This window comes from Cervus canadensis, chromosome 17 (assembly GCF_019320065.1).
Source record: "Cervus canadensis isolate Bull #8, Minnesota chromosome 17, ASM1932006v1, whole genome shotgun sequence".
NCBI classification, from domain to species: domain Eukaryota; kingdom Metazoa; phylum Chordata; class Mammalia; order Artiodactyla; family Cervidae; genus Cervus; species Cervus canadensis.
The window spans coordinates 10,586,704-10,657,761 of NC_057402.1; the positions used below are offsets into that span (position 1 = coordinate 10,586,704).

The following is a 71,058-nucleotide window of genomic DNA, read 5'->3' on the forward strand; positions in this document are numbered from 1 at the left end:
TGAGGTGAAAACTGTGATGAGGGTTTATAAGCACTTAATGCTTGAAGGCAGAGGGTCTGATTTCTTTGTCTCTCTCCCTGCATCCACAGAAGTTCTCAGGAAAAGTTGGCTGAACTGGATTGAATGGGCTCCTCCACATCTGAAGATGGGCTATAGCTATAGCTGCATTTTGACACTGCCTCCTGATCAGATACTATTGCTGCCCAGAGCACTGGGTTGAGAAGTGCCATACTCAGCAGATAAGAGTCCTGGAATCAACTAGTCATGTCTGCTATGAGTGCAAAACCAGATAATTAGAAATTCAGCCTTTCTGCTGATCCCAGGATAGATGATCAGAAGCCTGGGAGGAAAGATTCCCTTAGAGAAGACTTTTCTTATAAATCAAAAGCCCTCTGAATTGGTGTACTGTAAAACAGATAAATATCAAGATGCATTTAGGACATCCTAGAAAACATGGACAATGTGTCTGAAGTACAGCAGATGTAGACGAGTTTTGTGATTTCATCTTCCGCTTACAAGACGGAGAGCACTTTGCTGGCCTGGATTACTCTGCATCTCTTTGAGGAGATGCTGGGCAGCTGTCTGCCGACTTTTGCCCAGGTTGCTTTGTGCAGGTGCACTGTCTTCAGGGAGACTGCTTCCGTGCTCACCCTTCCTCTGTGGAGTGTGCGAAGCCGGACACTCCAACGTATCCTGACTTCCATCTTCGCCACGGCTCAGCCCGGCTGAGTCCATCTCTCACCCTAGCTGCAGGTTCTTTCATCTGTGAACAGGACTAACAATGCTCCCTTGCATCACCGGAGGATGTATTTCCCCAGGTTAAGGATGGGGGTTGTGTTTCCTAAACTTGGAAGAGCCGACACCTGCCATGACTCATTGAGGAACTGGGCAGCAAATTAGGTGATGTCATCATGTTCTCCCTATGAAAGGCATAATTGTGAGGGCTTTTTGTTTTTTTTTCTTAATTCCCTCATCCCTCAAGGTCCTGAGACTGATAAACCTTTGGAAATTTTAGCCTCAGCACCCCCTCATTTTATTGCCTCTGTTAAGTTTTTACCAGACAAAGATGGTCTTGGCTGGGCTAACTTTTCCAGGTAACAATATTGCTGCATCGATTTTCGGGGTTTCCTGTCTTGTACTCATTAGTCTGCCCTGAACCCATGCCTCCCCCCTCCCCTTGTATCTCAGAGCCTGATTCAGAGCCCAAAGAGGTTCTTGCATCACCTGGGGGTCCTTTAATTGTGTTTGGATCTTTGGAAAGGACCCTCAGTCCTCACCACGTTTTCCAAGGGGTCGCCACCAAGGCCAGCATGGAGATCAGCTGACCGATTCCAACTGTTTGGAGGAAACTGAGTCTTAATAAGGCCCATGAGGATCCAGGGGCAAGACAGGGTCAGAGCCTGGTTGGGTGGGTGGCAGTGTTCATTCTGTCTACCCTCTCTACCAGGGAGTCATGGGGCCACATCGTTGTCTTTTGCTTTGCCAAAAACATGGCAAATCAGGGGTAGGAGATGGAAGAGAGTGATGGAAGGTGATCAGTGGGTCAAAAAAAAAGAACAACTTCCTAGAGGGTGAGGCAGAGCTAAGGAAACCGTCAGAGAGAGAGAGGGTTTCCTCTTCCTCCCTCTAGGGAGGAGGCATCTGAACAGAGGCTTCTGAAGCCAGACAGTATCTCTGGATCCCAAGAGCCTTCTGGAAGCTCAGTGGTCCTCAGGGGCTGAAGCTCACCTCTGTTTCTAAATTGCTGGGCGCACTTCAAGTCCCTTGGCTCTCTGAGCCTCAGATGCCTAGCTTATTGGTGGCGACACCTACCCCATAGGGCTGTGGTTAGGCGTAAATTAAGTCAGGCACCTGACCTGCTCAGCATGTAATAGGTACTCAGTGTTACTCTGCTTGTGGCATATCTATAAGGTAGTTGCATTAAAACAGATTCATGTCAATGTATGGCAAAAACCACTACAATATTGTAAAGTAATTAGCCTCCAATTAAAACAGATAAATAAAAAAAATAAAAGTAGAATAGAATCTAGAATAAAAAAGATGAAAGTTGCCCAATTTCTGCCTGTTTCTAACAGGTCCCATCGAGGTGCGCCCCCTTTGGATACAGATAAAGGGAGCATGGCCAGAGAAGACAGGGATGATGAGAGCTTTGGAGATGAGGTCCTGAAATCTCGCTAGGGGAAGGAGGCACTTACCTCGGATGAGAGATGATACAGGCACAAGCTGGGTGCACGGGGAGGAGCCTGAAGGCCTGGCAGCCTGGCATTCCCCAGTCCTCACTAAGTCCCCTGCAATGCAAGGCCTTGGGACGCAATACCAGGCACATTCCTTGCTCCCAAGGAGCTTGCAGACTTCACTGCCCATGGATGCCTAGGGAAGAGGAGGTTCTAATGCTCCAAGGTCCACAGGCCTCATGTTTCATGCAAGATGGTACCCAGAGTCCTTCTGACAACCCAAGAGGCATCAAATAGCCCAGCCTCACTTCCTTTCCTGTCTCACCTCCAACCAGCCTCCCCTTCACTTATTCCAGTCCAGCCTCCCTGCCCTTCTTTCTGTTCCACCAGCACACTAAGCTCGGTCATACCCCAGGGCCTTTGAATGTCCTATTGCCCTGCTGGGGAACTCCTCCAAGGTGAGTTCCTTTTCTGTGCTGGTCTCTGCTCAAATCAGTCTCCTTAGGAGCCTTGCCCAGCCTTTCTCCAAAGTCACTCCAAATCCTATTGTCCTGCTGTCCCTTCAAAGCAATGATCTCTACCTGCAGCCACTGTGCCCATTTATCTGTGGTTTATCTGTTTGCCATTTCACCTCATTAGTTTTTTTTAGTACTTTTATTTTATTTTTAATTAAAATATTTTAATAAAAAATTTTTAATTGCACTCCATTTACAGTTATTATAAAATATTGGCTATATTCCTGTGTTATACTATATATATATATAAAGCATAATTAAGATTTGTTTGGGGCTTTTCAGGTGGCAATAGTGGCAAAGAACCCACCTACCAGTGCAGGAGACATAAAGAGACTTGCGTTCGATCCCTGGGTTGGGAAGATCCCCTGGAGGAGGGCATGGCAACCCACTCCAGTATTTTTGCCTAGAGAATCCCATAGACAGAGGAGCCTGGAGTCCATGGGGTCACAAAGAGTCGGACAAGACTGAAGTGACTTAGCACATGCATTCAGGATGTATACTATTTTCACATAACAGTAGGATACAAATTCTATTCAAGTTCCCTTAGACTATAAACTAAGAGACACTGGAACATATCCAGGGTCATAAAATAAGGTGCAAAAATTTCACAGTCTTAAGGGCATTAAAAGACACTTATTCCTTGAAAGAAAAGCCATGACAAACTTAGACAGCATATTAAAAAGCGGAGACCTTTGCCAACAAAGGTCTGTATAGTTGATGCTATGGTTTTTCCAGTAATCATGTACAGTTGTGAGAGTTGAACTATAAAGTAGGCTGAACACCGAAGAATTGATACTTCCAAATTGTGGTGCTGGAGAAGACTCTTGAGAGTCCCTTAGATTACAAGGAAATCAAGCCAGTCAATCCTAAAGGAAATCAGTTCTGAATAGTCATTGGAAGGACTGATGCTGAAGCTGAAGCTCCAATACTTGGGCCACCTGATGTGAAGAGTTGACTCACTGGAAAAGACCCTGATACTGGGAAAGGTTGAAGGCTGGATGAGAAGGGGACGACAGAGGACGAGATGGTTGGATGGCATCACCAATTCAATGGACATGAGTTTGAGCAAACTCCAGGAGATTGTGAGGGACAGGGGAGCCTGGTCTGCTGCAGTCCATGGGGTTGCAAAGAGTCGGACATGACTTAGTGACTGAACAACAACAACAAAGGATATTGAAATCATACAGAATCTGTTCTCTCATCACTGTGTTTCACCTCATTAGGTGAATGTAATGTAACCTTCATGAGAGCAGACACCTGGCTCTACAGGGATCTCAGGGTTTCCAAATTAAAGCATATGAGATGATCTATTGGGGCAGGAAGAAAATATCAGATTTTTTGGTTTACCTTTTCTTGTTTTAATTCAAAAGAAATGAAGCTCTACTCCTATATAATATATGGGTTAACACTGGCTCCCTCACTCAGTTACCTGTCACCCAGGCATACTCCACGTGCAGAATCCAAGTTATGTTGATGGGGGCCCCCCACAGTGCTGTCCTTGGTCCTTTCTTCCACTTCTGATGATTGGTTCACACTGGAGTTTCTGGGTGCCTGGCTCAGCGCGTTGACAGAATATGCAGAATATATTACCCAGGGGTTAATGAAAGTAACTCTCACAACATGAATAGCCCACTTAAAAGAGATTCCTACAAGGCAGCTGTGGATTATGGATAACAAAGCTTACTATGCACAGAGAACTCTTCACAAGGGAAATGGCAGGACAATATGTGTTGCACTGATGGCTGCTGAGCACAGTTGTGCAGGTTGTAAACTGCACAAGGGCACTTAGGAGGCAGGTGGTGGCTGAAATCAGTCTACACTCTAGTGGCCAGTCCTTCCTCCCGAGTGCAGGGCTGTGTCCTTCTAGACAGAATGCCTTTTCCCCATCTCCTTCTCCTGTTTCTCGTACTGGTCCCCCATCAGCGCCATCACAAGGGGGCTCTGATGCTCAAACCATGTCTCATAACGAATCGGCCAAAGTGCTCAAGAGGCCTCAAAGACCACTTGAAATAGATTTACATCCACAATCAGTAACCACTCCAGGCCTTGCCTTGTGACACTGCTCAGTGATTCTCCAACGGCCAACTCCTCCTCTCATGCTAGCAGAAACCGGATTTTATACGGAGTAGCCATGTGCACTACAAAAAAGCCCATTTTCCAGTTTCCCTTGCTACTATAGAGTCGCAAAGAGTTAGACATGACTGAAGCTACTTAGCACACACTTTCTACTAAAGATGGTAATCAAGCAGAAATTTGGCTAGAGAGAAATAAAAGGACATTTTCTAAGGATTTGGGGAGAATTTTCTTTTTTTAATGTAGATAATACCCTTCCTCCTTCCTCCTTTCTGGAATGCAGATGTGGTGATTAGAGGTGTGGCAGCTCTTTTGTGATCTTGAGAGAAAAGACAAGGCAGTGGTAAAGACCAGTCCTGACATCTCTGCTTGATGCCAAGCACTGTTACCTTTCTGCTGTATGGGAAAAAAAAATACCCTCATTTGTTTAAGCTGTTATTTGATCAAGTTTTGGGTTGCTTGCTACAGAACACAGTTCTAGACAGTTGACTCCTCAGCAGATGTTGTTCTTTGCAATATTAGCTCCGATTCTGTGGAATAATCACAATTAGCCAGCTATTTAAAAACTAAGACTAACCTTTAGATTTTTTTCAGCAGTGTCTAAACTCAAGTATATGTCAATCAGTTATGTTGTAAAATGCTATCTATTTCAATAACACATTTTAGGAATCTCTTTAAATATGCTTTATATAAGTATAATACACCTATAGAACCAATCACATATTGTTCAAGTGCGCAACTCATTAATTATTCACAAACTGAACTGATCCACATAGCCAGGACCCAGATCAGGAAAGATAATGTGACCAGTTTCCCAGAAGAAGCCTCTTTTTAGATATCTTTAATAATGAAAGCGAAAGATCACATACTGCTTGTTTTAGAACAATGACTAAACTAGTATATGGAAAAATTATATGACAATAAACTAAGATGGACCCATTTGTTAGCAGATACTGCTTAATGAACCAGAGAAAACATTGCTGAAGATTCAAAACAGGGATTTGAATCAGATAAATTCCTCATGTGGATGGTTTGCTCTATAGGTGGGTGACAGTATTGAGACTAATATGTCTCAAATTAGGATGTTTGCTAGATTTTCAGATGCTGTATCAGCAATGAAATACGCCTTTAAAAAAGTATTATTTTTGGTGAAACACTAAAGGAAAGGTGTACTGGAGAATATTTTTCAACACTGTTATTTCTTAAGTCAAAACAATATTTTTATGGGGAAAGAGTGTAGGCACAGATGCAGTATTTGTTTAGACTGGAAGATATGAAGCTTTCAGGGTATATTTATAGAAGTAACACCACATATAAAATTCTTTTCTTATATATGTGTAAGCAAACTATACTATCAATGTGTTAAATTATCAGAATACACTTTACAGTAAGATAGTCATTTTTAAAGTCTTGAGTTGAAAGATATTATCAATATACTGAGTTTTATAAAAAGACTTTCAGATTGAATCTTTAGAAAATAAGGAATTATGTTGAAAGCTTTGGTATTACAGAGAAATTTTCTGCTTATCTTGTGTAAAGTACTTGAAAGTACCATTCTTAAAGATGAGCTGCGTTTTTTGTTTTTTGTTTTTTTTAACACAGGATGCTGCTGCTGCTGCTGCTAAGTCGCTTCAGTCGTGTCCGACTCTGTGCAATCCCATAGACGGCAGCCCACCAGGCTCCGCCCTCCCTGGGATTCTCCAGGCAAGAACACTGGAATGGGTTGTCATTTCCTTCTCCAATGCATGAAAATGAAAAGTGAAAGTGAAGTCTCTCAGTCATGTCCGACTCCTGGCGATCCCATGGACTGCAGCCTACCAGGCTCCTCCGTCCATGGGATTTTCCAGGCAAGAGTACTGGAGTGGGGTGCCATGCCTTCTCCTTACACAGGATAGGTATTTCAAATTTGTTGACTTTTTCCTTTGCAATAAAAGTCAGTCTCATTTCCAACTGGATTTGTTTCCAGAAAACAATCTATCTCTGATATAAAAGAGGTTTTATTTAGGAGTAAGAAAGCAACACTTTTCAAAAGACAAAAACCATCCTCATGTTTTGGAAATCTTTTGAAAAGAAACATTTCTATTGTTACCTGTTGTTGTTGATAGCCATGTAAATGTGCTACCTGTAAAAATCCTCTTATTTGTAAACTTGAAAACACTTGGCAACAACATTTTCCAACCTATTTAATTTTTTTTTTTCCAACAAAGGATTACAGGGATTTTGAACCTGGAGTATACTGCTGTCCCTTCCCTGGGAAAAGGTGACATGTTGACTCTGGACATTCAAATAAGCGCAGAAGTGATGGCATATCCCTTCTGGGAACAAGCTTTACGAGCATGCGTGGCTCACCCTGCTCGCATTTCCCATTTCCAGCGTGACAATGTTTGGGAAGGAGTTTGGGTTCCAGAGTGAAGATGCTTTGGAGCAGACCAGCAGCTAACCTGTGACTGGCATGGAGCATGCGGCCTCGCAAACTTGGCAGAGGATGGGTAGTGATCCTGCTTGATTGAACCACAGGGTAGAAAGGGCAGAAAAAGAAGAGATGAGGCAAAAAGAGCAAGCTGGGACCATACTGAAAAGGCCCATGAACCGAACTGGAGCGCAGTCTGTGGTTGGAGGCCCTGAGCAATCTGGGAAGGACTGTGAGTCCGGGGAGACCAGGCCGGAGCTCTCACTCCTAGATAGGATTGGAGAGAGCATCACTTTCACCGACGCTGAGGAGCAATGAGGTACATCTGAAGTGGGTTCATAACAGGAGTGGGAGGGGCAGGCTCGGAACCTAAGACTGTGAAATTCCGTGAGTTCCTGCAGGTTTATCAGTAGCAGTGAAAATAATCGTTTTGACTCTCTTTGCGAGGTACTGGGATCTGTACTTCACGGGCACGATGAGGATCATAACGCCAGCTAACATTGACTGAGCACTCTCACCGAGAATAGGGACCATTAAAGTCTTCATTTTTACACGTGGTCCTGATCCCAGTCAAGCATCCGTGGTATAGATTACAAACACCACTCCGACTCCGCCCCCCTCACCCACGCATGCGCTTTGCACATCAACGTGTAGCGCGGTCCATTCAGATCCACTGGACAACAAGACTTAACTTTGATCTACAGATTAAGGTGGCTAGTTCTCAGCCCTGGCCTTGCATGTTGCCACTTGAGTTCTTTTGTCTCTGCCATCACCAGGAGAAGATAGGCAGGCCGGTCTAGGGGAGAGTGAGAGATAAGTGGAACACAGCTGAGTCACTCAGGCATACTGGGGGACGCCAGCCTAGATGAGGTGGCAGTCAGCCAACTTCCTGACATACCAGCAAGCCCAGAAAAAGTCAACAGCACCCAGTCTCCTGGCTGACTTTGTATGAACATGCCAGCAAGGCTGATCGTGTACTGCTGAAGTCCTGTGGTTGGTTGTTTTTATTGGGCAATGAATAACTGATCCCCTAAATACTGTTGAGAGCATCCTGGGTGCTTTTGAATTTTCTTCTTTCTTCCTCTTCCCCTTATCACTTTCTCCTCCTTGTCTCCATCTCCATTTCCTTCTTCTGTTGCTTTATTTTTCTCTCTTACTGTACACCAGTTTACCCCCTCTTAGCCGACATGGCAGAGCAAAATCGCCAAGGGCTCCACGTTCACATCTGTTTTATTCAGCAAGCAGTCAGATGAAGCATAACTTAGTTTGAAGTCCAGATTCTGAAGGGCCCAGCTCGCTTTTGGAGCTCTCTTGGGACTATTCAGCCGTGTACAGAGTTTGGGCACATGTTGGACCATTATGGCAACTGCCATGACAAGAACATCCAGAGAGAGGGAAAGGGAAGTTTCTGGGTAACAGGTTCTTAGCAAATAAAAATAAAAGACATCAGTTACAGCTCTTATAGGGTTTCCCTGGCGGTGCAGTGGTAAAGAACCTGCCTGCCAATGCAGGAGACACAAGAAACTCGGGTTCGATCCCTGGGTCTGAAAGATCCCCTAGAGGAGAAAATGGCAACCTACTCCAGTATTCTTGCTTGGAAAATTCCATGGACAGAGGAGCCTGGTGGACTACAGTCCTTGAGGTCACAAAGAGTTGAACACAACTGCATACACATAGCACAGCTGTTCAACTTTTTAAATTTAATGAATTTATGTTATTTTATTATACAACTTTTACATTGTATAATATGGAAGGCATCATTGACTCAATGGATTCAATGGACATGAATTTGAGCAAATTTCAGGACATAGTGAAGGACAGGGAGGCCTGGCATGCTGCAGTCTAGGGGCTGCAAAGAATAGGACATGACTTAGTGACTGAACAAAAACAACAATGTTATACAACTTTTAATAACTATTTCTAAGGTGTCAACTTATATACATTATTTGGTTTCTTAGTATAATATCTGTGTTTTCTCACAAGATAACAGAAAAACATTACCTACAAAAAATTCCATGTCAATGCTCATCTCATAGTCAGAACCCCTGATTTTCCCTTTTTCATGAACTAATATATGTAATAAACTGTTAAGCTGGTGGTGAGTACTTGCGTCTAGTGTCACTCAGAGAAGGAAATCTCATGATGATGGTCTATTGTGCTTCCCCCACTTCGAGGAGTACACTAAAATTCATTTGAATCGCACACTTTAAATGCCTGAGTAGTTTGGAACAGGACTTATTTCTCAACAAAGCTGTCAAAAGAAAAAGGCTATACACCCAACAAATATTTACTGAGCATCTACCAGTGACCAGAAGCTGTTCTAGCCACTGGAAGAACAGCAAGGAAGTGCCTGTCCTTACAAAAGTTACATTCTAGTGCCGGGGAAACAGCAAATAAGTAGGGTGGCACGCGCTAGGGAGGAAAGTAAAGCAGGACAGGGTTGGGGGAGAGAAAGCAGGGTATTTCTATCTGTCCCTAGGTCATCAGGGGAGATAATGCTGAAGCTGAAGTTTGGGCAGTGGCTTGAGGAAGTGAGGACACATGCTTGGGCTTCTGGGGTTCCTACTGGCCAAGGTCCAGGCTCACTACCAGGGGTCTGGCTCTCCAGCCGGCACATCTCCACTGTGGGTCATGGCACCCCAGACCTCAAAGGCCAGCTAGTGAAGGTACCATGGCCAGGGTGATTACCTTCAGTCCTTACCACCCTCCCTTTAATCAGAAAGCATCTCCCCTTTGTGTCTGTTATATCAGAGTGCGATAAAATTGTGCTTTAAAAAAAAAAAAAGAATTGTGCTGCAAAAAAACAAATTAATAATTTTGTTGCAAATCTAGATGTTGGAAAGGGGATGGAGGAGGGGAGTGGCCTCATTTGAAGAAGGTGATGATGAGATGTAAGACTAAGGTAGGAGCCTGGTGGGTGTCATGGTCTGAAAAGATGTGTTGAAGTCTTAAACCCTCATGTCTCAGGATGCAACTTATTTGAAACTAGGATCTTTACAATAGTCAGTTCAGTTCAGTCACTCACTCATGTCCCACTCTTTGCGACCCCATGAATCGCAGCACGCCAGGCCTCCCTGTCCATCACAAATTCCCGGAGTTCACTCAAAACTCATGCCCATCGAGTCAGTGATGCCACCCAGCCATCTCATCCTCTGTCATCCCCTTCTTCTCATGCCCCCAATCCCTCCCAGCATCAGGGTCTTTTCCAATGAGTCAACTCTTCACATGAGGTGGCCAAAGTACTGGAGTTTCAGGTTCAGCATCAGTCCTTCCAATGAACACCCAGGACCTATCTCCTTCAGGATGGACTGGTTGGATCTCCTTGCAGTCCAAGGGACTCTCAAGAGTCTTCTCCAACACCACAGTTCGAAAGCATCAATTTTTCGGCGCTCAGCTTTCTTCACAGTCCAACTCTCATATCCATACATGACCACTGGAAAAACCACAGCCTTGACTAGACGACCTTTGTTGGCAAAGTAATGTCTCTGCTTTTTAATATGCTATCCAGGTTGGTCATAACTTTCCTTCCAAGGAGTAAGCGTCTTTTAATTTCATGGCTGCAGTCACCATCTGCAGTGATTTTGGAGCCCCCCCAAAAAGTCAGACACTGTTTCCACTGTTTCCCCATCTGTTTCCCATGAGGTGATGGGACCAGAAGCCATGATCTTAGCTTTCTGAATGTTGAGCTTTAAACCAACTTTTTCACTCTCCTCTTTCACTTTCATCAAGAGGCTTTTTAGTTCCTCTTCACTTTCAGCCATAAGGGTGGTGTCATCTGCATATCTGAGGTTATTGATATTTCTCCCGGCAATGTTAATTCCAGCTTGTGATTCTTCCAGCCCAGCGTTTCTCATGATGTACTCTGCATATAAGTTAAATAAGCAGGGTGACAATATACAGCCTTGACGTACTCCTTTTCCTATTTGGAACCAGTCTGTTGTTCCATGTCCAGTACTAACTGTTGCTTCCTGACCTGCATACAGGTTTCTCAAGAGGCAGGTCAGGTGGTCTGGTATTCCCATCTCCGTCAGAATTTTCCACAGTTTATTGTGATCCACACAGTCAAAGGCTTTGGGATAGTCAATAAAGCAGAAATAGATGTTTTTCTGGAACTCTCTTGCTTTTTGATGATCTAGCGGATATTGGCAATTTGATCTCTGATTCCTCTGGTTCCTTTTCTAAAACCAGCTTGAACATCTTTACAATACTAGTCAAGTTAAAATGACTCTATTAGAGTGAGCCCTACCCCCAATGTAACATGTGTCCTTCCGAAAAGAGGAAATTTGAACAGAGACAGGCACACACAGAGTTAGGATGATGTGAAGAGACACGAGGGGATGTCACGTGATGATAGAGGCAAGGATTAGACTGATGCTGCTGCAAGCCAAGAGACACCAGGGACTTCTGGCCACCACCAGAAACTGGAACAAGCCAGAGTCCCCAGGAGACTGCAGCCCCAATGACACCTTGATCTCAGACTTCAGATGTCCAGAAATGTGAGAGAATAAACTGCTGCTGTCCAAGCCTCCCAGTTAGAGGTTCTCTGTGACACTGGCCCCAGCACGTTAATACACCAGGTGATGGGCGATCCCAGAGTTGGGAGTGCTTCATTTTGTGAGACAGGCGAGGGTGGGGTCAGATGGAGGGTTTATAAAGAATGGATGCTGGATCTGGATCTCAAGAGCGAGGAGGATGGTGACAGACAGAGAAGGGAGACCTGTCAGGTGAGTATTGCAACAGCTGATGACAGGTGCCGGCAGCTTGCAACTGGCTTGGGGGTGTGGTCACCCCACTAGATGAGTGGTGTCAGGACCTGGTGATGAGGGGCAGGGAGGGGACACGGGGACGGCAAGGATCTGGGCTGAGTCATCGGTGACAGAGGTGGCGTCCCCTGAGACCATGAATACAAGCAGAGGAGTGTAGTAAGGACTGGGCACCGGGGAGGCCACTTGGAGCCTGGGAGCATTTGGTGAAATGTCCAGGCGGCAGTTAGACAAAAACAACCACACAGAACAGGCTTCCCATGTCTGGCTCCTTCTCAACCTTTATCACTCACATCAAAGCTCTCTCCCTCAGAGAAGCTTTTCTGCACCCACCTGCTCCATCCAGGCTGGTTCTCTACAATCACTCTCTGATCCATTACCTGTCCATTCTCACAGCATTTACATGATCTTTGCTGTTTCTCATCTCTCTCCCCACGTATTTTTAAGTCCCACATTGTTTGCTGCCAAATTTGAATTGCTCAGAACAGTGTCTGCACGTGATCAGGGCTGGATCAAGATTTGCTGAATGAAAGAAGAAACAAAGAAGCCCAAGAGAAGGCCCAGGCTGCTGACTGTGTTTTTGGAAAGCAGGCGGCGCTGAGTTGGAGTTTGGGGTAGAAGACACTTGGTGGGTATCAACCCCACGAACGGAAGTGAGAGGAGGCAGGATGGGGGCAGACAGGAAAGGGGAACTGAGTGTCAGCTCCCCAGAGCTTTGGCCACCCCTGAGCTCAGGAGAGAACGTCATTCAGTAGAGTTGTCCATCTTGGGCTGAAATGACTGGGCCCATCTTGCTTGGTCAGTGGATGCATCCTTCCCCCGGGAAGGGCAGACCCTGAAGGAGTGGAGAGCTGGGCTCTGTCTGCTGACCACGCCCCCATGGCTGAAGGAAGTGAGTCTCCATGTTCACCAGATGCGGGCTGGACACACAGGTTCATAGCGTCAAGGGTGCTGTTGGTCGTGGTGGTGTTGAAACCAGGCAGGGAACAGAGGACAAGCAGCAAACAGCCTGTGATCCGTGCTACTGGGAACGTGCAGGTCAGGTACAGTGCGGAAGAGAAGGGTGTGTCCTCATCCAAGTACAAGGAATCGGGGATGCTCTCTGGATGTGGTGGAATTTGACTTGAAGGATCTCTTTGCTTGCAACTCTAGAGAGCTGAAGGGCAGGGAGTTTAAAGAGAGAGTGCAGCACCCACCCCCCCACCCCCCATGCTTGGGAGAAATGATGTACAGCAGTTAGCTGCAGCCTGGACATGTGACGGGTTAGCAGGAACGCTTCTGGAAAGGTGGGTAGAGGCCAGCGCTTGAAGCAGTGGTGACCTGAGAAAAGCTGAGCTGTGAGGACACTTACCCAGCGCCAGAAGCTGCTCTTGATTTTTCTTTGAAGACCCAGCAGCGCAGCAGAAACAGGAGGTCAGCCAGGCAGCCTGATGGTGGGAGGTTGGTCCAAACTGACGTGATGCAACTGCTCCAGAATCAAAGTTCCATTGAAAGAGGGGTTCAAGGGAAAGCTGGCTTAGGGCATCGCTTCAGAAAACCGCTGGGAAGGACAGAAATGAAACAGGATCACAAGTCGCCCCAAAAGTGATGGAGAAAGCTGCTTCCTACCACAATCCTCCAGAGGCCGAGAGGAGCTTTCATCTTCCCAAGAAGCCCCTGTGGCTGAGGCTGTCGCCCGCTAGGCGGGAGGTGAGAGCTGCTAGCACACTTTATCCCTTCAGTTAGAGATGGAGTGAAGAGAAGAGCCAGCCGGTGGCACCCGCCAGCCTGGAGACCGCGTGGTCGTGCTCAGCGCCTCCTGTCCCCGCGGAACCTGTCTGTGCAGGCAGGCAGCACTCCAGGTCCATTCCAGGTCCCAGAGGGTCCTCTTTTCGCCTGGACCCCTTGGCCTCCTCCTCACCTCTCTCTCACTTCCTCCCAGGCCCAAGCCTGAGGGCCCAAAGATTTCTAAGACTCTGGGCACCCCGATTGTCATCTCAGTTTCTTTGCCTCTCAAGCAAGGGGTTCAGCTGTATTTTTTTTTCTTTTTATTAAACTTCCAGATTTGAGGACTTAATTATCTCGATAGCAGGCTCTGGCATAGCAAACCTCGAGATGAATTTTAGACCTTTCTTGCACTGGATTCCAGACGAAAGGAACAGGAGTCATTGTACTTTGTCTAGGAAAACCTGCATTTGTGGCACTTTGGGGGAGTTTTTTAAACACTGTGTCCCCAGAAGCTAACAGGCACAGAGAAATGTTCAGCGAAGACTTGTAATGGATGAATGAACGGATGAATGGATGGCGGTGGAGGACAAGCTGAGGGGGGAATTCCATCTCGGGCACCCCTTTCCCACTCTAGGAACCCTCTGCTGTTTCTCCTACCTGTGCATCACAGATACCTGGCTCCCTTCAGAAACTTCATTCCCATCCAGGGATCGAGGGCTGAGAACGCATCAAAGCTGAGGTTCCTGAACGTTGAAACGTGTTGCAATTTCAAGAAGAGGAAAGGGAAATAACAGCATGCATTCTGTCAGCCATTGGCAACCCATCCAGTACTCTTGCCTGGAAAATCCCATGGACAGAGGATCCTGGGGCGGCTACAGTCCACAGGGTCGCAAAGAGTTGGACACGACTGAGCGACTGACCAGGTTTATTAGGATACGGATGTGTTGACTGTCTGCACCACGTCCACGGTCACCTCTGCCAGCTCCACCACCTCTGCCACCCCTTCCACTCTCACCACCACCATCACCATAATACAAGCTACATGAAGGCCAAGTCTCCGGTGCCTTATGAACTCCTGTATTCCTGATGCTAGATATGGAGAAAATGCCTGGACCGTTTAATGAAAATGAGGAAGGGAAGATAAAGGAAGAGAGGAAGGGAAGAAGGATGAATAAAAGGCAGGAAGGGGGAGAGGAAGAGAGGATAGAGAAGTTCTCATGTTCTCAGCGGGGAGACAGACCTGACAACAATAAGACTTTTCTACGCTGAAATCTGGCAGACCCGGCCACAGGGCTGTGGACCCAGTGCAGGGAAGCATGGTGTTGAGAGCAGAGAGGAGGGGGGTTCAGAAAAGGTCTCCTGGAAGAAATGATGTCTAAACTGAATTTTGAAGATGAGTAAGAATTTCCCAAGTGGGCAGGAAGAAGGTACTGCGAGCCAAGGCCCAGGTGTGTGAAGACAGAATGGGGTTGTTGAGGAGGCAGAAGCTAAGGATTCGGCCCCTGTAGAGAGCAGTGAAGGGAAAAGAGGCTGAACCAGCTGGTGGATTGAAGGGGTGGGGAGTGGTAGGTGCGGATGTTTTAACACAGCATTTCTTCTCTGTTACAACTTTAAAACCTTGGATTTTCTTTCATAGGCAAGAGGATTTTAATGAGAAAATCACATTCATTCATTCATTTGTTCTTTATTCAGCAGTTATTTATTGAGTGCCCTTTATGTGCGGAGCCTAAGGATAGAGCAATAAATAAAGCCACAAAATGTATTTCAGTGATCTCATCAAACTTCACAATAAACCTCAGATGTTGTGACCGATTATCTATTTTATAGTTACTGATAAAAATCACTTCCAAGCCCTAAACTCGACATTCCCACAGTTGCTCTCCATGACGGCCCTGTGTGGGAGTAGGAAGTTCATTTCAGATGAACGTGGAGCTGAGAGGCTGACTGTCCAGTCAAGACGCATCAGCTGAGAAGGGCTATGGCCAGGCTGGTCTGACAGCCAAACGCACTCTTTTCCTTTCAAAGCGCTGTCTGCAGCACGAGGATGAAGCCATGAGGCTGGAACTTGACATCAGGCCGTCAGGTGAGTCTTGTCCTGTGGGATGTTTTCGACACGTAATTTAATGTACTTGCTGTCAAGGGTGCTTCCAGCCTGCCTTCTTTGCACCCGTGCTTAAATGCAAGGACAGTCTTCTCTTTCCAGTATTTTTCCTTTCTTTCCCCACCACCACCTGCCAGGGTGGGGGAAATGCCTTGGGCTCCCCAGGGAGTTTGCTGAGCATGGACTCCCATTGGCTCCTCCCAGCCAGGGGCTCCTGAGGTTTAGAACATCCTCATGAGTTTCATTTCCACACATTTCAGTGCTACATTGCAGCCTGAGCCACCTCTGAAAAACCTGGTGTATCACAAGCTGAGAGCCCCTCCCTGGATATTGAGGATTGCCCCCCATTCCCTGGGCAGACTGTCCTCATCTGCCTCCTGGTTGATGGCTGGCTGGCATCTGCAGGGACAGAAAGTTGGAAACCTGTTAACCTTTGTCTGAAACTGAGCCCGCTCCACGCCCGAGTCGAGCTCAGTCTGCTGAGTCATCATCCTAAGTCTGGGCCATCACTTATACCCAGGGGAGAAACAAAGCAAAACTTCCAGTGCTCGGGAGGGAAGGGAAATATCAACCCAACAGGAAAAGAAAGCAATCAACACCCAGGTAAGCGGGCATTCCACACAGGCCGACGCCCTGGGCCAGTGGTGGTCGCGGTGATCGGGGTCTCTCCCCCTGACGCCACTTTCAGCTTCGCAAGGATGGGGCCCACGTCAGCTTTAGCCCATGTCTGTGTCCCAGTGCCCAGCACAGAGTTGGTGCCAAATGCATGTTTGCAAATGAATGAAATGAAGGAAGGTTGAAGAAGGATTTAACGAGAAAGCTGGGTGGTGCCTTCCTGGAGGAAAGAAACCTGTCCAAGCTGCCCTGTTGGCTTTGACGAGACAGGTGGTAAATAACGAGGCAGTGGTGCTCAGAATGAGCCCCCAAGCCCACCTGGGCTCCTGGTTGTGCTTCCTGCTGTGACAGGTCCTGCCAAGGGTGCCGAGTAGTGTTGGCCGTTGTCCCCATGCTCCGAGGTCACGGTTGAGGGGGGTAGGAGCCGGTGCACACATCCACGCACGGAGACCTGGGGCGCTACGTGCAGTCAGGCTTCTTTCCCGCTCTGGTCCTTGGCTGCTAGGACCCGGAGGACTATGGGTTATGCTCCCTAAAGGACAACTGCATTAATATTTGTAGTCAGAAGACCGGCTGCCCTTCTCTTACTGCTGTTTCTTCCCCACATTATCCTACTAAGGTGTGTGTGAGTGTGTATGTGTGCATAATAACTGAGGTGGCACAGACTTTCATCCTTCCTGTCCTTCTTCAGGAAATCACCCCAGCCCAGGTGCCTGCAGGGGCTGCCATCTTATCACCTGTCCTGCCCTGACCTCTTGTCCAGAGGTTCTTGGCTCAGGACAGGACCCTTGAAGGGGACGACAGAGGACGAGATGGTTGGATGGCTTCACCGACTCAATGGACATGAGTCTGAGCAAACTCCGGGAGATGGTGAAGGACAGGGGAGGTTGGCATGCTGCAGTCCTTGGGGTCGCAAAGAGTCAGACACAACTTAGCAACTGAACAATAACAACAAAAGGACCTTGAGGCAGACAGGGAGGATTCAGGTCCTGGGATGAGGGATTTGGACCAGGGAGAATTAAGGCAATCTCTCTCATGCAGAAACTGGAAGATACACACCGGGAAAGATATTGGGAGCAACAGTTCCAGCCAGATGTGTCAGCTGAGTTCAGAAAGGACCACACTCCCAGAATTTCCTTTCCTGTGTGGGTTCCGGGTGAGGGTTGATCACAAGGGAAGTGTCCTGGAGGTTTGGAAGGTAGAGGTCAAATGGCAGCCAACACTCTTTAAAGGGTAGCGTGGGTACCAGGCGCTGCTAAGCTCACCTGCCAGGGAGCCCTGTCATCTTAAAGCAGCGTCCCCATCAGTGGCTCCTCCCTTGGCGTCTCCACATCCCCACTAGGTGGGGACACCAGCACCATCACAGACGGCCGTGTCATCCAGGCTGAGAGACAGGTAAAGACTCAGATCTGCCCTCCTGGCTTCTGGCCAGTCCTCACCCTCCCCCACCTCATGCCCAGGGCTTCTTCCCAGCTGCCCGCTGACCTGCAGTGACCCAGGCTGACCACCAGATGCAGGGGCCTTCCACAGACTTCTCACCAGTTCCCAAAACCCTGGAGAACCTCATCCCTGTTGTAAGCCTTTATTTCCCATCATTCACTGGGTGCCTTGGTGGACACCCAGCTGATCACAGAGGAAGTCAGTCTGCAGAGAAACAGAGGATAAAGCTGGCATACAAACCAGTGTGAAGGTCAGGGCAGGTGGAAGGTTCTGGCAGCCTCACATCATAGCTCTCGATTCCCAGGCCACCTTGAAACTGACTATCGCCCACTACCCCTGATGCTGTGAGCTGACATTTCCTCCTTGCTAAGCTCCATTGAGATGGGTTCCTCTCTCCTCTTCCCAACCACCCCAGGAAGTGGACAGTTTTCACCTGAATTATGCAGGTGAGAAAACAGAGGCTCCAGGAGGTTGAGGAATTTGCCAGGGCTGAGGTAACTGGCTAGCAGCTGAGAGTTATTCAAGCCAGGTCTGTCTGACATGAAACCCACAGCATCTCCCTGCCACACTCCCTCTCATGAGTCCCTGTCCAGTGTCTGACTAGAGTCCCTGGGCTCACTCAAGTTTCTCAGCACCCCATGGGCCCATGCCCTGAGCATGCGTGTGCGTGGGTGATAAGTTACTTCAGTTATGTCCGACTCTGTGTGACCCTATGGACGGCAGCCTGCCAGGCTCCTCTTTCCATGATATCCTCCAGGCAAGAATACTGTGGTGGGTTGCCATGCCCTCCTTCAGGGGATCTTCCCAACCCAGGGTTCGAACCCATGTCTCTTATGTCTAGCCTGCATTGGTAATTGGCAGGTGGGTTCTTTACCACTAGCGTCACCTGGAAAGCCTGCCCTGAGCACACACCTAGTCTGTCCCAGGAGCTGGGGGTGCAGCTGTGATCAGCGCCAAGTCTATACTCAAGGAGCTGGTATCCAAATGCTGGAAGGCCAACAGGGCAGAAGTAGGCAGGCAGGTGAAAAAAAAGACCATTTCAGAAGTGCCGAAGGCTATGAATGAAATAAGCCAGGGAGATGTGCTTCAGACTCGGGGAGATGGAGCAGAGACCAGAGCAAAGAGAGAGAATCACAAGGTCAGAACCACCCGCCCTGCCCACCCCCCCACCGCCCCTCCGCTAGAGTGAGAACGTGGAAGAGAACTGTCTCGATGGCATAGAAGACCTCTGGAGAGCCATCTTCCAGGTCTTGGTTTATTGCTTCTTCTCCCTTCCTGATCCCCCCACCTTCTCGTCCCCCTGCCCATTCCCACCTCCTGTCACCTGGACTCCATCCCCCAAACTCCTGGCTACTGAAGCCCTGATTCAAATGACCATGGACTTGCACAAATGAACATGGACTCACGCAAATGACCATGGACTCGAAGCTCCACGCCCTGCCTGTGTCTAGCCACCAGCTGCCACCACCTCTGAAGCCCCTTGGCCCTGTACTTCCTGTGGGCTCCTTAAGTACCTACCTTGGCCCCGATCAAGTCCCTGAGATCAGAGGCACTGGTCCAGAGGACATGTGGCCCTCATGCCAGCCTCCTCCCCGACACCCATGTGGACCCAAATTACATCTCACCCCAGTCCCCACCCCAGGGTCAGTGACCATGCCCAACTCAGGCTTCAGAGCCACCTCCAAGGACCTACCCAGGTCCCTGTCCTGCCGCAGCTCTGTCCAGTTTCTCCCACACCCCAACCCAGTGTTGAGGTTAGACCATTGCTCTCCACCTCTGCTAGCTGTACCTGAGAGGTGAGTCATAGCCACCAGGGGCTGGCTGAGAGTGCCTGCCTCCTGATGCTAGCATCCAGCCCCACAAGTGCATCCGTGGCACATACCTCCTGCCCACCCCAAGGCTGCTAGGGTGTGCCAGGCAGGAGACAGCTGTGACTGGGAGGTGGGGTGGGTGTGTCAAGAAACTGTGGACATATCTGTGGAGATGCTCTGCCTTCTGGAGTTCCATCTCCATGACCAGTGTCACCATAAAATAATACTTCAAATGATATATAATAATGATAATGATCAAGCAATAAAACCAGCTCCCACAGAGTGCCTCCACATGCCAGGCCCAGCACAAAGGCTTTGCATGGGTTATCCCAATGGTGGGGAGGGAGGGATGCCCATTTTATAGGTGAACAAGTTGAGACACAAAGATATGGTGAGATTCAAGGAGTACAAGGAGTATGACCCTTTTCAGACACACATCCCTTCTCAGGCTGTGACTGACAGGAAACATCCAGAATGGCTTATGGTCATTTGAGGTGGAAAATCATTTCTGGCCTTGGAAGTCACACAGAGGAGCTGACAGGTCACTTTTTTTCCGGTGTTTGGAAACATGTCTGGAGGGTGTTGGCAGTTGTGTGATGTATAGGTTTTAGTCCTTACACTGCAGATTTCCAGCTGGGCACACAGTATGTTTGTTTTCATTTATCCCAGAAGGGAAGGGTATGAAAAGCAACTGGTCTTGCCTTGAGGGACCCTTGCAAAATTCCCAAGTCATGGAACAGCTTATCCAGAGGCGGGGGTGGTTTATACTGTGCTGATCACAGGCTCTTGCTTGCTGAATCCTCCCAGTGGATTTCTCAAGCATTTCCCTGGTTTTATGGGTGAGGAAATCAAGATCCTAAGAGATGGAGTAACTACAGGAGGTTGTGAAGCTAGACAGTGGCAGATACGGAGCCTGGACCCAGATTGTCTAACTCCAGATTGAGTCTTCTGACTACCCCCATCTCTGCGTCCCTGTTCTCTGATTTTTTCCACCTGGGGGTCTTTCTCCCTTGCTTCAGATTCCCAAGGCTCTACTGCTTCTTTCCTTGTCTCCATTAATGACATCAGTTATTTACGTCTTAGTATGATATAGTCTTTTCATACTGTTCATGGGGTTCTCAAGGCAAGAATACTGAAGTGGTTTGCCATTCCCTTCTCCAGTGGACCATGTTTTGTCAGAACTCTCCACCCTGACCTGTCTGTCTTGGGTGGCCCTACACGGTATGGCTCATAGCTTCACTGAGTTAGACAAGGTTGTGGTCCATGTGATCATATTGGTTAGTTTTCTGTGATTGTGGTTTTCATTCTGTCTGCCCTCTGATAGAGAAGGATAAAAGGCTTATGGAAGCTTCCTGATGGGAGAGACTGACTGAGGGGAAAACTGGGTCTTGTTCTGATGGGCGGGGCCATGCTCAGTAAATCTTTAATCCAATTTTCTGTTGAGGAGTGGGGCTGTGTTCCCTCCGTTATTTGACCTGACTCCAAACTATGGTGGAAGTAATGAAGATAATGGCGACCTCCTTCAAAATGTCTCATGCACATGAAATTAGAAGATGCTTGTTACTTAGAAGAAAAGTTATGACCAATCTAGACAGCATGTTAAAAAGCAGAGACATTACTTTGCCAACAAATGTCCATCTGGTCAAAGCTATGGTTTTTCCAGTAGTCATATACAGATCTGAGAGTTGGACTATAAAGAAAGCTGAGCACCAAAGAATTGATGTTGTTGAACTGTGGTGTTGGAGAAGACTCTTGAGAGTCCCTTGGATTGCAAAGAGATCCAACCAGGTCATCCTAAAGGAAATCAGTCCTGAATATTCATTGGAAGGACTGATGTTGAAGCTGAAACTCCAATACTTTGGCCAGCTGATGGGAAGAACTGACTCATTTGAAAAGATCCTGATGCTGGGAAAGATTGAAGGAAAGGAGAAGGGGATGACAGAGGGTGAGATTGTTGGATGACATCACCGATTCAATGGACATGAGTTTGAGTAAGCTCCGGGAGTTGGTGTTGATGGCTTCCAGAGCTCTGTCACACCTCATTCCTGCACTCATGGCTCGTGGCTGGTCCTGGGCCCCAGGAGGGATTTGTAGAGCATTGCTGGAGAATGGATATATAGCCAAAAAGGGCCAGCTTTTCCTGTGCTGTTACCTACAAAGCTTAGCCTTCCTTGAAACTATTCTTGCTACCTGATTATTAATTATAGCATTTTTCCATTCAATGGGGGAAGAACAGTCCTGCCCCCGGGCCTCTAGCAGCATTCAGCCCCCAGCACTCTATCTCCGATGCTGAAGCTGAAGCTCCAATACTCTGGCCACCTGGTGTTAAGAGCTGACTCATCAGAAAAGATCCTGATACTGGGAAAGATTGAGGGCAAGAGGAGAAGGAGCAGAGGATGAGATGGTTGGGTGACATCGCAGACTCAATGGACATGAGTCTGGGCAAACTCCAGGAGATGGCGAAGGACCGAGAAGCCTGGCGTGCTACAGTCCATGGGTCACAAAGAGTCAGACAAGACTGAGCGACTGAACAACTACTCACTCTCCCTAGTGCCAGAGGATGAAAATGATGAGCAGTGTGTGACTTGGAAGAGCAGAATCAGCTGTTCCTCATGTCCATTATCACTACTACTATTATCATTATTTTTTACTGCTATTATTATAATTATTATCAAATTGCCACCTTCATATTGCCCATTGCATTTGGTAGCATTGCTAACATCTTGGTGGAGTTGACAAAGCAGGTGCTTCTGTGATCCCACTGAACAGACGGCAGCAGTGAGGCAGAGAGAGGTGAGGGGACGTGGGCAAGGCGGCCCAGCTAATGGACCACCATTAGTCCAGCTAGTGGACTGACCAGGATTAGAACCCAGGTCTCCATGACTTCAGGAGCTGAGCTGCACCTGAGTGTCACAGTACGTCCCTGAGATTGGGGCTGAGGAGTAGATTGGGGAAATAGATGGTGCTGGGTTTTTCTTACAGGCCTCGACTTCATTCATTGTGCACCTGTGATGGGTGCAGGCAGCATCGATCCCACCCCGCCTGAGTCTCTGCCTGTCTTAGATCTGTGGTGGCCGCAGTGTGCAGCATCTTAAGGCCAGATCTTAGTTCCCTAACTGGGACTCGAACTCTGGCCACAGTGGTACAGGTGCTGAATCCTAACTCCTGGCCCCGTAGGGACGAGAGGCTAGAAGCAGGCTCTTCTCTTCTTTGGAGGAAGAGTTCCAGCAAAGAGATGGGAATTTGTAAAGCAGATAGAGCATTTATTAAGAGTAAAGTACTTGTGGTGAAGAAACATGGGCAGGCCCAGAGGGAGCCACATGCTTTTGGGGTGATTTATAAGGGGGCAGTTTTCCGGGTTCCCTCTGGCCAATCATCTTGCTTTGTCTGACTCCATGTCCATATCTGGTCTGACTCAGGGCCCTTCCAGATGTGCACGGCATCTTTTATTCCAAATAGAATCAAGCGTGGGAATCTCTGGGAGGTTGGCAGGACATATTATGGGTAATGTCCTCTCCCTTTGCTGACCCCAGAGAAACCTTCCTGCGCATGTGAAGTTTGTGAGGCCTCCTTGACCTTGACTGCAAGAATGAGAAGTACGTAGGCTCCTTAACTTTTGATCCATGTGAGGCTCAGCTCCTCTCTGCTCCTGACATTATCTTTATCTTGAAGTGTCTGTCCTCAGGGGATGAATACCAGCCACTCAGCCTGGGGCCCATCTATCTGCGCCCTCATCCTGTCTGTCCCCACTTCCCTCCTGCTAGCCTGCTCACATCTGCCTCTCTCTTCTCTCTGTCCCCAAGCCCAGGGTGATGGGAAAATTTGACAGAAAAGCTGCCAAGTGTCGCCAAGGGCTCAGCACTTGATGGCAATGTGGAGCTGTGGAGATAGTCCTAGTTTTTCCTCAATTTCTCCCAAACTTTTTCACTAAATGGCTTCTACATTTAATTTTCTTCTTTCTTTTATATCAAAATATTCTTAAGAGTACATACATCTACTTAATAATGATATGATATTCTGGGGATTGTTCTCTATCTGGCTTGAGATAACTTCAATTTTCTAATCCGTATAATGGGAGTGAGGGGTGCCCAAGTGGCAATAGTGGTAAAGAACCTGCCTGCCAATGCAGGAGACATAAGAGACATGGGTTTGATCCCTGGGTCGGGAAGATTCCCTGGAGAAGGGCATGGAAATCCACTCCCATATTCTTGTCTGGAGAATCCCATGGACAGAGGCCCCTGGCGGGCTCCAGTCCATAGGGTCTCAAAGAGTCAGACAAGACTGGTGACTCAGCACTCACACACACCTAGTGGGAGTGACAGCAGTCTATCCCACATAGGCTTGTAAGAATTAAATTTACGTGTATGCATTTGTGTATAAATGGGCACACACTGCCAGAATCAAATTGGCAGGTGTAATATTGTGATACAATAAGAAATACGTGTTTGGTCTTTACACATCCGCCATCCATGAAAGAGAATTCCACTTTTCCACACCAGGGAGTTGTCAGTCCTAGTAATTTCAGCAATTCTGGTGGGTGGGTAGTGGTATCTTGCTGTGGGTTGTTGTCATTTTATTTGGTTGGTTTTTGGTTTTGGTGGGGTTTTTTGTGCATTCCTGATGACTGATGATGTTCGGCCATTTCTCAGATGCCTCTTGGTAATTTGGATATCCCCTTTGATGAAGTATCTGTTCAAGCCTTTGCCTTTGCTTCTAAGTTATGGTCTTTTCCTTACTGACGTGTAGAAATGTTTAAGACTCGGGTAGTATTAGCCCTTTATCAGACAGACATCTTGTAAGTACCATCTCCCAGTCAATGTCTTGCTTCTGCATGCTTTTAGGTTACTTCTGGTGGACAGAAATTCTTAATGTTCATGAAGGTCAATTCATCACTTTTTTATGGCTCATATGATTTGTGTGCCATTTAAGAAGTCTTTGCTATCTCAAGCTCATGAAGATATTCTACCACACCTTCTTCTAGAAGACCGTGTTGACAGCTGTAGTGGGGTTTTCTGTTTGTTTTTTTGCCGCACGGTGTGGCATGCAGTATCTTAGTTTCCCATCCAGGGATCGAACCTGCACCCCCTGCAGTGGAAACACATATCCTTAACCACTGGGCCACCAGGGAAGTCCGATACTTGTAGTTCTTAAGGTAAAAATAACACTGAATATCAGCAGTTAATATGGTTCATTCTACTACCTTTCACATTTGGGTCTATTATTTCTAAATTAGTTTTGTATGTGGAGTGAGATGAGGTCAAAGTTCATTTCCCCCATGTGGATATTCAGCCCTTCCTGCACTATTCGTTGCAAGGACCTTTCTTTCCCACTGAATGGCAGTGGTCTCTTTGCCTCATAGCAGGTGACTCTTCCTAGGCGTGTCTGACCTGGATTCTCTAGTCTACTCCATTTGTTAAGTCGTACGTCTGGGCCAATACTGCACTGTCTTAATCTCTATAGCTTTACAGCCATGACTGATAGCTGTTCATGTAAGAAAGCTCAGTGTTTTCAGAGATGTCCCAGAATCTTCCCACGATCATCAGGCAGGAATTATTTGCTTTAGAGCAGAGAATCTCAAACGTGGATGTTTATTATAGCCCCCAGGAGAGGTTCTTAAAAGCAGCCTCTCACTGGCTTTTTCCCAAACCAACTAAATCAGAAGCTCAGAAGGGATGTTCAGGGAATGAATATTCTTAAAGCTTCCAGATGATTCTAACATGCTCCTAGACCTGAGACAACTACTTTAGAGATAGGATATGCTCACTTTTTGAAAAAAGGAAATAGAAGAGGCATTTTTTTTTCTAGATCATCCACTCACTTTTTCCAGGCTGCAAGATCTTTGTTGTGCTACCCTTGCTCTCAGTTTTCACTTAGAGAACTCCTTCAGGACCCAGTTCAAGATTGCCCCATCTAAGAAACCATCCCAAGTACTTCAAGAGGAATCAGGTGCCTCTCATCTGCTCTCACCTCCCAGAGCTACCTCTACCTCAGCATTTACCAAGCTTGTCTGTATCTCTGGACGCCCCTGTGTTCCCATCAGACTTGGGCTCTTGGAGTCAGGGCATGGCATAGTCATTAATATGTTCCTAGATCTCTCACAGGCCCAGCATCTGGGAGAACCAAAGAGCAAGGATAAAATGAAAATTCCTTGCACATGGCCAAGCTGTAAAAACATATTCAAGCCACCGCCCAGTCTCAGGGCATTGCCTCTCGTCCATCAGCTGCCTGCAATGTCCCCAGACTTGCTTGTCATCTTTATCCTCCCAGCCACTGATGGACACTAGGCTCCAATCCCATTATCCATAGGGGATTGGGGAGGCCTCAAGTCTAAGCCCTGGTCCCTTGATGGTGCTAGATGGGGGCTGGACCTCCCATAGCTGTCTCCCTGATGCTCCACACTGATGCTACCCATGCAAGCCTACCTTGGCTGATGGAGGACTCCAATATGGCTTCCTCCTGCAAGGGTGGGCGGCTCCTCACTGAGATTTAGTGCCTGGCCTGGCCTCCAGCCCACCTGCGGCTCCCCTCCGCTGTGACCTACTGGCCCCTGGGAGCTGTGTGTGCTTGGGCATCACCAGTGGCTCCAGGGGCATCCCCACTCGCCCGGGTACTGACCCGCCCGGCCTCGCCCATGCATCCTCATGGGAGTTTGCCCTGGAAGCGAGCGCGTCTGGGCCCGGCCGACAGGTGTGGTTGGCAGACACCCACTGGCCTCACCCTGTCATTAGCAGGCAGGGTTATTTCCGGCCTGACCTGGATTCTGGGCCGGCGTCCGTCTCCCGGCGGTCAGCGCCCATCACTGTCAGGACCGCCTTCCCGTCCGCCCGGCTGTCGGCCAGGGACTCAGCGAGCAGAGTCACACGGGGAGGCCTCTCACCTGACCCAGATGCGTCGCAGCGGACAGGCCCGCCTCCCCGGGTGAGTCGTGGTGGCAGCTTCCTGCTTCCGGCAGCTCTGGCGCCCACATCCCCATCGCCTGGTTAGCCTGGTCTGTGAGCGCGTCTGGGGCTGAACCCAGCTCAGGGAAGAGCCAGGGTCGCCTCTCTTCTAGAAGTCATTGCTGGGTCATCTGCGCTGTACATTGTTGGGGATGAGAGTCAGGTCCGCCAGAAGTAGTATCCCAAAGGAAGGAAAACGCCTGGTGCTTCGCTCATACAACCTATTGTGAAACACCTCCAAATGGGGAAGGAATATTCAAATTATTTTCCTCCTCATTAGCATTTATTAGTGAAAACAGACTTGAAAAGAGGTCCCTTGGATCCACTGCAGCATCAGTGGGTCTGAAACATTTTCAGACACCATCACCAACCTCTGATAAAGAAGATAAGAATGCCATCTTATCTTAAATCTTCCTAGAATGAACTCTAAAGTAATACCGGTTCCCGAAGGACAACTTGGAAAATACAGAAAAGCCAGGGGGCAGAAAACCAACCCTCGTCTCATCACTCAGAGCAACAAATATGCCATCAAAAACCAATTTGTAATTTTCTTGAATGATCAAAAACTTTCATGTGAATTTTTGATTCCTGTTTCTCCCTTACTGAAACTATATACTGAATTGTCTATTCATCTCTCTCTGAGTTCTCTTTTCTCAAAGGATTCCATGTGAGCTAAGCTGATAGAACTGACAACCGTAAAGAACCTGAGAAAATTATCAAAAGAAAGAAACGGAGGTTAGAGGCCAGAAAATCCTGTTTTCCACCTCTTCCCACTGATGACAGTGGTGATATTTGGGTCGAATATTTAGCATCAGAACTACAGAATGATCTACCTGTAGAATATTCCAGGTTGTATGGCCAGTGTGATTGGGAAATATAGTAGTTGCAAAAGTTAAGAATGGACTTCATTAGGGAAGCCACACCCCAGTGGGTGTGGTCTAAATATCAGGCAGCTGCCTCCTGAGATGAGAAGCCCCAGAGGAAGTGGTGTGGCCTTTTCTTTGGAACCTCCATCAGCTGCCCAATCAGGCCGTCTAATTTTATTGGCCTACAGTCTACTTTTCCAAGAGGCCATGGAAGTATAAATAATAAAGCAAGAAAAGCAGATCCATTTGGCTGGCTGCGTAGATTTCTTCTGAATGTACTGTGAGTATGAGAACTTCTCTTTGAAAAGGTCAAGCGCTTCTTGCTTATTCCACAAAGTTTGCTTCAGCTTGCAGGAGGGTACAGTCAAGTCCTGGAGGAAGAAAATTCTGGAGGAGTTCTAGAGCTTGGAAACCCCTCTTTTGAAGAGGGTACTGAGCATCTCCAGTGAGGCCCTGATCATTTTCCCAGATGTCTATCTCTTGTGCTTTTCTAGAGGATGTGGGGATGGGGATTACCTAGGAAAATCAAGAGGCCCCTCCAAATCGGGTCTGTGTCTTCCCTGTAGTTCTGGCCATAGCCAGTTCTGTGTGTGAGCTGTTCGTGTATCTTATCTCTTCCCAAGGATAGAGGCTGCAGCCATCAATGTACTATTCCAGCATTGGAAAAGACTCTGATGCTGGGAAAGAGTGAGGGCAGGAGGAGAAGGGGGTGACAGAGGATGAGATGGTTGGATGGTATCACTGACTCAGTGGACATGAGTTTGAGCAAACTCCGGGAGACAGTGAAGGACAGGGAAGCCTGGCATGCTGCAGTCCATGGGGTCGCAAAGAGTTGGACGTGAGTTGACTGAACAACTAACAACAACTATTCCATGGAGAAAGTGAGGCCGAGCAGCCCGTTTCATGAATTTTTGCAGAATTGCCTTAACAGATTAGATTCCTGTTCTGATCCATCAGAATGCATGTTTTGACCTCAGAGAGCTCCTTTGTCCACTCAGGGCCTCGGTTTTCCCTTTATAGCACAAGTGGCCCAAAGCTGATGGTCATTCAACCCACACAGTCCCTCATCCTAGAATGAAGTTACAAGGCAGGAGGAACAGGCCAGGCAAAGAGCTGGAAAGTGGTTGAGGATTTGGAGAAGTCTTCGGGGATGGCTGTTGGCACTGCCTCAGGAGAGGGAGCTTCGTGCTTGGGTTTCAAAGGAGACCATGAGCTAGTCAGCAGCACTGGCATGGACCATTTCTTGGGCATTGCTCAAACGCCCTAGTGCCTAATGCATGACGAGGGCTCAGAATAGTTCTTAAAAGGATGAAGGCAGAAATCTCCAGAGTAAATCCAGAGATGAGGTGATGGACCTGTGTCTCAGCCCCTTCTTCCTGGGAAGGAGAATGAAGTCTGTTGCCATAGTCACTAGAGTTCTTCACGTGTCGGTCTCTCTCACTTCCAACAGGGGAAAGAGGATGTGTCTCACCACCACTGAGATCTAAACTTGTTTTGAAAAATAATAACTTCTAATGTGTCCAGAGTGATCGCTTTTAACAATGTCAATCCCTTAAAGCAGGTTGGACCACAGGGCATCCCTGAGATGTCTCCTCTGGTGGGGAGCTTTTGTGCTAGTCTTTTGGGATGTTAAGGCACATTTTTAGGAAGGAAGGGTCCCTTGGGTCCCTTCTGAGTTTATCCAGGTCCTATGCACTCTATGGAGAACTTTGGAAAGGCTTAGAGAAAAACTGGGGTCTTGGAGGGCCTGCGGTTCCTTGGGATGGGGCAGGACACCTGTGTCCAGCCTTTGAAGACAGAGATTCCCACCGCTTCTGGGAGATGGTGAGGGAACAGGGAAGCTTGGTGTGCTGAAGTCCACGGGGTCACAAAAAGCTGGACATGATTCGGTGACTTAACGACAACAACCTTCTCACTGAGTGGGGCCCTTGGGCTGGTGGACCTCACTCATTAGCCTCGAGTTTTAGGGGATGGGAGCTCGTCCCAAGCATCGTAAAACTTTGGCTTGAGGACGGATACCGCCTAAATTTTTCCTTGTTGCTCGGTTTTATCACAGGGAAGAGAGATAGAGCAGACAGTCAGGAGACAGGAGTTCTGGGGAGGGTGGCGGAGGTCTTTTCTCTTTGAAGGCGATGGCTCCAAAGCACCATGCGTGGAACAGTTCTGCTGCATCCTGTGTGTGCTCCTTTTGTTGGTGTTGTTCCCTCAAACTACTGGTGACAACAAGGATGAAAGTACTTTGTAAAATTACAACTATTCTTAAGAGTGCTATTTTAGCTCACTGGCCTCTGGTAGCTCAGACAGTAAAGAATCCGCCTACAATACAGGAGATCTGGGTTCAGTTCCTGGGTCAGGAAGATTCCTTGGAGAAGGGAATGGCAATCCACTCCAGTATTCTTGCCTGGAGAATTCCAGGGACAGAGGAGACTGGCGGGCTACAGTCCATGGGGTTGCAAATAGTCGGACGCGACTGAGCAGCTAACACTTTCACTTTCACTCCCTCCCTGAGTTGCTGTGATAAGGAGATTCCAGTTGCTGGGCTTGGCAGGATGGTGTTGCGGGTAAAAGCAGTGCCGGCTGCCTTGCCCTTCCTTGGGTAAACCCACCCCCACCCCATATGTAGACTTCAAGTACCTGAACTGCTTGTCCAAAGGGCTTCTCATTTATACCTGGAACATATTTGGTTTGGATCTGTCTTTAGGATAAGTAAGTCCTGAGTCCATGCCATGCTATTACTACTAGTAAGAGAAGAAAAATTTTTCCCCAAATTACTAGGGAATGTAAAACCAAAATGGTCAGAGATGAGCTGAAATTCTGCTACAGATTTATCTGCCCCCTGTGTACTCCACAAAATTAGGTTTCTAGTTTGCTCTTTTCCTTTATTTTATTTACCTATTTATTGGATTGGCCAAAAAGTTCATTTGGATTTTTCCATGGGATGTTATGGAAAAATTCGAACAAACTTTTTGACCAACCCAATATTTTGATTGACAGCCAAATACACACACCCCAAAATAAAAATGAGTAAAGACTTGCTCAACTTGGACAATCTATCAGCTTATTGGGAAATAACCAGTCCCTCAGGTATTTTAATTGATGGGATAAAAAAAAATTAGACTCTTTGGGCATCAGGGCCTGGTACCCATCTGAGGAGTTTGGGTCGGTTTAGGGCCTGTGATGACAGATGGAAGGGCCTGGAACTGGGGGTAGAGTGGGCTGCTTGCAGGGGAGGAAGGCCAGGCTGTCAACACTCCATGAGCCTGAGCAGGAGGCCTGTGGGGACCGCTGTGACACAGGTTATAGAGGTAGGGGACACTAAGGCTTGGCAGGGTGTGGGCTGTGTCCTAAGGGGTGGGCGCAGCGAGCTGATTACCAGCATCCAGTGGGGAGAAGGGTAAGATATCACTCCTTCCCCATTTATTAGATGAAAAGATGGAGGCTCTGTAAAGAGTCTTCTTGGGAGTCGCTGAACAAACACGTAAGCCAGAGAAAACCAATATCCAGACTTCCTATTCCATGTGTATATGTATTAGTCACTCAGTCGTGTCCAACGCGTTGCAATCCCATGGACTGTAGCCCCTCAGGCTCTTCTGTCCATGGAATTCTCCAGGCAAGAATACTGGAGTGGGTAGCCATTCCCTTCTCCAGGTCTTATTCCAATAGTCAGATCTTATTCCTGAAACACAGTGAAATAGGGAATCGACTTTGAGGGTCACTGACCAGGCATCGCTGTAGAGCTATGTATGTGAGCTGTCTGTGCTTCTGGGATGGAGTTCCAGCATTTTCCTTTCCCTGCTCCAAGTTCTGGCCCTGTCCTGCCCTGATCCGTGCTCGGTTCCGGGGGCAAACTGCTCAAACCACTTCCCACCCCACCTGGCTGGTCATCCTGCTGCTAGAATGTTCTCTCAGCTCTTTGTCAGCCATGTCTTCACTTCTTCATTCCCAGGCATTGGAAAATAATGCATACGAAGGTGGCCTGCCCCTCTGGATGGAAAAAACTTCTATTTTTAATCCAAGCAGTCTTTGTATGGTCCAGCCCACTAATCTGAGACACTGAATCTTTTCCATTTTCTTGTTTTCTTCCCTTTGTCTGAAATAACCCTGAGGATTTTACTGATCTTCATTTCTATAATCTAGTTTCAGACAGCCCCTGGAGGCTTGGTTCATCACTGGCTGTCTTTAATTTTTACTAAACAGTGAGTTATTAGGAATGAAAGGTATTTGGAGATCACCTAGGCTCAGAGAGGGGAAGGCGCTTCCTCAGCATCACACATCAGAGTCAGGACTCCTGTCTGCCTGAAAACCCCAACATTTGAAATAAAACAAAACTTGCATTTGTTAGGATGCTTTTGCCTTGAAGTAACTGACCACATATCTCACATCGGCATCACGGAAAGTCTTGGGGTACAGTGGGCTCCAGGTGAGCTTACCCTGGGATCCCCAACCTCAGTTTCTCAGCAGAGCCCTTGTAGGCACCCTCTTTGTGTTCTGGGTTTGTCCTAGAGTCATTCCCCTCATGGGACTAAGGGCTGTGGTAGTCCCCGGTGTCTACATCTCCCTGGTCAGGACATCCAGAGGAAGAGAGAGGACAGCAGCACCCCAACATTCCAACAAAGATCCCTGAAATACCCCCTCACTGGATCACTTAAGTCCTCCGTCCCTCTCTGAAAGCTAACAAGAGAAACTCTCTATGCGCTGATTGGATTAGGCCCGGCTCAGGCTCCGGTCAGTAGTAAAAGAGTGGAGGTTACCCTGCCCCATTCAGGGCTACCCTTAGAGCTGGGGTCGGGGTCCTGTCCCTGAGGCACATGAGCTGCCCGAGGGAAGGGTAGATACCTGGAAAAAAAGTTTTCTTAGGAAGACAGAAAGGGATCATGGGAAGCAAAGGCAGTATCTAATAGAATTTTCAGACACAGGGCCCCAAGCTTCCTGAAGACTCATGTCTGCTGTGAGGATGACTGTATCCACAGGACCTGGGCCTAGAGGGCTTGGGGGCATGAGGAAAGTGAGGATTGGGGCTCTCCTAGGTGCAGGCCTTGTGCTGATCATCATTTATTCTCTCTTTCCGTCAATTGAAAGGAGCCTAATTGGCGCACGTCCCTGGGGCTGGTGATGCTGTGAGAGCTGGCTGCTACCAGCTCACAGCTCCCCTCCCCTCTCTAGGAAACTTCAGCTCTGGTTGTAAGGGAAAATAAACTAAATCAAGCCAGCCAGCTCTAAAAGGGATATTTATTGGCTCTTATAACTTGGAAAAATGGAAGTGGGTGAGCTTCAGGTAAAGTTCAATCCAGGAACTTCAAAGATGTCACCAAATACATATTCTTCTTTCTCTCCCTCCACCTCTCTTTCCATCTCTCTCTCTGTCTCTCTCTCACCTTTCCTTCTATATGTGGAAGTCAAGTTCACATTCAGGTCCCAGGCTTTAACATTAAGCCAGTTACCCCAGAGTTAGAATGGACTTTGCTTTCTCAAAGAAAGACACTGGTTGATCCTATTTTTGTCAACTTCTCATTCCTTAAGTACTCAGGGTGGCAGGGGAATGGAGTATTATGATGACTTAGCTTGGGTCAGATGGCCACACCATGGATTATTCTTACTGTGATCCAGTGTAGAGAAGGAAGCAGTTCCTTAAAGGAACTGAGATCCTGTTACTATAAGACAGGGCAAGGGGTAAACAAGAGCTATCCTCTATACTCAGACTTCTCTATTCATGTAATCATTTCTAGTCTCTGAGGTGATTGCAAAGGCTAGATGCTGTAATGAATGTCACAGCATTTATGAACTGCTATGCACAGTACATGCTGGTCACAGTATCACTTCTTTCATTGGTCTTCCTTGTGGATAAGACAGGGGTAATGGAGTTCTTTTGTTCTCTTTTCTGCTAACCTTGGGTCTACTACTCAACAGGACAATCTCCAAGAAAAATGAACCCCTTGCTGGGCCTGGGCCTGCTTCTGGCTGGCCTCCTCACTGTGGAAGGTCTTCTGAAGCCCAGCTTCTCTCCAGAGAATCATGAAGCTGTGAGTCAGGGCCAAGGAGGGAAGGGAAAGGGGACAGTCGCTCAGGAGCTTGCAAAGCGCAACGCAGACTTTGGACTCAAGCTGTTTAAGAAACTGTCCTTCCACACCCCTGACAATAACATCTTCTTCTCCCCCTGGAGCATCTCTATGGCCTTCTCCATGCTATCTCTGGGGGCCCAGGACTCCACCCTGGCCGAGATCAAGGAGGGCTTCAACTTCAGGAGCATCCCTGAGAAAGACCTCCATGAAGGCTTCCATTACCTCATCCGCAGGCTGAATCAGAGGAACCCGGACCACAGGCTGGGACTCGGGAATGCCTTGTTTATTGACCAGAAGGTAAAGCCCCAGCAGAAGTTTCTGACAGAAGTCAAGAACATGTATGAGGCAGACACCATCCCCACCAACTTCCAGAACTCAGAAAATGCTCAGAAGCAGATCAATAACTATGTCAGTCAGAAAACCCAGGGGAAAATCAACAACCTAGTCAAGAATATAGACCCTGGCACTGTGATGCTTCTTATCAACTATATTTTCTTTCGAGGTAAGGCTTAGGGTATGTTGGCATGCAGACTTGAGTCAAATTCATGGGTTGTCCACTTACTTGCTCTGTGACCCTGAATTCACATGTAATTGCTCTCTTTGAATCCAACTTCTCCTGTCTGAAAAAGGAGTACCTTGATACATAGCTCATAGGGTGGTTATTGGGATTCAAAGTGAAAATATATGATAAATGAATGTTTTGAAGTCTATTCCCCATGTGTGTGTGTTTATGATTACTGATTATCCTAACACAACATTGGTTGTAGAGGTTGAAAGGTCATCCTTTTCCCCATTTCTTGGATCAGGAAAGTGAAATTCAGAGAGAGATTAATTAATTTACTCAAAGCTACAAAGCCAGCCGGTGACAGTCAGGAGTTGCATCCACTTCTCTTGACCTGACGGCTGTGCTTTCCATCACTCCAAGTGGATGCCCAGGATGGTGACCGTGTTGATGGTCAGGTTGTGATCACTGTGACCACGATCACATTGGTAGGTGCCTTGGTCTTCCCACCACATGTTATAGATTCCCCAAGTCTGAGGGTGAGGTATTGAAAAAAAAGATGAAAGTATATTCCCTAATTCAGGCTGCATCCACCACACTATACACACCCACTCACACCACACACACACACAAATGTTGGCCAGCATAGGTGAGAATGAGAAGCCAGCATCCCTCAGACCAGGCAAGCCTGCTGGGCTGTCAGCAATATGGTCCTGAATATGGAAGTTCGGCTCTCCCAAAATCCACAAGGAGATTGATGGTTATAGGGGAAAACAGGAGTGATAATGGTAGACTGTCCAAAGCAGGGAATAAAGGAAAATTAGGAATTTCCCAAAGCCCCTACATCCTCTAGATTATAGCAAGAACCATAGCAACAGTGATGTAATGATGCCTAGCATCCACTCAACGCTTGCTACGCAGAGTCAGTAATCTGTGTTGCCTTTCCCCACTAAGTCTCACAGCAGCCCTGGGAGATGCCCGTCAATATCCCCAGTTGGCAAATAAGGACATTGAAGCCCAGGGAGGTTGAGACGCTTGACCAAGGTTTTCCTTCTAGAGCAATAAAGCCAGACATTTGAGCTTGGGAACTTGGACCTAAGGGCCTTATATTGGGGACTCTGAGGGTAGCACATGTGAAAAGACCCAGGTCTGAGTTTATGCCATCAGAGAGTTCTGAGGGTCAAACAGAGAGAATCAAAATGCCCAGTTTTAAGTGTTCACTGCTCTTCAGCATGCTTCCCAGGGCCGCCTGTTAGTTTAGTTTTCTTAGCCTTACATGAGTGTGGCTTCTCCAGGGCTAACTTGGAATAGACATGAGATTTTTCACTCAGACCCAAATAGTCCCCACTGACTGTGATCCGGGGTCTGCTTCTGTAACAGAATCCACAGGCTTTCTCAGCCTCAGGAGCCTTGAAGCTTGGGGAAATCTGAAGTTCCTCTCTTAGTCAGCAGCCCTTGTCTTGGCTTCACTGGGATAAATGATAACTGGAACCAAGCTCACATCACCTGAAGTGTTCAGGGCATGGCATGAGGTCAAGGATTCCCGTGCACCTGCTCTGATACCCCAGAGCAACCATACTCCTTCTTTAGGTCCGTGGGGGCAGATACCCGATGGTTAACTGGATCCAGTAGCACTTTCTGCTTATGTCACTTTGTTCTTCTTCAATCTTAAGCCAGGTGGAAACATGAGTTTGACCCAAAGGAAACAAAAGAGGATGATTTCCTTCTGGACAGAAACAAGACCGTGAAGGTGCCCATGATGTTCCATGTGGGCATGTATAAAGTGGGGCGTGACGACCAGCTGTCCTGCACTGTCCTGGAAATGCCCTACCAGAGCAACTTCACGGCCATCTTTGTTCTTCCTGATGAGGGCAAAATGAAGCAAGTGGAGGAAGCCCTGGGGCTGGACACTTTTGACAGATGGCAAGAGTTACTCGTACGAAGGTAAAGAGGGTGCCTGACATATGCAGTATCTTCCATCTTCCTCCCTCTCCTCCCGCTCCTTCTTTCTCAGACTTATTGAGCTCTTACCCCATGGATAAGGCCATTCTGGGCTTCATGATGAATTTATCTTTTGGTAGGAAGTACGCTAGAAAACAGGTCATAGAAATGTAGGTGCTTAAACATTGTAAGAATGCAGAGGATGAAGCAAACTTGGTGGGCAGTGGTGGTCGGGGAGGGCTTCATGGAGTAGGTGGCATTGGTGCCACATCTTCGAGGCTGAATAGCAGTACACATGGAAGGATGAGGAGTGACAGAATCCTAGGCAGAGGGAAACTGTGAGGACAAACACTTGGGGTGTCAAAGGGAGCTGTGAGTTGTACATTGTACATAACATATTTTCAATTGTGGTGTCATAATGAAACCAGTGAAGTGTGAGCCAAATAAGTTGTCTTAATAATAGTTGAGGGACTGAAGTCACTAAATACTTTTCTTTTCAAATATAAAATTAGAACAGATTTAAGGTAAGCCTCCAGAATCTCACCCAGGCACTTGCCTACTGACAGCTTTTCTTGGGAAGGATAAGAGCTAGAATTAAGAACTGGGGACTTGATGTCAGCGTAGACCTGCAAGGTGCCTCGGAAGTTTCTGGGCTAGGGCAGGCAGCTGGGAGACGTGGTGATATTACCAAAAGTGGAGGTCTTGCTGCTCACTCCTCAAAAGCCAGTAAAGAGGCAAATTGATGGAAAGGAAAGTTTGCTTTACTTTGGATGCCAGCAGTGGGTCAGGGAATGAGAGGAAGGGCAGACTGCTGTCCAAAGGCCAATTGACAGTCAGCGACCAAGAGCTTTTATAGAAGGAGGGAGGGGCCTCCATGCAGAAACAGCCTAGTCACCTCTGGCAGTCATGTTGAAATTGGCCATCAGTGGTCTGATCATCATCTTGATTGCTTTAAGTACAGTCTTTAGTTTCAGGGTTGGTTCGTTCCCTTTCCTTTGAGGCCAGTTCTCGGAACTGTGACAACTTACGTCATGGCTATAGTCTGATCAGTGTGTAGTTAACTTCTCCTACCTGGTAGGAGTGTCAGTATCTACAAGACAGCTCAAAGGATATGGTTCAGGATATTAACTGAACCCTTGAGGAGGAAATAAAAGTCCTTGACCTTGCTTAATGATTAAACTATTGTTATTTGGTCTCATTTGACTGCCTTCCTTTGTTTCTGCATTTTCTCACTTCTCTGATTAAAATTATTCTTTGGTTAAAGTTTCCCCACAGACAAAAAGCAGGTGGAGGACATGCAGGGAAGAGACCACAGGGTCCTGCTCCATTTCAGTGGGTCTATGAGATGGAAAGGGAAGCTTCCACTTTGGTAGAAACAATGTCAGGATATCCTTCTCCTTGGTCCTTTTGTTCTCTCTTCCACCTTGACTCCACCATGATTCTCCATCCAAAAGGCCTTTACTGAAAACCTCTGCCATGCCCAACATGCTGTCAGGAGTGGAGGAGGGTTCTAAGAGAGGCAGAGACGATGTTAGGACTGAGCTGGGCTGTCCATGAATGATAACTGAACCAACAGAGTTTCCTTCACATGAGAACAGACCTTTGGAGAAACTGAAGAATGCATCTCAGATACCCAGATTTAGCTGCAAGCTCATGGGAGAGAAATTCTATTTCTGAATGATAAAGCCTAATTCTACTACGACTCCCCCTTTCTTTCAGAAAAAAAATTAATGACCACAGAAAAAATAACTTGCCAGACTCCTTTGCCCCCTTGAAAGCTTGCTCAGACTTTCCCTCTTCTCCCGTATTCCTGATCCCCAAGTCAATCTGTACTTTTTTTCCCATGGCACTTACTGAGACTACCAACCCATGTATCTGCTCTTTTGTCTGCCTTTTGTTGTGATGGTTTTATTGTCTTTCTTCCCTAGTAGAGCACAAGTTCACGAGCATGGATTTTTGCCTGTTCTAGATGCATCTAAGCATGTAGGACAGAGCCTGGTATACAGTAGGCAGTAAATAAGCTTGTGTCAAATGAACGGATAAGTGGAAAGGTAAGTCTGAGAGTCACTGGGCCTATTGTTGGTGTTAAAATCCAAGGCGCAGAATGAAATCCCCCAAGAGGGACATAAAGATAAAAAAGAGGATGGGGAAAAAAAAAAAGGAGGACCCAGAGGGAGGCAGCCTGGGAGCACTACAATGATGAGAGATGAGTGAGGAGGTGGAGCCAGCAAAGGATGAGAGAAGGAGCACCCAGGGATGGAGGGGGGAGCAGAGGGCATGGATCTGGGTGGGAATGCTTCCAAAGGGATTGACTATGACGTGCCACTTCCTAATTTTTGGCCACTGGCTCTAACAAGCCAAGGTCAGTGGCTGCTCTGGAAAATGTTTTGAGCCGATAATGGAAGTGGGTTCCCTAGAGGCTCAGTGGTAAAGAATCTGCCAGCCAACACAGGAGCCAGGGATTCGATCCCTGGGTTGAGAAGATCCCCTAGAGAAGGAAATGGCAACCCACTCCAGTATTCTTGCCTGGGAAATCCCACAGACAGAGGAACCTGGTGGGCTACAGTCCATGGGGTCGCAAAAGAATCGGACACAACTTAGTGACTGAGCGACAACGGCAAAGAACAATGGGAGGAAGTGTCTTTTTTTTCTCTCTCTGCTCTGAAAGAAAGATGTGGGCTGGAAGCTGGAGACGTGACTAGAGGCCAAGGGAATTGTTTTTGCTTTTTGAATTGAGGGTGAGGGTTGTTAGAGCCTGCGGTCTGCCCCTGAGGGTGGTCCAGAAGCCATTTATGGACTGTGCAGGAGGAAAGGAAACATAGGCAGGAATGAAGTCCTTGGAGAGACAGAGAGAAATGGGGTCCATGACCCCGTGGACAGGAATACAGGTGCCACAGATGCCTCAGCACGGCCGACCCCAGGGCAGGGGCGCCAACCCGGGTCCCGAGCGCAGAGGATCTGAAGCGGCTCACTCAGGGCTGAGAGGATGAACACTTGCTTCCTCACTGACTGCTGAGCCTCCGATGCATGCATTTTAGCCCCCTTCCGGTCCGTGGCTGCCATGGTCACCATCCTCATTTTCATACAAATGGCTTCAAGAGGAGAGCTCATTTGATCCAGAGCTCCTGGAAGGCAGAGTAGATCTGAACTCAGTTCTGCCAGCTTCCCATCTCAGGGCCTTGCTACCTCTAGCATGAGATGGCTGGGGCTGGGATCAGCTCAGCACGTGGGTGCGGCTGAGGCTATAGTGGAGAGACCCTCCATGGCTCTGCTGAAGGGGTCCTGAGACACGGGGGCTCGGGGACATTGCTGTGGATGAGGGCTTGGGCAGTTTGATAGAAAAATAAGAATGCAAGTCAGAGAGCCTGGATGTTTTAACACCCCATCCCAGGAGACTTCTTTGGTGGTCCCGTGGTTAAGGCTGAGCTCCTGATGTAGGAGATCCCTATTCAATTCCATGTCAGGGAAGTAGGTCCCACCTGGTGTAACTAAAAAAATTTTTTTTAAAGTCCAGGCTTAAGGAGTCTCTCTTTATTCTGTGGATAGAGAGAAGTTCTGAGACCTCAGGGGCTGGGAGGACAGATGCCTCATCACCATCAATCCTAAAGCCTGCCTGGAAAAATGGCAAGGTCCCGCTGTTCACCTTTGTCACTTTCTCCTCCCTAGGGTCGCAGATGTGTTTGTGCCCAGGTTGACCATCACCAGTAAGTACGACCTGAAGAAGATGCTGTCCCACCTGGGCATCAGCAAAATCTTTGAGGAACATGGTGATCTCACCAGGATCTCCCCTCATCGAAACCTGAAAGTGGGTGAGGTAAGCCTGCCTGGCCAGGTCGCTGCCCACCTCCAGCTCAGGGAGCCTTCCTACAGCCCCGGGCCAGACACACTATCACAGCAGCTGTGATGAGCCAAGAGTTCCCCCACCAGTCAGGCCAAGCCTAACTGCCCTGAACTGCCTATGGTCCTGGGCAAATCAAGTACCCTCCCAAGCCTCATATTTCTAGTCTTCAAAATCGGACCTGTCGATCTCCTGGTCCTACTTTGGAAGTTGATTCAATGCAACAGTGGATGGAGGCTTGGAGCTGTCATCAGGTCTAGGAGTGACCGAGGCTTGGGAGGAGTAAGTTGTGAACATTTTTCTACATAATGAAGAGATAAGCGAGCTCAGGACCCCTTGGTCTCCAGCAAGACTGAGCATTTGCCTGCTGGTGACAGTCAGAAGGACCACATGGTGGAAGTGCCCAGATGTAGCAGACAGACTATAATATACCAGGGACTGCCCTGGTGGTCCAGTGGTCAAGATTTCACCTTCCAGTGCAGGGGGTTAGGGTTCAGTCCCTGATTGGGAGATCTAAGATCCCACATGCCTCGTGACCCCAAAAACCAAAACAGAACAGAAGCAATGTTGTCACAAATTCAGTAAAGACTTTAAAAATGGTCCACGTTTAAAAAAAAAAATCTTAAAAAAACACAGGACATCAGCGAAATTCAAATTTCATATAAGTGATGAATGAATGTTTTGTGTATAGCCTAAATATTGCGTGGGATATACTTATGCTGAAAATTTCATCATTTATCTGAAATTCAAATTTAACTGGAGATTCAAGTTTATCCGTACTTTATCTGGCAATCCTACTTTTAGTTTCAAAGGGCATTGAGATCAGGGAAGATTTCAGCAAGCAGAGGCAGGTGGGAGGAAGATCTTCCAGGAGGAAAGCACCCCAGCCTGAGGCTGGTAGGTGAGACGGCGTGGAGTCTAGGGGGTGGAGTTGACAGCTGTGATTCCATGTGATTCCAAGACATCAACTATTGACTTGCCAGTATCAGCATTAGCATTTCTAAAGAATTAGCATTCTTTAGAGCAGAGTCACTAGTGGTAAAGAACCCACCTGCCAACACAGGAGATGTAAGAGACTCGGGTTCTATTCCTCAGTTAGGAAGATCCCCTGGAGGAGGGCATGGCCACCCACTCCATTGTTCTTGCCTGGAGAATTCCGTGGACAGAGGAGCCTGGTGAGCTGCAGTCCATGGGGTTGCCAAGGGTTGCACATGACTGAAGGGACTTAGCAGCAGCAGCAGAACGGACTGAAATGTATCAACATTTAACAGAGGCCCATCAATGTTCCGGTTGATGCCTTTGGGGTGGATCTGGGGCCTGAGTCATCTCCAACAGCTACCCTGGAATCAGACTCCCTCTAAACATTCCACCAGGAGGATGAAAGGCGTTCAGAGGGGGCTGGCTGCTTTGGGCCGGGGGTGCCTTCACATCCCTCTCATCCAGCTAAAGTCCAGCACAGCCTTTCCATGATTAGTACCATTGATGAATCCCTGCAAGTCTTGGGAAACATAGCAAATCCCACTCCATCTCCCCTCCCTGTAACTGATGCTCTCCTGCATCATTTTTTCTTTCAAGCTGCATCTGCTTGTTGAGTATCCTTAACTGATGACAACAGAACAGCCATGAGCCCTGGGGCTGAGTTACTGCTATGCTGGGTGACTCAGGCAGAGGCCTCCTCTTCTCTGAGCCTTGTTGACTTAAAAAGTAGTCACAACCTCGAAGTTGAGAGTTATGTTTTATTCAGTGGGAATTTTTAGGACTGCAAGCCTGGAAGACAGCATCTCAAGTAACCCTGAGAAAACTGTTCAGAGGAGATAGGGGTGTTGGGGGTGAAGGAGTTAGGTTATATAGAAGTTGGTGACAAGGGGCAGGTAGTCTGAACATCAAAAGATTATTGTTAATTAAGGAAAACCAGAGATTTCAAGTTAGGGAATTTACTGTTTTTCTATGTCTGGGAAGATGCAAGAGTCTGGGCTCACTGAAATCATTCCTTTCATATGTATCTCAGCTATCTGGGGCCAGCATCCTATGATTTGCTTTTTCACAACTTTAGTTCCTTGATCATCATTGGATCCTAGGCGTTGTTCTTTCTGAGTGCCCTCCAGGCTCAGAAAGTCCCATCTGGAGGGCAGGAACAGCTGATGGCTCTGACATCCTTGTTTATTGATATGGCAGGAAATACTCCATTTCAAGGGTTTCCCTGGTGGTGCTAGTGGTAAAGAACCTGCCTGCCAAAGCAGGAGAAGTAAGAGAAGAGGATTTGATCCTTGGGTCAGGAAGATCCCCCGGAGGAGGCCATGGCAACCCTCTCTAACACTCTTGCCTGGACAGGGGAGCCTGGTGGGCTACCACCCATAGGGTCACAAAGAGTCAGACACGACTGAAGCGCCTTAGCATGCGTGCACGCACTCCATTTCACAGCCTCTTGTCAGCTTTCGCCCATCCAGGGCCTCCGAGTGGCTTCCCAAGCACTGACCCCACTCCCGTTTCCCACAGGCGGTGCACAAGGCTACCCTGAAGATGGATGAGAAGGGCACAGAGGGGGCTGCGGGCTCCGGAGCGCAGACACTGCCCATGGAGACACCAATTCGGGTCAAGATAAACCACCGCTTCTTGCTGATGATCTGGGAGACTAAAATGAATAACCTGCTCTTCTTTGGAAAGATTGTTAATCCTTCTGGGAGATAAGGCAGAAACCCGACTTCCTGCAGACCCCAGCTATGTCCTGGGGTTGGATGCACTTTGTCTCCTTGAGACCACAGGGACTTTCTCATCTCATCTCACATTATCCTGAGCTCTCCACACCACCATCCAAAGAGGCAGCACCACTGGCTTCTGGGCACCATTTCCCCCCCTTAGCCCCCTCACCACCCATTCAAATTTCAGGATTAGACGCCTCAGCCCCACCCAGTTGATAGTAATCTTCTCCCCCGCCCCTGGTAGGCAGAGGGGTTTTGTGATTTAATAAACAACACTCCCAAGATCTGCTGACTGTTGGTAGACAATATGGGGATTCTGTGAGCCAAGGAGAGTACCAGCTTGGGTTCAGAGTGAAGGAGACCTGGGTTCAAATCTCAGAAACACAGTCTTTGGGAAAGTCATAATAGGCTCTCCACACTTCTGTTTCCCCATGGAACTAGGCCAAGACTGAGGACAATGATACTTCTCGAGGGCTCCGAGGAAGCTAGCACACCACTTGAGAAAAGTTAGTTCCCCTTTGTGAGCCCTTGGCTTGGGGTGTTTGGCGTGTGAGCTACACAGATATCCTCTGCATAGGGTCCCTATGGGAGCTGTGGGCTCAGCCAAGCATCCAGGCAGATGACAAAGCAGGAGTGGGGCTGGTCCAGCATTAGGCAGATGCAACCCAGAGTAGCAGCAGCCAGGAGACTCAGTGCCAGGTTTGTCTGACTCCAGAGCCGCTGTTTCAGGCACAGCGTAGAGAGCGTGGGGTTTGAGCCAGTCAGCAATCTCTGCTGAAGAGTTAATCGTTTCGGTGCACCTGGCCCGGAAAGCATGGGCGTGCAGGGTCTGCCTATAACCACTAGAGGGCACCAGTGTTCACAGGACCAAGGATGCGATGCGTGTGGGTTTCTTTAAGCACCCGATTCCTTGCTGAATACCCAGCCAGTGCTGAAGGTGTTTAGGGAGCAAGGGATCCTCACTGGCTTGGCACTAAGAAGTCTGAGCTGGCACCAGTTGCCATCCCCTGGCAACTCACAGCTCACCATGCCTCTTCGGTCCTGGTCACAGCTACCCTGCCCGCTGTGGACATTTGTATGAGAGATGTGGAAAGTGAGGCTCAGAGAGGCGAAGTGACTTCCCTGTGTCCTTGTGGTTAGTGACAAGCAGCAAACAGCCATGTCATCTGGTCTGGGGCGGGAAGGGAGGGGTTCCACATAGACCTGGGGGCCCAGTTAGTCATTGCATTCCTCAGATCCAGTCCCAGCTGAGAGAGCTGCCCTGTCCCATTTGGGGTGTGTGTGTGTGTGTGTGTGTATGTGTGTGTGTGTGCACGCGTGCGTGCATGCATGTGTTCAATAAGCATCTCCTCCTCTGTCCCTGGCCCTTGCAGGGCCCTGGAGACCCAACTATCACACAAGCTTGTAGGGAAGGTGGCCTAGAGAGGGAGAGGACTAGTTTAGGATGCTAAGTGCTAAGATCAGGCAACACCAGAGTAAGCAACCTCTGTTTGAGAAGGTGGAAAGGGTGAGAAGGTTGAGATTCTGCACCCAGGACACAGATGTGGGGGCAACAGCACTCCCTGAAGCACTTTGCTGACCATCACCATTTCCCAGGCATTAGCCTGGGGGCTGGGGGGTGGGAGGACACCAGGGCAGCACCAGAATCCCCAGGATTCACTCAAGTCCATGACATGTGCCACTGGGGACATGGGACAAGAGGGTAAGCCATTTAGTAGCTGGGTGACTTGGGTATGTCGTTTAAAGCCTCTGAGCCTGAGCACCTCCTCATGTGTTGAAAGTTGCTATCTCCTCTACCGGTCATGCTCACCTCCTGCCTAATGAGCTCCTACTCATCCTTCAATGCCCAATCCATAGTAATCTCTTTATGGAATTTTGTCTACTAAGCAGTTGTTCGATAAAGTACTCACCTCCCATGCATTGTGATGGCTCCTGGATCTGAATTTTCCTACCGCTCACACATGGGTTACAATCAATCCTGCATGGAATGATGATTCATGGGACAGCAACACTTGGGCTAGTTGTTGATACAAACAGACCTGGCCCCTGCCTTCATGGACTTAATAGCCGATGAAAGAAACAAGCATGAATCAAATAACGACATGACCATGAGCTCTAGTGAACATGATGAAAGGTGGTCACGGGTGCTTTGAGAGTTTGTAACAGGTCGGTCTGACCCAGCCTGGGGACTCAGACACTGAGAACACGACAATTGGGAAAAGCTCTGAATGTTGAGAGCATGCCTGTTTTGAATCATAGCTATTAACTAAAACTGCATAAGGGTGTGTTTTTCCTCATATAGTTAAAAATATGTAAAACCCTGATTGATCTTTCAAATATTAATATAAATGAAGGTTAATGTCTAGTGCTTCATTCATCTTTATTTTAACCAGCTTTATTCTACATAGGACTGGTGGTGTTGTTCAGTCACTAAGTTGTGTCTGACTCTGTGACCCCATGGACTGCAGCACACCAAGTTCTCTTGCCCTTCACTGTCTCCCAGAGTTTCTTCAAATTCATGTCCATTGAGTCAGTGATGCTACCCAAACATCTCATCCTCTCCCTTCTCCTCCTCCTGCCCTCATTCTTTCCCTGCATCAGTGTCTTTTCCAATGAGTTGGCTCTTTGCTTCAGGTGGCCAAAGTATTGGAGCTTTAACTTCACCACCAGTCCTTCCAATGAATTTTCAGGGTTGATTTCCTTTAGGATTGAAGGGTTTGATCTCCTTGCAGTCCAAGGGACTCTCAAGAGTTTTCTCCAACACCACAGTTGATAAGCATCAATTCTTCAGTACTCAGCCTTCTTTATGGCCCAACTCTCACAACTGTACATGACTACTGGAAAAACAAAAGCTTTGACTGTATGGACCTTTGTTGGCAAAGTGATGTCTCTGCTTTTTGATATGCTGTCTAGGTTTGTCTTAGCTTTTCTTCCAAGGAGCAAGTGTCTTTTAACTTCATGGCTGCAGTCACTGTCCCAGTTTTTCTGTAAGATTTCCTACTTGTTTGTTGTTCAGCCATTCAGTCATACCTGACTCTTTGCGACCCTGTGAACAACAACACACCAGCCTTTTCTGTCCTTCGCTATCTCCCAGATTTCACTCAAACTCATGTCCATTGAGTCGGTGATGCCATGAAACCATCTCATCCTCTGTCATCCCCTTCTCCTCCTGCCTTCAATCTTTCCCAGCATCAGGGTCTTTTCCAGTGAGTTGGCTTTTTGCATCAGGTGGCCAAAGTATTGGAGCTTCAGCTTCAGCATCAGTCCTTCCAATGAATATTCAGGGTTGATTTCCTTTAGGATTGACTGATTTGATCTCCTTTCGGTCCAAGGGACTCTCAAGAGTCTTCCCACCACCACACTTCAAAGCATCAATTCTTCATTGCCCAGCCTTCTTTATGGTCCAACTCTCTCATCCATACATGACTACTGGAAAAATCATGGTTTTAACTATACCAACCTTTGTCGGCAAAGTGATGTCTCTGCTTTTGAATACACTGTCTAGATTTATCATACCTTTCCATCCAAGGAGCAAGTGTCTTTTAATTTCATGGCTGTAGTCACAGTCTGAAGTGATTTTGGAGCTCAAGATAATAAAGTCTCTCACTGGTTCCATTCCCCACCCCCCATCTTTTTGCCATGAAGTGATGGTGCTATATGCCATGATCTTAGTTTTTTGAATGTTGAATTTTAAGCCAATTTTTTCACTCTCCTCTTTCACCTTCATCAAGAGGCTCTTTAGCTCCTCTTTGTTTTCTGCCAAAAGGGTGGTGTCATCTGCATATCTGAGGTTATTGATATTTCTCTCAGCAATCTTGATTCCAGCCTGTGCCCTTCCAATCTGGCATTTCACATGACGTACTCTGCATATAAGTTAAATAAGCAGGGTGAGGAAATACAGACTTGACATACTCCTTTCCCAATTTAGAACCCATCTGCTATCCCATGTCTGGTTCTAACTGTTGCTTCTTTACCTGCATATGGGTTTCTCAGGAGGCAAGTAAAGTGATCTGGTAGTCCCATCTCTTTAAGAATTTTCCAGTTTGTTGTAATCCACACAGTCAAAGGCTTTAGCGTAGTCAATGAAGCAGAAGTAGATGCTTTTCTGGAATTCCTTTGCTTTTTCTATAATCCAACAGATGTTGTCAATTTAATCTCTGGTTCCTCTGCCTTTTCTAAAGGCTTGTACCTGGAAGCTCTCGGTTCACATACTGTTGAAGCCTAGCTTGAAGGATTTTGAGCATTATTTTGCTAGCATGTGAAATGAGTGCAGCCATATTTTCACTCTTCACTACAGAAATAAATTCTATCTAGGTAACCAAGAGAGGGAAGGCTGTGGTAGGGAGCAGAGGGAAACTGTCCCAAGCAGAGAGGACGGTGTGTGCAAAGGCCCTGAGGTTAGAAGGTGATGTGGACAAAAAACTGAAATGAGGTGAATGTAACAGAATAAAGCAAAAGAAGTGGGCAGTGAAGCTGGAGAGGTAGCCTGGGTCCTCCTGGGCTACAGGGAGAATGGTGGTCTTGAATTGAAGGACTACGGGGAACTTCAGCAGGCGTTTAGTTAGAGGGTGACCCAGACAGACTCTGTGCTGTAAGTGTCCCGAAGGCTGCAGACTGGGCATCTCTGAGTCCCCAGGACCCAGGTGCCAATGCATGAAATGGAGAAGATGCCCAACACATGTTTATTGAAAAGAAAGATTGCCCCAGTCATCGCCCATGTTCCAGACACGGCCAGCTCCTTCCTGAGCTCTCCCCTCCTCAGGGAGGGAAGGCCATGTGCCTTAGCCCGCCTGGCAAGCCCATCATGGGGCTCGTCCATGCCTCTTCTTCACATGGATCTGCAGAACACACCATCTGCGTCACCCCCTCCAGCCTCTGTTCCTGCCATCCCCTCCCCCCAGATACTCCCCATGTTTCCCATACTCTCTGCCTCCCACAGTTCCTTTCAGCATGTTACTCATCTTTCTAGAAAGGAGTCAGACCTAGGCCTCACCAGGCCACATGTTTGTGGACTGGCAGACCTCTTGAACAAATGAATATGTTTAAATGCCTCTTAGCAGCCCGGCACTGGATAGGACCTGCCCCCAAACCCCTGTCAGCCCAACTCTTCAAGTTAGTATGGCCATTCCATTTTACAGATGAGAAAACTGAGGCTCAAGATTGCTTAATTTGCCCAAATCCCCACAGTTAGAAAGCCACAGAGTTGGAACTCTGGAACATCTGTCCAGCCAGCCAGCCATTCATCCATCCAACAAATATTTGCCATGTCTATACGGTGCCAGGGACTGTTCTAGGGGCTGGGACATATCAATAAACAAAATATACCAAACTCCTTGCCCTTACAGGAGTTCCAGGCTTGGAGGCAGAGGCGGATCATAAACAGTATGAGTAATAAATAAATAAGAACATTGCGTAGAGCAGGTCGGGGTGATTGCAGGGACAGTGATGGTCAGTTTGCCCTCTTTGGGAAGGTGACCACCGAGATGCTCCTTCCCTTGGTCTGTGAGGCAGCGCCTGGAGCCTTCTGAGCCGGGAGATGCCCACAAATGGGTGTACTCTCGAGAGGAGAGGGGTTAGTCTCCATCCTCCACCCAGAATGGAAGTGCCCGACATCACAATCCCAGAGTAGGAAGGACCCTGGGATGTGATCCAACTTAACTTTCCAAATAACACAGAACGGCTTCGGGCAGCTTCCGAGCAGATGGCTTTTCGAGTGCCCGCCGGGTGCCCGGAGGCTGACTTCCTGTCTGCCCGGGTGGAGGTCATTCGTGTGGTCACATACTGGAAGTGACAGGCTGGCGTGCTGGCGAGGGTAATCACAGTTGAGAAGCTCCTTCGCAGCCCTGCTCTTCCCGCACAGTGTGGTTCGGGCAAACACCTCCTTCTTCCCGGGCCTGTGCTTCCCATTTGTGCCATAATGGGGTGTCCCTGGATGGTCCTCCAAGGCCCTGCTATCCCAGACAATACTTTGACACTCATATTGGAAATCGACAGAACTAACTCCAGAGCTTTATCTGCATATTCATTCTTCCATGCCTTTAGTCAACAAATAGTTTTTGAGCATTTGAGTCTGTGCCAGGCAGGGTGCCAGGCTTCCCAGGTGACCCTAGTGGTAAAGACCTGCCTGCCAATGCAGGAGACATAAGAGATGCAGGTTTGATCCCTGGGTCGGGAAGATCCCCTGGAGGAGGGCATGGCAACCCACTCGAGTATTCTTGCCTGGAGGATCCCAAGAACAGAGGAGCCTGGAGGGCTACAATCCATAGGGTTGCTAAGAGTCGGACATGACTGAAGTGACTTAACACGCACCCATGCAGGCAGGGTGCCAGTGTGGAAAAGCCAGGTGAGACTTTAGGGTCCCTTGGCTGGCTTCCTCTGGCTCAGGCCCAGTCAGGAGAGCGTTTCCCACCCCCCGGGTCACCAGGTCAGTGATCAGGTGTGACTTTAAGCTGTCAAGGCCAACACATCCTCTCCCTTTGTGAAATGTTCTTTCCATTTCCACTTAATTTCCCAACTTACATCCATTCCTGACCCCTTTTTCTGATTGTGGCTGAGTCCTCCTCTCTTTCCTTCCATTATTTACCTAGATTGACCTTTAAATCAATCCACATTTTAAAAAATAATTTTAAACAGAAAAATTAATATCACAGTCAGATATAGAAACCCCCCCAAAACTTGACATAAATAAAAATTAATTATAAAAATAAACAGCAAAATCAAGCCAGTGATTAAATTCCACAGAGACTGTTGTTTCTTAAAGTCTCTGAATGTTAAGCCTGGTCCACTTTGTTGAAAAGGAAAGTCAGCAGCCATCCAATGGCTATAAAGACTTGCTGGAACCAAGGAGAGACTGTCTCCTTGAGGAGATCAGGAAGCAGTGCTGGTAAGTGAAGGATACTGCCATGGTGTGGGTCCAGGTCAGGGGCAAAACGCACAGAGGTTGTTTAATCTGTGAACGCAAGGAAGTTACCTTCCCCACCCCATGCCCTGGAGTGTCAGACCAACATTGGAATGTGTTCGTGACTTACATGCCTGATTAGCCATTCTCTTTAAGATAAATTTTAAATTTTTGAATAATTTTAGACTTACAAAAATGTTGTGAACATAGTATAGAGTTTCTGCATTCTCTGGCCCCAATATCCTCAATACTAATATCTTATATAACCAGTAAAGTGAAAGTCGCTAAGTTGTGTCCTACTCTTTGCAACCCCATGGACTATACAGTCCATGGCATTCTCCAGGCCAGGAAACTGGAGTTGGTAGACTTTCCCCTCTTCAGGGGATCTTCCCAACCCAGGGATCAAACCCAGATCTCCCACATCAAAGGCGGATTCTTTACCAGCTGAGCCACAAGGGAAGCCCAAGAATGCTAGAGTTGGTAGCCTGTCCCTTCTCCAGGGGATCTTCCCCACCCAAGAATTGAACTGAGATCTCCTGCATTGCAGGACGATTCTTTACCAACTGAGCTATCAGAGAAGCCCTCAAATAATCAGGAGACATTTGACACAAAGAACAAAAGCTGGTACAGTACAATTAACTGAACTTTATTTGGATTTCAACAGCTTTCTTCACTAATGTCTCTTTGTCTGTTCCAGGCTAAAACCCAAGGTATTGTGCTGCAGATTAATGAACTTTCACTTTAAAGGCTTTGGCAGGGGCTTCACGGGGCTGGAGATTGGGGCAGGAAGCCCTGGTGTCAGACAGGCTGAAGTTCATGTTCAATGCTCTGCCTTGCACTTGGTTTGTGACATTAGGCAAGGCACTTTATTGGGTCCAACCCTTAGTTTTTGCTCTCTGTGAAGTGGGGATGTGGAGAAGGGAATGGTAATTCACTCCAGTATATTCTTGCCTGGAGAATCATCATATCCATCTCACAGGGCATTTGAGGGGGATTAGGTGATGAAATACATGTAAATCTACTTTGCACCTGGTGGGCACCCATCCATGTCTGAGACGCCTGTTAAAGGCACCAGACTGGTAGGGCAGTGTACTGTGTACACTCCCATGAAAGCTGCTTGCCCTTCCAGCACGAGTCACATTTTGGCTGTTGTTTTTTCTTGGCATGATGTGAACAGATGACTCACAGATTCCTGGACTAGGAAAAACCAACCAGAAACAAACAGAAAAAAAAGCTCCTCGGGGCTTGGGCATCTGTCTAGACCTGCCTCCTTTCCCCATCTCCACCCTCAGCTTGGCTCAGATTCCTGAAAGTCAGGCGACCATCCAGGCAAGCTAAGAAATGAGCAGTGTTGTAGCAAAAGAGGTTGCCGGGAGCTCTGGGGAGCCCTTCCCCTGGAGGCAGGTGCAAAGGTCCACAGTGGGTAACCTTGGGTCCTTGTTGGGAAGCCCTGAAGGGTCACTTCTGGTTAAGATGGTGTTGCAGGGTCAGCCTTGAGGCACCCAATTGGCTCTACAGTTAAGAGCAAGAATACATTAAATAGGACTTCTCTGAGGGTCGAATGATTAAGAATTTGCTTGCCAATGCAGAGGACATGGGTTCCATCCAAGATCCAGGAAGATCCCACAAGCTGTGGGGCAACAAAGCCCATGTGACACAACTAAGCCCGTGCTCTAGAGACCACAAGCTGCAATTGCTGAAGCCCTCGCAGCCCGTACTGTACAGCAAGAGAAGCCCCCACAATGGGAAGCCCACACACTGCCACCAGAAAGTAGCCCCGCTCACCGCGACTAGAGAAAGCCCCTGCCCAGCAACAACGTCTTGTTCAGTCACTAAGTCCTGCACGGCTCTTTGAGACCCCATGGACTGCAGCACACCCGGCTTCCCTGTCCTTCACCACCCCCCAGAATTTGCGCAAACTCATGTCCAGTGAGTCGGTGATGCCATCTAAACATCTCATCCTCTGTCATCCTCTTCTCTTCCTGCCCTCAGTCTTTCCCAGCATCAGGGTCTTCTCCAATGAGTTTGCTCTTGTTGAGCTTCAGCTTCAACATCAGTCCTTCCAATGAGTATTCGGGGTTGATTTCCTTTAGGATTGACCGGTTTGATCTTGCTGTCCAAGGGACTCTCAAGAGTCTTCTCCAGCACCACAGTTCAAAAGCATTGATTCTTCAATACTCAGCCTTCTTTATGGTTCAGAAGTCCCTGGGTCTGGGTGAGTCAGCAGAACCTGGCCCTCGGGGCTCCCATCTTCCTTTCCATAGCCCCCACCATCTTTATATTCCCCTTTAGTCTTCTCGCCATTACTCCTTGATCATATTCCCTGCCCCAGAGGAAACCACAAAAGGTCCAGACTCTCAGGAAGACACACAGGAAGGAAGATCACTATAGTTTGTTCCAGGGGGCTGTAAAAGGAGGGGCAAACATTCTGTAGGATCCAGGAGTATGTGGTGACTGGGAGATTTGGAACTGGAGCTGGAAGGATGAAAAGGAGTTTGTCAGGTGGGGAGAATGGCCAGGGCAATCGAGACAGATGGACAGTCATGCATGATCATATAGTATAAGGGAAAAAAATGGCAGGGCTGCCTTCATTTCATTTTATTGCATTTAGTCTTTTTTACTTAGGTATAGTTTATATAGGGCAAATGATACAGTATTTCTGGCAATTATTTCCTCAAAGCTTCTTCTGTCTTCCCACACCCAGTTTTTGCCTAGATTACAATTATAAGTATGTTAGACCACTCACTGGGACTTTCGTTTTTTTCCACCAGTTTGCTCTTATCAGTTTGGATTGCTCCTACTGCTCTATTTTCAAGCTTGTTGATCTCTACAATTTAAATTTTCTCATAAGGCTAGCCAGCTAGTTTTTCATTTCAGATACTGGATTTTTCACCTCTAAAAGGTCAATTTGATTCTTTTTATGCATTTGATTTTTCTCACATTATATCATGCTTTATTGTAAAAGCTTCCCCAGTAGCTCAGAAGGTAAAGATTCTGCCTGCAATGTAAGAGACCTGGGTTCAATCCCTGGGCTGGGAAGATCCCTTGGGGAAAGGAATGGTTACCCACTCCAGTATTCTTGCCTGGAGAATCCCATGGAGAGAGGAGCCTGGTGGGCTATAGTCCATGGGGTCCCAAAGAGTCAGACATTCCTGAGTGACTCACACACACAAACAGCTGTTTTAAAGTCGGTGTCTGTTAATTCCATAATTTCACTCATGTCTGCACCTGTTTCTATTGACTGATTTTTTTTCTTCTGAACATGGATAACATTTTCCCATTTCTTAGAAAATTTAGCATTTTTGGTTGGATGCTGGACATTGTGGCATTGCAATTTTTTATCTAGATTTTGTTGTCTTCCTCTATGGTGTGTAACACTGATTTTGACGGTGAAAATTACCTACAAAACTGTAGAATGATCACCCTAATTAAGACCCTAAAAAAGAAAATCTTTTTTGCTCATTTCCGGTCAGTGTCACCCTTCAGAATGGGTACATTTAAACTAGGTAAGTGATGTGTTGACAAGGAGAATGAGGAAGAAGGAGATTCAAGGACAAATCCTACATCTGAATAGCTAATTGAGTGGAGGTGGCAAGGATGGAGATGTTGAAAGGAAGTTTCAGTTGTAACTTTCCTTGGGAGAGGGTGTTTGGAAAAAGAGTGTAAGTTCCATTTGGGTCATATTGAGCTTAAGGTTCACTTGTGACATCAGAAGGAGATATCAAGTAGGTGGTTAGATACATGAAGTTCAGATGAAATGGAGATTGAAAGTAATGAGTGATTTGAATCTTAGTGGTAAAACTGTGAGTGTGATGAAATCAGCTGGGTAAAACAGAGAAATTGAAGTGAGGAGGGCACCACAACCAAGTACAGATGCTGAAAGGCTTGCCAACACATGAGGACATGGAGGAGAAGAGGGGCTAGCAGAGGTGGCCAGGAGGAGGAGCAAAGAGAGAGACCCAGGAGAACGTGGTGTCCCAGGGCCAAGGGCAAGGACTGCTTAAGGGCCGAGTATGGTATCCAGTGTCAGAGGCTCCTGGGAAGTCAGGTAAGATGAGAAATCAGGTATGCTCATGGACTGCTCCTGGGTCTGTGGACCCAGAAGCCAGGCTGGAGTGGACCAAGGAGTGAGTGAGAGGTGGGACCATGAACACACAGCTCCTGTGGATTTGGGGCATGATGGGGAGGATGGAGACAGAGCCCTGGTTGGAAGGGAACATGTTGTTGGTCGTAGTGGTTTGTCTTACTGGACAAGACTTGAGCGTATTTTAAAACAAACTTATGGTTACCAATCAACCCTGAATATTCATTGGAAGGACTGATGCTGAAGCTGAAGCTCCAACATTTTGGCCACCTGATGTGAAGAGCTGACTCACTGGAAAAGACCCTTCAATCTGGAAAAGATTGAAGGCAAAAGGAAAACAGGGTGGCAGAGGATGAGGTGGTTGGACAGTATCACCGACTTAATGGACATGAGTTTGAGCAAACTCCGAGAGATAGTGAAGGACAGGGAAGCCTGGCATGCTGCAGTCCATGGAGTCACAAAGAGTTGGACAAAAGTGAGTGACTGAATAACACCAGTGGTTTCCAAAATGGGGCCAGGGGGTAGGGATAAATTAAGAGTTTGGGATTAATATATACATACTCCCATAAATAAAATAGATAACCAACAAGGACCTATTGTATAGCACACTGAACTATATTCATTATCTTAAAATAACCTATAAGGGAAAAGAATCTGGAAAAAAATAGATATACATGCATGCATAACTGAATCACTCTGCCGAACACCTGCAACCAACACAACATTGTAAATCAACTATACTTCAGTAAAAGAAAAGAAATACATAATTTTTTGAAACGCCTATGGCAAGGATCCAGTTGAGAAGTAGTATTTAAATTCAGAAGAGGGGGCTGTAAGGCTCCTCATCAGACAGACACAAAACTGTGAAACAAAAAATTGCTGAATCAGATAAATGGAAATGGAGAGAAATTTGCAGTTTCCTAAAGTACTTATTCATTCATCAAAAAGATTTCTCAAATTTTAGCTATATTTGGTATGATAAAATGTCCAATTTACATAAATTTAGTTTCATCAAAGAAGCTGTTGGGAATGTGGCTACCATGTTAGGACTGGCCTGACATTGACAAACCTTATTGCCCTCAGTCCTCTGAACAGCTCTACAGGGCTGTATTATTGTCTCGATGTCGCAGAGCAGAATAAGAAAACTAAAATCCAGAGAGGTTAAAAACTTGCCCATCATGGACTCAGAGTTGATACAACCAAAACCTGGGACTTCCTTTGATGGTGGTCCAGTGGTTAAGAATTCACCCTGCAATGCAGGGGACAAGGGTTTGATCCCTGGTTGGGGAACTAAGATCCCACATATTGTGGAGCAACTAAGCCCGAGTGCCGCAACTCCTGAGCTCACGCGCCAAAACAAGCCTTCCCAGATGACACAACAAAGATCCCATGTGTCACAGCTAAGACCTGATGATGCAGCCAAATAAATAAATATTTTCTTTTTTAAATCTCAGCCATGACTTACTCCAAAACTGCTGGAGTTTCCAGTGGCAGTCGGGTCACTGAGTCTAAAATCCTCCTTACGCCAAAGTCTTGTTGGATGACACCTGTAAGGGAGGAGGCATCTGGACAACCAAAGTTGTAGGTAGGCTTCTACCCTGAGTTTTCACTTTTTGAGGGACATCAACACACCAGCAAACACCTCTTGCTAGGGAGAGGCAGCCGTGGTGAAAAAATGATCAGATCTACCCAAAAGGGATGAAGGGTATTTGGAGGAATCTCTAAGGGGTAAGAGCACTTCTGGCTGCTGAGGTTGGGACTTTGCAGTCGGGTTTCACTGTCTCACTTCTTTAAAAAGTAACTCTATGATTAAAGGAAAGACCCTGATTTGGGGAAAGATTGAAGGCAGGAGGAGAAGGGGATGAAAGAGGATGAAATGTTTGGACGTCATCACAGACTCAATGGACGTGAGTTGGAGAAAAACTCCAGGAGATGGTGAAGGACAGGGAAACCTGGCATGCTGCAGTCCATGAGGCTGCAAAGAGTCAGTCATGATTAAGCGACTGAACAACAAATGGTTAGGGAGTTAGGCAGGGACATGCTGTACATTTAACACTCATTTGTGTCTGACTCTTTGTGACCCTGTGGACTGTAGTCCATCAGGCTCCCCTGTCCATGGGATTCTCCAGGCAAGAATACTGGAGTGGGTTGCCATTCCCTTCTCCAAAGGATCTTCCCAACCCAGGGATCCAGCCCAGGTCTCCTGCATTGCAGGTGAATACTTTACCACTAAGCCACCAGGGAAGCCCTTGGGGACATGCCCACTGCTATATTTAAAGTGGGTAACCAACAAAGACCTAGAGTATAGCACAGGGAGCCCTGCTCAGTGTATGTGGCTGCCTGGTTGGGAAGGAAGTTTGGGGGAGAATGGATACATGTATATGAATGGCTGAGTCCCTTCACTGTTCCCCTGAAACTACCAAAACATTGTAAATGGCTATGCCCCTATTTGGGCTTCCCAGGTGGCTCTAGTGCTAAAGAACCTGCCTGCCAACGCAGAAGACATAAGAGATGTGGGTCTAATCCGTGGGTTGGGAAGATCCCCTTGGAGGCGGGCACAGCAACCCTCTCCAGTATTCTTGCCTGGAGAATTCCATGGACAGAGGAGCCTGGTGGGCTACAGTCCGTAGGGTTGCAAAGAGTCAGACATGACTGCAGTGACTTAGTGTGTATGTATACCCTAACTTAAAAAGTTTTTTTTTTTAAGAAGTAACCCTAATGAAGCAGAAAAAGCAGAATGTGGGACCTGGGATTTGAATTTGGGATCATGGGATCTGAGACCTGACTTGGAACCCCAGGCAGAACACAGACTAGCTGGGTGACCAGGGTGTTACACCACCTCCAGTAGTCATGTATGGATGTGAGAGTTGGACCATAAAGAAAGCTGAGCATCAAAGAATTGATGCTTTTGAACTGTGGTGTTGGAAAAGACTCTTGAGAGTCCCTTGGACAGCAAGGAGATCAAGCCAGTCAATCCTAAAGGAAATCAACTCTGAATATTCATTGGAAGGACTAATGCCGAAGCTGAAGCTCCAACACTTGGGCCACTGATGCAAACAGCCAATTCATTGAAAAAGACCCTGATGCTGGGAAAGATTGAAGGCAGGAGGAGAAGGGGTCAACAGAGGATGAGATGGTCGGTTGGCATCACCAACTCGATGGACATGAGTTTGAGCAAGCTCCAGGAGTTGGTGATGGCCAGGGAGGCCTGGCGTGTTGCAGTCCATGGGGTCACAAAGAGTTGAACACAACTGAGCAACTGAACTGAACTGAACTGATCTTCAAAGCTGGACTTGCTCATCCATGAGGTTTACTTCCAGAGCAACCTAGGTTGTTATCTGGGATGTGGTGACTTCTCTAGCAGCAACCAGTGCCTGGAGGAAGAGCAGAGTCTCCTGAAAGGCCACCTAGAATGGTTACCACAGGCTGCTACCACACCCTGTCCTTTATTCTTTTCCACAGGTAGTTAGAAATGTTCATTCCAAAGTTTTCCTTTTCTGCCTCTTATGACCCGGAAACCATCCTCCCATAGATGGGCATCTAGGATGCCTTTGATAAAAATGCTGATTTTCTGGAATCACAAAGACAGGCTTCCTGCAAGTTTCCAAAGTTGAGTTGGTTGAGGAGCATATTGAATGTAAGTGTGAGTCCGAAGGGCCTGGCTTGTGGAGCACCCTCATCTCATTGATTAGGAAATAGAAGCTCCAAGAGGCAAAATGACTTCTCTACAACATAAGTGAGGCTGGATCTCATAGCTACCAGGCCTGTGGCTTTATGGCTGTCATACCACTGATAGGGGCTTCCCCAGTGGCTCAGTCATTAAGAATCCACCTGCAATGCAGGAGATGCAGGAGACGTGGGTTCGATCCCTGGGTCAGAAAGATCCCCTGGTGGAAGGCATGGCAACCCACTCCAGTACTCTTGCCTGGAGAATTTCATGGACTGAAGAGCCTGGTGGGCTATAGTCCCAAGGGTCACAAAGGGTCAGACACGACTGAGTGAGCATACACACCACTGATACACGGGCATCCTTTATCCTTCTTCAAGTAAGTGCTCCTAAGGTCCAACTACAGGACTCTGAGAGTCAAGTCTTTACTTGGCAGGAAGCTATGCAGATGAGCAACTGCCTGACACCCTTCTTCTGCCCTGCATTTGACCTCATCTTCCTAAAGCCTAGGTGCTCACACCAAAGTCATCATGTGACTGCTCATAGGCCAGGGGTACCCTGTAGAGGCATGGTGTTTGGTCTGCAATTGAAAGAAAGGAAGGGAGGCAGAGAGGATGAAAGAAAGAAGGGAGGAGGGAGGGGGGAAAGAAAGGAAGGAAGGAAGAGGGAGGGAGGAAAACAGCTGACTTCTGTAAGATACTGGATCTAAAATGTTAGATTCTGATTCTCTTGAAAGAAACCACCAAGCCAAATTCAGTGAGCCCAAACAGTCAGCCCGAGGGAGTCCTTCAGGTACCCCATGTGGTCTCTGCCCTTACAAGACACCTTCTCATCTCATGGGGGTTACCTGCCCAGCCCCTATACACATGGATTTCTGATCGCTAACCTAAAATTTTATTTCAATAACAGATTATAATGGTCAGAAGTGGTCCTGGCAGAGAAGGGGATCTTCATCACTGGTGCTCAGGGAAAGAGTGCAGAGAGATCTCACTGGAATATGAAGTCTGTCATGGACCTTTCCCATGGTATGCTTCTCTGCACATACAAAAAACAATGATTAAAATTAAAATGTTTTACATAGCTGAAAAAAGAAAAACAAAGGTCATAACTGTTGAGAGTCCTCCAGCCCCCTGCAGTTTAGGAGGACATGAATTTCTTCCCTACCGGACCAAACCAGGAGGTACTATTTAGAAATCTCTAAAGAAATCTCTATCTAGGTTTCCTGTACAACAATGGAAGCAATTGCAATTGCTCAAAACCAGGTCTTTCCAGTCTGTATTTGTAACCATTTAACTCTGTACTTCAGAGCCAACTGACCAGTAACCACCACAACTGCAATTAATCGGGCAAACTTAATGCCACGTATCACCTTGGAGCATCTTGAGGGGGTGTCCTCATTCCTAGACAAAACACAAAAACTCAGTAAATAAAGGTGTCTGAATGGGAATTGCTGATGTTTATTTTTCCCTTGGCAGGTGGCCCACAAGGCCATGCTGGACATCAGCGAGGAGGGGATACAGGCCACAGAAGCCAATGCTACCAAGCTCATCGTCCCGTCAAAGGATGGCCCCCTTTATCCTACCATCTCCTTCAACAGGCCCTTCCTGCTGCCAGCTGTAACCAAAGCCACAAAGACCTTGGTCTTCGTTGGGAAAGTTGAAAATCCCACTCAGTTCTAGGTGGAAAAAAGGCCTCTTTGTTAACTTCTGGGTTTTAGATATACCTAATGATAGTCTTGTTAAAAGCAGAAGTAGAGGTAAGCTTTCTCAAGTTATTAAGAATGCCTCCTCAGGCTTCCCTGGTGGTCCAGTGGTTAAGAATCCTCCTGTCAATGCAGGGAACATGAGTTCCATCCCTGGTCTGGGAAGGTCCCCCATGCCTGGAGCTAACTGAACCCACGGGCGGTAACTAGTGAAGCCCTCATGAGCCTAGAGCCCAGGTTCCGCAACGAGAGAGAGTAGCTCCTGCTCACAGCAACCAGAGAACACCCACACATAGCAATGAAAACCCAGCACAATCAAATAAAGATAAAAAAATTAAAGAATGCCTATTCAGTGTGAGTGGCAGCCGCAGGTCTGTCCTTGGCAGGGTGAGAACTCAAGGTCTAACTGGCTGACCCAATGATGGGGAGTTAATTCTTGATGCAGAATTTGTCTATTCCTAATTTATAAGGGAATTTATAATTTCTTTTTATAATTATAAATTCTAATTAATAATTTGTCTATTCCTAATAAAGGACAGAGATGGTATGGACCTAACAGAAGCAGAGATATTAAGAAGAGGTGGCAAGAATACACAGAAGAACTGTACAAAAAAGATCTTCATGACCCAGATAATCACAATGGTGTAATCACTCACCTAGAGTCAGACATCCTGGAATGTGAAGTCAAGTGGGCCTTAGGAAGCATCACTAAGAACAAAGCTAGTGGAGGTGATGGAATTCCAGTTGAGCTGTTTCAAATCCTAAAAGACGATGCTGTGAGAGTGCTGCAGTCAATAAGTCAGCAAATCCGGAAAACTCAGCAGTGGCCACAGGACTGGAAAAGGTCAGTTTTCATTCCAATTTCAAAGAAAAGAAATGCCAAAGAATGCTCAAACTACCGCACAATTGCACTCATCTCAGACACTAGTAAAGCAATGCTCAAAATTCTCCAAGCCAGGCTTCAGCAATATGTGAACCATGAAATCCCAGATGTTCAAGCTGATTTTAGAAAAGGCAGAGGAACCAGAAATCAAATTGCCAACATCAGCTGGATCATCAAAAAAGCAAAAGAGTTCCAGAAAAACATCTATTTCTGTTTTATTGACCATGCCAAAGCCTTTGACTGTGTGAATCACAATAAACTGTGGAAAATTCTGAAAGAGATGGGCATACCAGACCACCTGACCTGCCTCTTGAGAAACCTGTATTCAGGTCAAGGAAGCAACAGTTAGAACTGGACATGGAAGAACAGACTTGTTCCAAATAGGAAAAGAAGTACATCAAGGCTGTATATTGTCACCCTGCTTATTTAACTTATATGCAGAGTACATCAAGAGAAATGCTGGGCTGGAGGAAGCACAAGCTGGAATCAAGATTTCCAGGAGGAATATCAATAACCTCAGATATGCAGATGACACCACACTTATGGCAGTGAAGAAGAGCTAAAGAGCCTCTTGATGAAAGTGAAAGAAGAGAGTGAAAAAGTTGGCTTAAAGTCCAACATTCAGAAAACTATGGTCATGGCATCCGGTCCCATCACTTCATGGCAAATAGATGGGGAAACAGTGGAAACAGTAGTTGACTTTATTTTTTTGGGCTCCAAAATCACTGCAGATGATGACTGCAGCCATGAAATTAAAAGACACTTACTCCTTGGAAGGAAAGTTATGACCAACCTAGATAGCATATTAAAAAACAGAGACATTACTTTGTCAACAAAGGTCCATCTAGTCAAAGCTATGGTTTTTCCAGTAGTCATGTATGGATGTGACAGTTGGACTATAAAGGAAGCTGAGCACCAAAGAAGTGATGCTTTTGAACTGTGGTGTTGGAGAAGACTCTTGAGAATCCCTTGGACTGCAAGGAGATCCAACCAGTCCATCCTAAAGGAGATCAGTCCTGGCTGTTCATTGGAAGCACTTGATGCTGAAGCTGAAACTCCAATACTTTGGCCACCTCATGCGAAGAGCTGACTCATTGGAAAAGACCCTGATGCTGGGAAAGATTGAAGGCAGGAGGAGAAGGGGTCGACAGAGGGTGAGATGGTTGGATGGCATCACCAACTCAATGGACTTGAGTTTGGGTGGACTCTGGGAGTTGGTGATGGACAGGGAGGTCTGGTGTGCACACGGTCGCAAAGAGTCGGATACAACTGAGTGACTGAACTGAACTGAATTTATCGTTTGTCCTGTCAGACAGAATTTTCATATGTAGTTATGCAGAAGTTATTCAGTATTATTTCTGAGTAGCAACCTGTCCATTATTAAAATCAGTTAAATCTATTTATGAAAGGTTATTGAACCATGAGGTGCTAGTTGCTCAGTGAACTCTTTGCGACCCCATGGTCTATAGCCCACCAAGCTCCTCTGTCCCTGGAATCCTCCAGGCCAGAATACTGGAGTGGGTTGCCATTCCCTTCTCCAGGGGATCTTCCCAATTCGGGGATCGAACCCGGGTCTCCTCCATTGCAGGCAGACACTTTACCGCTGAGCCACCAAGGAAGCATTAAACTGTAGCATGTTTATTTATTTACTTACTTTTTAGTGTTGACTGTGCTGGATCGCTCATGCTGAGACTTCTCTCAGTGGCTACCCTCTGATTGCGGTTTGCAGGCTTCTCGTTGTGGTGGTTTCTCTTGTTGTGGAGCACAGGCTCTAGAGCACGTGGGCTTCAGTAGTTTTGCACATGGGCTTAGTTGCCCCATAGCATATAAAATCTCCCCAGACCAGGGATCGAACCCTTGATTCTTAACCATTGGACCACCGGGGAAGTCCAAGCTTCAGATCATATTCAGTGGCCCCTCCATCCTTTCAGGCGCTCAAGCTAAAAACCCTGGGATCCTCCCTGATCACTCTCTCTACTCCAGCCCCTCATTCAGTCCACCAGGGGATCCCAGTAGCCCCACTTCGAGAAATACCTTCAGTCTGGTCCCTACCCCCCATCTCCATGACCCCCAGCATCTGACTGCAGCACTCAGCAGCTTCCAAATGACAGTGACAGTGGCCTGGCTCCTGTCCTCTGATTCCTCAGAACCAGAGCTGCAGGGGGTAGAGAGACTACTCCATCATCCTCCCCCCCTTCACCCACCCTCCTCTGCCAGACAGCGTGCTCTGGCTCCTTCCTTTTTAGATTCTGGGGCTGCCAGTGTCCCATACCACCTCAGATGTGCTAAGGCGCCTTATGCTGTCTTTTCCAAGTTCTTTTCACAAAAAGAAACAGGGAGAAAGGCAAATCATGTATATTAACACATATATATGCATGTGAAGTCGTTTCAGTCGTGCCCGACTCTGTGCGACCCCATGGACAGCAGCCCACCAGGCTCCTCTGTCCACAGGATTCTCCAAGCGAAAATACTGGAGTGGGTTGTCATATATAAGGAATCTAGAAAAAAGGTACTGATGAACCTATATGGAAGACAAGAACAGAGACATAGACCGAGAGAACGGACGTATAGACTCAGGTGAGGGGAAGGGGAGGGTGGGATGAACTGGGAGGTGAGCACTGACACATACACACTCCATGTGTAAGGTAGATAGCTGGCAGGAAGCTGCCCTATGGCACAGGGAACTCAGCTCTGTGTTCTGTGACTACCTCCAGGGGTGGGGTGGGGGGCAGGACGGAGGGGATATATGTATATACTTATAGCTGATTCACCGTTGTTGTGCGGCAGAAACTAATACAACTTTGTAAAGCAATTATGTTCCAATAAAAAATAAATATACAGTGACAATTTTTTTTAAAGAAAGAAAGAAGCAGGGACTTCCCTGGTGGTCCAGTGGTTAAGACTCTGTGCTTCCACTGCAGGGGACCCTGGGTTTGATTCCTGGTGGGGGAACTGCATGCCAGTGTGTTGCAGCCACAAAAAAAAAAAAAAAAAGAAGCATTTTTTTCTAGCCAACCCATATATCTCCCACACCAATCATTTCTTTATCGGAAAATCACTTTTTGAAAAACCATCCATTAGGCTTATTAATGTGGATTTTGGATCCGACATTCCAGATCAACCTAATATTGATGCTAGTTAGCCAGAGCAAGCCAGCCACCTCTGTCAAATGCTAGGTCCCCCTGAAGTGTCTATTACTAATGGGATTCCTCACTTTTTATTCACTATCCCTAGGATGTACAAAAAAACAATTGCCACCTCCCTCATGTCTGTGCTGAGTGTTTTAAAAGGCATCATAAAAGCTTGACCACCCAAAACATCAGAACATCTGGCTTTTCTAGGTGGGTGTTACTTCTCCGCCTGCCCAGTCCCCGGCCCAGGGAGTCCAGGTGCAGCCATTGAGGTGAACTGGGCTCATGCTGGGGTCAGAGAGGGCGCTGAGACTAGGGTTACAACAAGGAACGAATCCTGCCTCATGGGGCTGACAACCCTGGGAGGAGGAGGGGGAGATACTGTAAGTGATGGCTCAATACAGCCCTTCACGAGATTTCAGGACAAGACACTGGAGCCAGCGATGTGACTCAAAAGCATGCTCCTGGGCAGAAGCACTGAGAAAGCCCCCTGATGGCAGTGCAGTCACCCCAAGTGGCATCTCTGCCCCCTGGGGGATGACAGCCACCTGGGTGCCAAGGCAGGCAGGAGCTGGGACTGGGGCTGTGGCACCCGTGTCCCCACCCACCCCTACCCATGTGCTGGACGGTTAACACAGCACAGGGGTGAGGATTTCAAACGGTCCCCAGTTCCAGCTCCCAGTCACGGTCGGACACCCAGGGCTCCTGCATCACTGGGCGGTCATATGAGTCAACACAGAAAGTCCTCAGGACAATACCTTGCAAGCTGTTGGCACCCCGTGAAGTCTACCCGTTAAGGTCATTGTTCTGACTGTTTCCACACCAGGAACATTTTAAAACAACAAAGATGTTTCTTTCTACCTCCTTTCCCAGCTGGGAGTTGAGAAGAAAAGACATCTGTTTGTGCAGAATGTTGTCCTCCACAATATCCCTCACTGTCTGCCCAGCATCCTCCAGCCCATTCCAGCTCAGGACCATCTACAACCCAGGGGACCCTTTGCATTCTGCATTGTGGGACTGATCTCTGGTACTAACACACCCTCCACCTCCCCCAGCTCAGTAGATTCACAGGTAATGTGTTCAGAGGCCCAGGTTTAAAATGAAATGCTACCAAACTTATTCGGGCTTCCCAGGTGGCACTAATGGGAAAGAATCGCGTGCAATGCAGGAGATGTTAAAGACGCAGGTTCCATCCCTGGTCAGGACAGGCCTCAAGCCAAAAAACCAAAACATAAAACAGAAGCAATATTGTTACAAACTCAGTAAAGACTTTTAAAAAAATGGTCCTCATAAAAAAAAAATCTTCAAAAAAATATTGTTACTGAAGATGAGAGGACGTAAAGTTAAAGCCCTTATCTTCGAGAGTTTTCTACACGTAATAGCCCATGATTTAGTACCATAAAGAGGAGATGACTGGCCAGGGGACTCTGAGTTAGGAGCGTGGCTCGGGTGTCGGGTAGACACCGGTGTGAATCCCAGCTCTGTCCCCCACTAGCTGTGTGACTGTGGGTGAGTTACTGAACCTCTCTGAGCCTGGGTCCATAGCTCTAAAACAGGAACAGTGAGAACACTACCTGCCTTGGCGAGATTGTTGTGAGGGTTGAATGAGACATGGAAGATTAGGTGTGATACTCAGTGGCATTCGGCATAGAGGCGGCCACTATGGCTATTCAATGTTCACAGGGGTCTGGGCAGAGGAAGTACTGGATACGGCAGCCCATCCTTCCTCTAGCTCAACTCCTGCTCCCCAATCAAAAAAAGAAGTGCCCCCAAGGGGCCCACAGCATACGGGCAGAGGCATGGCCCCTGGGAGGGAGCGGGGGTTTCTCTGTAAAGACAGGGTCCCTCAAAGTAAAGTAATCTAATGTGCTCATTTGTTCATTTACTGAGTATTTGTACACTTGCTGTGTGCCAGCACAAAGGAGAGGATCACGAATTGCATGCAGATGATTCCAAGGTTTCAGACTGGGAGGAAATGAACCCAAGTATTCAGTGAGACATGGTCATGAGAGGTGAGCACCGGGCATTGTAGGAGCTCGCAGAGCCTAGCCCCTCCCCGGTGGAAGGAGAGAGGGTGGCTGTCAGGAAAGGCTTTCTCAAGGAGAGTTCTGAACTGAGTCCTGAAGAAGGAGCTGAGTTAGCCTGAGAAGGAGGAGGAGTGGAGACCGGGGTCCAGGCAGTGGGAAAAGCAGCTGGCCCCCAGGGGACTCTGAACCCCGTAGAATGTCAGGAGAGCATCACGTATTGGGTACCTACTGGGTACATACATTAAATCCTCACACTCTCAGCATGCTCGGTTACTCAGTCGAGTCTGACTCTTGCAAACCCATGAACTATAGCCCGCCGGGCTCTTCTGTCCATGGGATTCTCCAGGCAAGAAATACTGGAGTGGGTTGCCATTTCCTGCTGGAGGGACAACCTCTCAGAACAAGCTGCAAAATGAATACTATTTCTCCACTGCAAAGAAGGGAGCTAAGGCTCAGAAAGATGAGTAACTCGCTCAAGGGGCCTCACAGACGCCAGTCAGGACTCTGGTATTCACCTTCAGGTCCTTGGAACCCCAGCTCATCATATTTCCTACGTAGCCTGCAGCCAATGCTCATCTTTCTTTTTAAAACGATAGCTTTCCCGAGCCCATAATTTGCATATGAAAAATTCATCCGTTGTGCATGTCTAATTCAGTGATTTTTTTTTGTTCGTTTGTAACATTCTGCAGCATCACCTCCATCCAGTTATAGAACTTTTTTCAATTACCAGAAATGTCCTCAAGCCCATTTTAGCCTGTTCTAGTATGTGTCCTTGTTACCAAAAGACTATGCGGTGGGTCCGGCTGCTTGCTGCTCAAAAGCCAATGAACAGGCCAGGTTGGTGGAAAGGAAAGTTTGCTTTATCTCAGATGCCAGCTACTGGAGGGTAGGGGATGGAGTGTGGAGGGAGGCAGACATCTGTCCAAAGGTTGACTCCTCACCTTTTGGTAACCATGGGCCAAGAGATTATATACCTGGGGGGTGGGGGTGGGGATGGGGGAGCTATAGCAGAAACAGCACCATCATCTCTGACAGTCATCTTGAAATCGGTCATCAGTGGTCTGACCAGCGTCATCTTGGGTGTTTTAGGTACAGTTAATCATCAGTTCCAGGGTCTGTTTGTTCCCATTTCTTTGAGGTCAGTTCTCGGAACTGTAGCAGCTTATGTCATTGCTACAGCCCAGTCATCATGTAGCTAACGTCTTCCAAATGGTGTTTTAGTATCTGTAAGACCGCTCGCAGGATATGTTTCAGAATATTATCTTTAGTCCTTGAGAAAGAACTAAAGGTCCTTGACTCTGCTTAATGACTACATTATTATTATTTGGTCTCCTTTGGCTGTTTTCCTTTGTTTCTGCTTTTCTCATTTCTTTGATTAAACTCATTCTGCCACGCAAGTTTCCCACAGACAAAAGGCAGGCAGAGGACATGGGCCGAGGGGGTTGGGGAGGCAAGGATCCCAAGGTCCTGCTGTTTCATTCTCAGCTCCAGGTCACCACTAATCCGCTCTTTCTAAAACTTTACCTTTCCTGGATTTATTACATTAATGATACGGTATGTAATCTTTTGAGTCTGGCCTCTTTTGCATTTCCTTAATGACTAATGATGCTGAGCACATTTTCATGTTCTTACTAGCTATTCATATGTCTTCATTGGTAAAATGTCTATGGAGTCTTTTGCCCAATTTTAAATTAGATTGTTTTTCTCTTTATTATTATTTCTTATTAATTTTCATTGGGGTGTAATTGCTTTACAATGCTGTTACTTCCTACGGCACAGCAAAGTGACTCAGCTATATGTTTACTTACGTCCCCTCTTTTTTGGATTTCCTTCCCATGTAGGTAACCACAGAACACTGAGTAGGGTTCCCTGTGCTATAAAGTAGGTTCTCCTTAATTATCTATTTTATACACAGTCTCAATAGCGTACATTGAGTTATAAGAGCTATGTGCATATTTAGGACGAAAAGTCCCTAAGTAGATCTACATTTTGCAAAGCTTTTCCCCAAGTCTGTGCCTAGATGTTTCATTTTCATTATGTCCAAAACACCAAAGTTTTAATGAAATCTAATTTATCAATTTTTTTTTAATTTTTGTCTGATTCATGCTTTTGGTGTTAGATCTAAGAAAACTTTGCTTAAATCAAGGTCACAGAAATAATTTCCTCTGTTTTCTTACAGATATGTTATGATTTTTCACACAAACATAAAACTTGGCCCGTTTGAGTTGAATTTGGTATATGCTGAGAGGTAAGGATATAGGGTTTTTGTTTGTTGGTTTGTTTTGCATTTGCATATGAATGGGCTTCCCTCATAACTCAGCTGGTAAAAAATCCGCCTGCAATGCAGAAGACCCCAGTTCAATTCCTGGGTTGGGAAGATCCACTAGAGAAGGGAAAGACTACCCACTCCAGTATTCTGGCCTGGAGAATTCCATGGACTATATTGTCCATGGGGTCACAAAGAGTCAGACATGACTTAGCAACTGAGCACACTCCCCATTTAATTATCTTGGCACTTTCTTTTCTGACATAGGTGTTTAAAGTTATAGATTTCCCTCTCTCAGCTGCTTTAGTGGCATCCCAAAAATTATGATATGCTGATAATTTTGTTTCATTTAGTTTAAAACATTTTTACTTTACCCATGATATCTTCTTTGAACTATGAATTATGCAGAAGCGCTTTGTTTACTTTCCAAATTTTTTTTTTCTTCAGATTTCTTTCTGTTATAAATGTATCATAGTGAGACAAGTTGCTGTTTGATCACTAAGTCGTGTCGGACTCTTTTGTGACTCCATAAACTGTAGCCCACCAGGCTTCTCTGTCCATGGGATTTCCAAAGCAACAATACTGCAGTGGGCTGCCATTTCCTTCTCCAAGGGATCTTCCCAACCCAGGGATGGAACCCATGTCTTCTGCTTGACAGGAGGATTCTTTAGCACTGAGCCACCTGGGAAGTGCATTCAGACAATATACTTCTTATAATTTCTCTTCTCAATTTGTTAGACCTATTTTGTTGAGAAGACTATATACTATCCTTAGCAATATTTCCCATCATTTTAGCCAATTTGTGGCTTTGAATCTAAGCTGTATCTATTGTAGATAGCATATAAGTGGGTCTTGGGTTTTTACTCAGCCTGACTGTTTCAATTAAATATGAAGTTTAATGCATTTGTATATAATGTATTTATTGATATATTTGAATTATATCTCACATTTTGCCAACCTCATACCCATTTTGCTTTTCTGTTCCTTATTTATTGCCTTCTTTGGGGGAAAGTAAAAATTTTTAGTGAATCACTTTAATTTCTCTTTGAATTTTTTTTTTCTTTTTGTTGGCTCTAGGGATTGCAGTATAATCTTAATTTATCATAATCTGCTTCAAAGTAGTATTAACTTAATTTCAGTAAAATATAAAACCTTGAGCCTAATACAGTTTCATTTCCTCCCCCTTCTTTGTACTATTCCATCACGTGCTCAATCATGTCCAACTCTTTGCAACTCCATGGACTGTAGCCCACCAGGTTCCTCTGTCCATAAGATTCTCCAGGCAAAAATACCGGAGTAAGCTGCTGTTTCCTCCTCCAGGTTGTGCTATTATTGTATGTATATTTTGTATGTATGTGCATGCATGCAAAGTCACTCAAGCTGTGTCTGACTCTTTGCAAACCTATGGACTATAGCTCACCAGACTCCTCTGTCCATGGGATTCTCCAGGCAAGAATACTGGAGTGGGCTGCCATGCCCTCCTTAAGAGTATCTTATTGTGTATATATATGTTATAAATGCAACAACACATTGTTCTGTTTATTGCTTTTTACAATCTTATGCTATTTAGAGAAAAGAATAATGAGAATATATATTTAGAGTTTTTTATATTTACCTACATATTTACTATTTTTGGTGGTGGTGGTGGTTTAATCGCTAAGTGGTGTCCAACTCTTGGCGATCCCATGGACTGGGAACCTACCAGGCTCCTCTGTTTGTCCTTGGGAGTCTCCAGGCAAGAATACTGGAGTGGGTTGCCATTTCTTTCTCCAGGGGATCTTCCCGACCCAGGAATTGAACCCAGGTCTCCTGCACTGCAGGCAGATTCTTTACCAACTGAGCTACAAGAGCAATTTTTTTTACCATTGTTTATTTCTTTCTGTAGATTGAAATCACCATCTGGTATCATTTCCTTCCAATCTGAAGGAATTGCTCTAGTATTTACTGTAAAAAAGTTTCTCTAGCAACTATTCTCTGAATATTTATTTATCTGTAAATGTTATTTCACCTTCATTTTCAAAGGGAAGCTTTGCTGGAAAGAATTCTTTGTTGACAGGTGTTTTTTTCCTTCAGCACTTTAACTATGTCATCCAACTGCATTTCTCCCTCCATTGTTCCTAACTAGAAGTCAACCACGAATTGTTTTGTTATTCTTTGGCATGTGATAAGTTATTTTTCCTCTTGCTGCTTTCATGATTTTCCCTTTGCCTTTCAACAATTTAATTACAGTGTCTAGGTGTGGATTTCTTTGGGCTTCTTGGGTTTGTAAATTAATGTTTTTCCACCAACTTTGAGGAGATTTCCATCAGTATTTCTTCAAATATTTTTTCCACTCTTTTCTCTCTCCTTCTTCTGGGATTCCCATCACAGTTATGTTAGTATGCTTGATCTTGTATCACTGGTCAATGAGAGGTCTGTTCATTTATTTTTCAGTTTTTAAATTTTCCTTTCTCTGTTCATATTGGATCATTTCTATTGGTCCAGCTTCAAATTCACAGATTCTTTCTCCCACCATCTCAAATCTACTGTTGAGTCCTTTAGTGAATTTTTATTTCAGTTATTGTGCCTATTTTTAAATCCAGAATTTCTATTAAAAATAATTTCTATCTCTTTATTGAGTTTCCCTACATATTGTATCACTGTCTTCATTTTTCTTTCATTCTTTAAACATGGTTTCCTTTATTTCTTTAGATGTATTTGTTATAGCTGCTGTGCACTTTTTGGCAGCTAAATCTAACATCTTTGGACACTCAGAAACCATTTCTATTGATTTCTTTTTTTTCCTGAATATGGGTCACACTTTCTTTTTTCTTTGCATTTATCACACATTTTTTGTTGTTGTTGAATACTGGATATTTCAGATAACATATAGTAGTAACTCTGGATTCTGACTCTCCCCCTCTTGTGGGTTTTTGTTTTTGTTTATTTAGAAATTTGCTTGGACTGACCTGTGAAATGTGGTTCCCCTGCAATTACTGACGAGTGGTGTTTCTTCTCAGTCTTTCTTTATTTTTATACTTGCTTCTTAGAGGTCACCTTGTGTCTGCAATGCTTTTTATCCTCATTTGTTATGTTTTTTGATTGGAATATAATTGCTTTTTTCTTTGGGATGGTTTTGGTCACTGCTTCTTGTACGATATTGTGAACTTCCACCCATAGTTCTTCAGGCACTCTGTCTATCAGATCTAATCCCTTGAGTCTATTTGTCACTTCTACTGTATAATCATAAGGGATTTAATTTAGTTCATACTTCAATGGCCTTATGGGGCTTCCCTGATAGCTCAGTTGATAAAGAATCCACCTGCAAGGCAGGAGACCCCAGTTCAATTCCTGGGTCAGGAAGCTCCCCTGGAGAAGGGATAGGCTAACCACTTCAGTATTCTTGGGTTTCCCTTGTAGCTCAGCTGGTGAAGAATCTGTCTGCAATGAGGGAGACCTGGGTTCGATCCCTGGGTTGGAAAGATCCCCTAGAGAAGGGAAATGTTACCCACTCCAGTATTCTAGCCTGGAGACTTCTATGGACCATATAATTCATGGGCCCACAAAGAGTCAGACACAACTTAGCAACTTTCACTGCCCTGCACTTCATTTCAATGGCGTACTTCTCTTCGGTGGTTTTCCCTACTTACTTCAATTTAGCTCTGAATTTTGAAAAAAGGAGCTCATGATCTGATCCACAGTCTGCTCCCAGGCTTGTTTTTGCTGACTGTATAATTTCTCCATTTTTGGCTGCAAAGAGTATAATCAATCTGATTTCAGTATTGACCACTTAGTGATGTTCATGTGTCGAGTTGTCTCTTGTGTTGTTGGAGGAGGGTGTTTGCTTTGACCAGTATGTTCTCTTGGCAAAACTCTGTTAGACTTTGCTCTGCTTTATTTTGTATTACAAGGCTAAACCTGCCTGTTACTCCAGGTATCTCTTGACTTCCTATTTTGCATTCCAATCAC

The 71,058-nt window shown here is 46.7% G+C and overlaps 2 protein-coding genes and 1 long non-coding RNA gene across 6 annotated transcripts in view; 2 read left to right on the forward strand and 1 right to left on the reverse strand.

The window, feature by feature from the left end:
• Positions 1–11,867: 11,867 nt before the first annotated feature.
• Positions 11,868–42,736, forward strand: LOC122455195 (serpin A12-like). Of its 2 annotated transcripts, XM_043490158.1 has the most exons (6): positions 11,868–11,896; positions 15,668–15,725; positions 33,321–33,974; positions 35,648–35,918; positions 39,582–39,729; positions 42,250–42,736. In XM_043490158.1, the coding sequence occupies exons 2-6, from the start codon at positions 15,695–15,697 to the stop codon at positions 42,439–42,441; spliced, it is 1,296 nt and encodes a 431-aa protein (XP_043346093.1). In that variant the 5' UTR covers positions 11,868–11,896; positions 15,668–15,694; the 3' UTR covers positions 42,442–42,736. The 2 variants fall into 2 exon arrangements, with proteins under 2 accessions (XP_043346093.1, XP_043346094.1); XM_043490159.1 differs by lacking the exons at positions 11,868–11,896; positions 15,668–15,725 and adding an exon at positions 27,152–27,693.
• On the reverse strand, positions 17,418–17,996 carry LOC122455196. Its single transcript, XR_006273609.1, has 3 exons — positions 17,844–17,996; positions 17,624–17,742; positions 17,418–17,541 (listed from the first exon to the last, which is right to left on the reverse strand). It is a non-coding gene; the product is annotated as an uncharacterized LOC122455196 (long non-coding RNA).
• Positions 42,737–66,283: 23,547 nt separating the features above from the next.
• The window catches only part of LOC122455181 (uterine milk protein-like), an 18,889-nt gene continuing 14,114 nt past the window's right edge, over positions 66,284–71,058 (forward strand). For 2 of the 3 annotated variants that reach the window (XM_043490136.1, XM_043490137.1), the window contains exons 1-2: positions 66,284–66,398; positions 67,024–67,092. The gene's annotated coding sequence lies outside the window, so the exon portion shown is untranslated. Of the gene's footprint in view, positions 66,399–67,023; positions 67,093–68,358; positions 68,407–71,058 lie in introns of all 3 variants that reach the window. The other variant, XM_043490138.1, reaches the window with a different exon arrangement.

Excerpts from the sequence above, each read along its gene's own strand:
- LOC122455195 (XM_043490158.1), top strand. The coding sequence starts at position 15,695 with ATGAGGCTGGAACTTGACATCAGGCCGTCAG. Across the intron at positions 15,726-33,320 it reads ACTTGACATCAGGCCGTCAG|GACAATCTCCAAGAAAAATG; the intron begins GTGAGTCTTGTC and ends ACTACTCAACAG. Across the intron at positions 33,975-35,647 it reads CAACTATATTTTCTTTCGAG|CCAGGTGGAAACATGAGTTT; the intron begins GTAAGGCTTAGG and ends TTCAATCTTAAG.